Raw genomic sequence first — 60948 nt, 5'->3', positions numbered from 1 at the left:
TATCTCAGTAAATTGTAAGTTCAAACTCTACCTTCCTTCATGGCAAAATGACACCATATGCTACTACAGGGTATTCAATTTGCAGAACTTATAGGTTATAATTGAAGAGAACATGCACACATTACTTATGTTCGTTAATATTTAGGTCCAATCTTTCCGGTTTGCTATTTGTAGCCAACTTATAACTTTGTGTCCTCTGTTCCCAGTACCATCATGTGAATTCTACCATGTTTTGCAACTGTATATATTGTCCACAAATGTATATCTTAACAAGCTTTCAGGTTCATATTTTTACAATACCTATAAATCTGAGGTCTTTTGCAATGACACGAGAAAAATCTTTGTGTATTATGGTGACAGATTTAGCATTCAAAATTCATAATGAGACATTGTTTTAAGGTTCATAACTCCTTTTTGCTATGTCTAACCAATAAAAATAGTGCATGTTGTGTTTAATAACTATTTATGAAAACATTGTATAATTGTCAGACATTTCATATTGCAAAAAAACTTAACATACTAAGAAGTAAAAAAGTGCTAGCCCGTGCAGATGCACGGGTTGACGACTAGTGTATATAACGCAGCTCGGGCCAAGCCGCCACTCCAAGTCGGGCTACGCTCAATCTCAAGTTCTCAACTTGGTCGATTTGTGGCCACTAAAAAAAAGTCTGTCTAGCTAGATGTGACATAGTTATGTCATATCTAAGCTGATGTCCACTCAGTTTGTGGTCTATTTTTTTGTCCTTGTTTTTTTATTTCTTGTTGCTGCATTATCTATTTGTGGGAGCTTATATATGACATCCTTAAGAAACATCTAGATGTGAATTAGATAAACTGAAAAAAAAACTCGATTTCGTTCCATCGTGACGAAGCTTAGGTGATTTTTTTCCCCACAATTACGTGATTGTTTCGGAATTCAGAATTTCGATTAAAAGAGGATTCACGGCAAATAAAAAGAATTATATGGTAGTTTTTATATAAAAAGGTTATATTTAAAAAAAAACTAGTTTTGGTTTGTTTTTCTGTTAGATAAATACATCCGGTTTTTTATCTGCTGATGTCCGTTGCAGTTTTGTACTTTACGAAAAGACGCAGATCTATTATAAAAATTTACCAAAAGTACAAAGCACCTTAATTATATGAGAAAAGATTTTCTTCAACCCGTCGATTTTGTGCGAGCGTCCGCCGTCCCTATGTCTGTCAGATGGACTCTTAATCAATGGAGGGGAGCTAACCCCTCCGTGCCCACTTTCTGCAACTAGTCCATTATTTAAGGAATGGATTCTGCAACTAGCACCTTGTTGGAAACCGGCTTGTGGCTACATAATATTGCGGCTCGCACTAGGCAGAGCAATTTTTACTGCAACACAACCCATGTTGTAAAAAAAAATCCCGCAATACAACCTATGTTGCAAAGAAAAAATGCAACATAACCCCCGTTGCAAATGTTTTCTGCAACAAGACCTTTGATGCAAAGTAGAGAAAGAAGTTTGGCTGATCGATTTTATGAAGCCTAATGGCTCGCGATACTTTTGCGGCTCATACTAGAGACAACAACTTTTTTCCTGCAACATGGGTCAATCCCGCAATGTAACCTATGTTGCAAAGAAAAAAACACAACATAACGCCTGTTGCAAATGTTTCTGCAACAATTCCTTTGTTGCAAAGTAGATAAAGACGTTTGGCTGATCGATTGTATCAAATTCAACGGCTCGAGTAGTCCCCTAATTACATTGAGGTTCCCAGACAACCGAACGATCAGTACTGCTGCGAGAATAGAGATGCACACCTGTCTCTGTGGCCATACTGAAGGCAATCAGCCTTGTCAACGACAGTCGGAAAGTCTTCGTGCACATGCCGCTAAGGGCCAGCGCCCCTAAGGCCATAGTCATCGCCGATGAACCGTTGAATTGCTTTGAAGTGTCTGACTCTAGATCTCGCCGTCACGCATGTACGGCGAGAAACCCTGACCTCGTGATGACAAGGACACACTAAGAATTTATCAGAGCTCCGTCAACTCCGCCCTGATGGACGAATTCAAGGAGGATATATAGAAGCCCGGAAGACCAACTCGAAGATAAAGCATCGCCATCCTAAACTAGTTTCCAGTATGAGACAACGGGATTCCCCTTACCTCCACCAGCCGCCGGAGTGGCAGGCAGAGGGAGGCGAACCCATGGGCTGACGGGTGCAGCTTATAGGTGTGGGGAACTATGCCTAGCTGCCTATGTGTGAGGGAAAAGGCATTACGTTGCAATCTAATGTAGACATTGTCACGATGAATGCACTAGTCGCTAGATGAAGACCATGGCACCAGTGGCGCAGCCAGCGTTGTGGCGTTGGGTTCAAGTGAACCCAACGATTTTCTGCTGCCACGTACGTGTATGTAGGTTATCGTGTGTGTGAACCCATTAGAAAATCAAGGCTGCACCCATCGGAATTTGGAATTCACAAGCGAAAAGCCTTTTAGTCCAGAAATCTTCACGCGAGTAGCCCAGCTAAGGCCCATACGTAAACTGCTACTGTCTCGTGCATGCGTTAGATGACTCATAACGCACCAGGTCAAAACGCATCAGGTCGCATGTGTTGTGAATCGACGACTCTCGCTCGCCAAGACTTACGCGGTCTTCCCTCTAGTCCGCCTCTCCCCATCTTGTTCGCCCATCGCAGCGACGGCGCATCCGCCTAGACTTCCCCCGACAGCCCGCAAGGAAGCAACATCAGGTCGGCGTGCAGTACAAATTCAAGATACTAATAGATCACCACATATTCTTCTTCTTATGCATGTTCTATTTAGCCTAGCCTTTGCCCTAATTTTCTAATTAACTTTTCCTGAAGTTTGATTGATCTCGGCAGTGGAGCAATATTTCTCAAAGAGAAACCAATCACCAGATTCAGATTATGATGTAGGCACTTCAAGGCCGCCTGTTAGATGCAGGTAAAGTGCATCAAATGTCGTTGATGTAAGTACTCTTACAGATTTCGAAAAAAGGAAAAATCCATGTATTATTGTGTTGCCGCCTTTTTCACAGATCATAACGAGGGGCAAGTTGTGAGTGATGCATTGGTAATTAATTGACTGGAATGGTCGAAAGGGAGCAGACTGTAATTTGAGTGACTGTACATGCTTCTTTTGATTTATGGTATTATACACTTGTCAATGTAACTTGACTATTTTCCCGGTGTTTTCGGGAAGGAGAAGCTGCACCAGAAGCTATGAAGTTTTTTTGGAATTACTCTATTCACAATATGTAAACAAGAGATTTTTATAATATCATCCAACTGGTATGTCTTGCTGTTTTTCTTTGCAAATGTTATACTTTTTTGTTTTCAATGTATAAAATATAAGTGCTATCATATTTGTATTTGGGTGCTAGCCTCTCGTTATATGGTAGTGTGAAATTAGACACTGTACTTAATTATGTCATACAAAATTTTCACAATAAGAGCCTGTTTGGGACTACTCCACTCCAGGAAAACCAGCTTCACTCCACCAACTTCACTTTAGAGCAGTTTCACCCAGAAGTTGGAGCTCCACTTTATACTGTTTGGCTTCCAGTTAGCTCCAGCTTCAAGAATAGGAATATTTGGTGGGAAAAGTCTATTGTGCCCCTATTTTATTATGGATGATGTTTTGAGCGGGCTAACATTTGTGCCCCTTGAGGGATTGTTTTTTTCTTCAAGTTTTGTACTTAAAAAATAAAATATTACAAGTGAACTCATGTGCTCACGGTTTGAGTGTTGTATGCATGAACATGTCGCCGGATTACAAAGATGTAAAATGATGTGAATTAATACAACCAATATATATCCACTGATATATAAATTAAAGTTCGACATAAATATCCATCGATAGATAATTAAAAAGTTTCACATGAATGTGCGACGATACATTGTTTGACTTCCTTGAAAAGAAACGAAAAGAAATGATTCAAATAAGAACCAGACCATCTTTGATTAGAACATAGCTACTTCCAACCAGAGGCAATAGCGGTGGCTAACTCGTCACGGAATTTATCCATGGTCGGAGCATCCGGTTCCGCAGTAGATCTATCTGAGGCAACAACAAATTTGTTATACCTATCTGGAATTGTAGGCACATAATCAGGATCACGGTCGAACCGCTCAAAGTCCAAGTCTACGCTGTTATGCTCGCGAATAAAGTTGTGAAGGACCATAGTGGCAACAACGATCATTTTTTGTTTGAACATCGGGTACGGTCACATCTTATAGAGAATCTGCCACTTCATTTTTAGCACTCCAAATGATCGCTCAATAACATTGCGGATAGATGAGTGAACACGATTGAATTTTTCTGTTGGAGTCTTGGGCTCCATACCTCTATGCCATTCTGGCATATGATACCTCTCACCCTTGTAAGGAGCCAGGTATCCCGGACGATTGGGATATCCCGCATCAACAACATAGTATTTGCCTATAAAGGGAGGAGATGATATGAGCTATTTTGTAATGGACATTTCATGTTTGAACAATTAGTAAATTGTATGAGTTTATGCAAACATGTTTACCTTTTGGAGGGTGTGGGAAGAAACTTTCATCAACACTTATTGCATTGTATAACACACTAGTGTCATGCATAGCTCCTGGTTGCCCCACGGACACATAAGTGAATAGCATGTCAAAGTCACAAATAGCAAGAACATTTTGAGTCGGTATCCTTGATTTCCCAATATATCTGACACTATCCTCAGGAGACAGAGACACTGAAATATGCGTGCCATCAAGTGCACCAATGCAATCTTTGAAGTGTGGATACGCCCGTCTATCATCTCTTATCCTCTTATGAACAGTTGGAAAGTTGGGGTTTTTAGGTCTAATGAAATCTTTTGCCATTTTCATCAAACAATTCAGAACCTCATCAAATTTCCTACTAATGGTTTCGCCCGAGTGCTTGAAACGATTTTGAACTCTTCTGTTGGACTCATTTCCACAAAAAAGAAGAGGAACATTGCAAGACTTTCATAGGTGCTCACATGCATGGATGATTCTAACCCGTACCTTTGCACCAACAAGTCGTGAAGGTCCATGAATACTTCTGTGCTCATGCGAAGTTGTGAAAGGCATTCACCTGGAGTCCACAAAGTCTCTTGCAACCATCCCATACCACTTAGAATTGATGTCCTCGGTGGATTCTTATCAAGATATGTATCACAATACACTTGTGCAAGTGTAGCAGCACCCAGAACAAGATTGCAAAACTTCATACTCTCATCATCAGAATCATCGTTGTCACTATCAAACATCTGCATACATAGAGAAAATATTTCGAGTGACATTACATAGAGAAATAATTCAAGTCACATACAACGATACAATAGTTCACTCCAACATACATAAAACAAATAGTTGAAGTGACATACGATGATAAAATAGTTCACTCCAACATAGATAAAGAAAATAGTTCAAGTGGCATACAATGACAAAATAGTTCACTCCAACATACATAAAGCAAATAGTTCAAGTGGCATACAATGACAAAATAGTTCACTCCAACATACATAAAGCAAATAGTTCAAATGACATGACGTAAGAAAAATTCATGCGCCAACACACTACTTCTTCAATTTCCATACTTGTCGTTGTATCTCCTCTTAAGCCAATTGAACCTAAACTCTTTAGGAAGGGTCTTGAACATTTCCCGTTGGTCCTTCTTCACAAATAACTGTGTGGCAATATCATGCTCATCGGAACCGTGTACGGCCCCACATTCCAAGACCATATCCATGACTTCCTTGATTGTCACCTCTCCTTGCTTCATTGAAGTAAAAGAAGCGGCGGATTCAGCTATCTTTGTGATTTTATCTTGGATAACAAGTGTTGTGCTTGACTTTGGCTTCTTATTTTTTTCAAAAAGAACACGAGGTTTTTTCTTTGCATTAGCAATGCAAGGTGAAACCTCATGAACCTCATCCTCCTCACCTCCAACCACATTACCAATATCATCAGGGATGTCATGAACCTCTTCCTCTCCAATTCCAACAACATTATCAGCATCAACAAAATTCTCTTGACTTGGGGGTATGATGGGGTTGTCACTCATGGGATTCCAATGATCTTGTTCATCATTCAAAATATCACCAAAACATTTTGGAAAGATGCTCCAGATTTTGAAGAGGCTTTTTTCTAAACTTGCCACATCCAGGAATGTCCTAAAGAAAAGAAAAATCATCAACATAACATGTTTATGAATTACAATTACCATTATAATGTAATATATGACAACACTAACCTTTCTCGCCTTCTTCCACCACTCATTGTCCATGACAATAACTCCCTTCGAACTGTCCCAACCTGTCCCAGTTTGCTTCCTCATTAATTTATTCCAACAAGACCAGTCGCCCTTTAACTTATCCCACTTGTTCTTCAGCTGTGTCTTTGATAAACTAATTCCGGTCATCTGGTAGAACCTTTCTGACACAGTGTTATAGCCTAAAGGGTTCAAATGAGTGTTGGGACGATTCCCCTGTCCCACTTGTTCAGCCATCAAGGAACAAACAATTTGGACGTACTCATCGGTCCACTCCATTGAATCACCCTGACCATGATAGTTCAGTATATATTTCTCAACAAATCGTTGCTACAGACATACTACTTCAATCTACATACTGTATCTAATTATTTGTCCAAATTCAAGACCATGGTCGTGTATTGTGGAAACAAATCATCTTCAATAGAACACAAGTGGAAAAAATGGTATACCTGCTCTTCCTTAGTGGCTGAGCGTGCTGCACGTCTCTTGGTCGGGGCGCCGGTCTGGCCGACGTTGCCGCTCATGCCGGTGGTGTGCCCGACCGAAGCTTCAGCGTCCATGGCGGACGCTGACTCCTGGCTCGCAGGAAAGGGTGTTGTAGGGGTCCCCCCATGGCGTGCTGGCGTCGGCCTAGAAGAGGCGGATGCCACAACGGACGGGGCCGCTGCCGTCGAGGACTGGTCGGGACGGGAAAGGCCGACCCTCATCACCGGGGCCATGGCCGTCCTCGAAGGTACGGGATTTGGATGGTGGAGATGGGCAGAGAAATTGGAGGGAGGAGGAGGAGGACCACCGGATCGACCCATTCTGGTGGTCTCCTCGCCGGCGTCGTGCTCCGGTCGGCCGATGCAGGTGGCGGTGGCGGCGGCGGTAGGTCGAGTTGTCCGTGCCTCCTGAAAGCGAAAGGATAAGCTGTTGAGATCTCTCTCGTTCGTGATGGCTATAAAAAACAAAAGAGTTGGAAAAAAACGAAGGGGTATGACTTATGGGTGGCAGTGGTGGGTAATTACCCACCAACTCCACGAGTACTTTCGAAACTCGAATTTTTGGAGTACCCCTCGAGTAGCTCCCCAGAAAGTGCGAAGCTGACTCCCAGATTCGAGTTTTTTCACGGAGCTGCAAATCGTGGAGCTACCCTGTTGGCTTATGATTTTGGGAGCGGAGCTGATTTTTACGGAGCAGATTTTCTGGCTCTAAATCAGTCATGAACTCATTGGCTCGATTTTCTGGCTCCGCACCTGCATGGCACATCTCGCTCCACCCATCAAAATGATATATAGAGCATGACATGGTTTAATCACTCATTGCCTCGAAGGACATGCATGTGTGCGAGACGTAAATCATCGGCTTCACTCATGTCCAGACCCAAGAACTGAGTGGTCTACGTGACACGTGCGGTGGTCACAATTGCGCTTTACGTCTCGTCCGGCGACACGTCATGGGATCGCAATCGATAAGGTGCCCGGGTTCCAGTAATCCCCGAGGAGAACACGACCGTGGTGGCAATCCATACATATATACTCCCTCCGTTGCATAATGTAAAAAGTTTTTTCACACGTGAAAATATGTCTTATATTATAGAAAGGAGGGAGTATAATTTATAGGACCACATGCGGTCGGCAGGGATGCCTGCGCCGAGTATCACTTTGGCAACGGCAGCAAGGAGCGCGGACGCAAGGAGCCTCATGCCCTTCAGCCACACTGCTGCAAACCACATATTCTCCATCCTCTAGTCCTCCACTTCCATCATCTTCTCCGTCGATGGCACCCCCGTCCCCGAGGCGCAGCACCACTGTGGTCATAGTCGTTTCATAGACGGCGACGATTGTGACATGGGCACCGACTGCCCGTCCTATTGGGTCTAACCCTAGACTAGCTCTCTCTCTCTCTCTCTCTCTCTCTCTCTCTCTCTCTCTATCTCGCTGCAAGACGAAGGTGGAAGAAGAAGAAGAAGAAGAAGCAGAGATCACTAGTTTGCCGGCGACAAAGGCCACGTCGTGCACACGGCTTCTTTTGAGATCGAACTTGGGACCACACCAACCTACAACCAGCAACACACGGGGGAGTTTATACGTGGGTGCACACAGATTTTGCGACTCCGCTTGGCGCGCGATCGGCTTCCCCCGGCCGCACCCACGACGCGCTCTAATATGCGCAACGTGGCCAGGCTGCAACGGATCGCCACACCCAATCAGCTACGGTCGCGACCAGCCTAGCCCTACGCGGCAAGCTGGAACGCGAGCCTGGCTCTTGCCCCCACCGTGACACACACGCACTCACGCACGCCATGAAACCTACACACGCGCGATTTATTTTCCCTAACACGTCCAAGCCCATGGTGGTGTACGTGTCCATCTGGGACGTCTTCACCTGGGCCACGGAGAACGGCAAGCACACCGTTGATTACCGCCGCTGGCCTTTCACCGCTGAGTTCTCCGGCTTCGTGCTCCAGCGATGCCCCGCGGACGCCGACATCCTCTAGCTCCACGTTAGCGCCTCCATGCAGCGGTGCACGACGGCAGAGTGGGAGCTGATGACGGCGGAGTGCCCACTCGAGACAGAGCGGAAGCGGGTGGCTATGCGTCGGTTCCGGGGGAGGAGATGGCGTACACATAACACAGTGTGCTACCCCATAGACCGTTACATGGCCGTGCTGTCGGAGTGCGAGGTGAACGTGGCATATGTTCGAGCGGTGGGGAGAGTCCAAGGCCTCGTTCTGCAGCCGGTGGCCGCCGCCGCCACGCGAATGCTTGTATCCATGATAAAGGCCGACTGAATGATCGGACGGACCACCGGCGCCACGTTGTTGACTTGTTGTACAGTTGCTTAGCTAGTGGGGTACTAATCCATTAGAAGGACCAGTAGGAGTATTATTATCTTCTTATTACTCCCTCTGTCTGAAAATATTTGACGGAGAAATAGATGTATCTAGACGTATTTGTCAGAGAAATGGACTAGAAAAATATCGTCGGAAACCACAAAATACTAACTAGCCTATGTTGGCTTTTTACTGAGTCTATTGTTCGGAGACGATAGCGCTGGCTATCTTCAACCGGTTTGGATGGCGGTCATGTAATAAGATAGGTGTTTAGGTTCCTATCTATCTTTATTCCGTCGGTTGTGGCTATCCCGTTTTCATATTTTTAGCTCTTCGTGAGCCATTTTGCTTTTTCAGACTTGAAGACTTTGTTTGAACTGTGTGCTTATTAATAAGATGGCCGTATGCACCATTCTGATGCAGAGGCCGGAGATAACCTCTTTTTTTTAAAAAAAAACCTATGTTGGCTTTACTTAGCTTGCCTTTTCTCTTATTGGACAGAACCTTGCTGGTTGAGCTTTATTTTTCAACAACTTTGTACTAACAAATAAATTGTGTGCGTCGGCCAGGTGCATTGTCTTGACGCAGGGTTCGGAAGATTGATAAAATATTGTCTTTTCTGTTAGAAGATCTCATACCCTCCGACCTCCCCCAAGGGCAAAGCTCATAACCAGGAAATTCAGAGTCATTGATCCGTCGGAGGACTAGTGACTTGATGCCACTGCCTGTTGTCTAAAGTCTCTTATAAGAAGCGAGACTTCCCGAAGCAAGGAGTAAATAGCATAAAACTACTAGTTTACAGGCTATGGTTCCAAAAAACTACCGAATTTATTTTTTTCGCTGATAACTACCAAGTCAGGGGTTGACTGTTTCAAAAAACCCCAAATTCTCTTTGTTAAAAAATTAAACAGGTTTATGACAGGTCGGGCCCGCCACTAAACACACCGTTTGGTTGACCATTTGTTTGACCGTTAACTGACTTGTGGGGGCCACATGTCAGCGCCTCATCAACAGATTTTTTACGGATTAGCCCCTACAAATATTTTAAAAAAGCAATCGGGTCCCTGAAATCAATTTCAAAAAGCAATCGGGTCCTTGGATTGTCGCCGCCGCGCCTCCAAAGGGCTCTGCCCGTGGTCGCCGTTGCGCATCCATGGGGCTCCGCCCGTGGTCGCCGCTGCACGTCGCCATGGGTGGTCGCCACCGCGCACTGCCGCCATGGGGTTCCGCTTGCGATCACCGCGCGCCATGGGGCTTCGCCCGTGGTCGTCGCCGCGCGCGCCATGGGGTCCGCCCGCGGTCGTCGTCGCGCCTCCACCCGCGCCACAGACAGCACCAGCAGTCCCCGCCCGCTCCCGCAACCCCTGACCTCCGCCACCAGCGCGACAGAGCCAGCAGCCCGCACCCTCCTCGAGTTGGCGCGAGGAGGAGAGAAGAGGGAGAAGCCGCACTATGGGGAGCACACCACGGTTGCGGGCACGGCTCGCCGGCCGGAGGAGGCGGCCGCCGGCACACACGCTGCACCATGGATCTGTTGGGGCCGAACGGGAGGTCCACCCCGCGCGCAGTGTACGACGACGGGCGACCGAAGGGAGGTCCGCGGCGACGACGGGGCTACTGGCCGGCGAGCTCCTCACGGCTGGGCTGCTGGCCGGCGAGTTCATCCGGCGGGGCTGCTGGCCAGCGCAGCTCCTATCGTTCTGGAGCACAGGGACGGGAGGGACCCGATTGCTTTTGTAAAAATTTATAAGGACCTGATCGCGGTTTTTTAAAACAGACAGTGACATGTGGCCCCCACAAGTCAGTTAACGGTCAAACAAATGGTCAACCAAACGGTGTGTTTAGTGGCGGGCCCGACCTGTCATAAACCTGTTTAATTTTTTAACAAAGAGAATTTGGGGTTTTTTGAAACAGCCAACCCCTGACTTGGTAGTTATCAGTGAAAAAAATAAATTCGGTAGTTTTTTGGAACCATAGCCTGTAAACTAGTAGTTTTATGCTATTTACTCCGAAGCAAGAGATGAATATCTTACTCCCCATTATATTTCAGTATCTTAGCGTTGTCCAAGCCTATGTTACTTGTGCCTTTGCATCCTACGTATTTGATTTCATGGGTATAGGCATAGAAGGCACCAGGAATTACCAAGCGATAACATGATTTACAACAGGCACTCCCGGACTAACACGGCCGTTTCCACTACGGTGGAGTGTCACTTGATAGCGACGGAGCACGTGGTGATAACTGGAGCTTAGAACCGGGCGTTGTGCAGGTTCAGATGATGTACATGGTGTGTTAGGATATACGGCACTAACTAGTACCTGGTATAGCATTGCTGGAATACGAGTGAACGTGGCGAGCGGCATGTGTCCAGGCGGAAGGGCAAGGTTATGATCGTCAACTCCAGGCAGTCCCGCGAGGTAACACTGGTGTCCATTTAGCAGGCCGACTTAGGTGATCCAAGCTACTGTTTGAGTTGCTTAGCCAGTAGTACGAAAGAGAAATGATAGCACATATAATTATGACAATAAAGTTTTGCGCAGCGAAGATATCGTGTTGTGCTCGTAGTTGTTTTGATGTACTGTTAATTTGTTTCGACAGTTAGTGTATTTGTTTGATTTGCATTTGTTAAGAACGGCGAAATTGCAAAAGCTTGTAAAAAAGATAAAATGCGATCATATCATGTCCGATCTACAAAACACAAAAGGAAAAGAAGGTACATTATACCGTAGCTCGACCGCGTGAACAGAAGGCAGGACGGGGAGGCAAACCGCCACCGCCGCGTCAACAACCAACGCGGCGACCGCCAACGCCTGCTGCTAGGACGCACCCGCAAGAGCAGCGCCCGACTGCACAAGTCGCTCAGCAGATCATGTTGGCCAATAAGCCATGGCGACCGCCTCGGACGTTGGTCAGTAGCAGCATCGGGTCTGTGGCAGGGTGCGTGTGTGTGCGTGCGTGCATGTGTGTGTTAGTTGGCGAGGTGTACGGGTGTGTGACCGCGTTGGGCGCGCTGGACCCCGTCGCGCCGGAGCACGTGTGTTCATGTCGGTGGCGCGAGCCACGAAACATGGGACGTGGGGGGTGCGCGAGTGGGGGCGTCCGGAGTGCGGCGTGGCGTGTCAGTGCATGCCCGTATAACACCCACTCCCCTCCCGTACATTGTAATGCCGCCCGAATTCGTGCTTGAGGAAGAAAAAGGATGTCGTTGCGACGGGCGTTCGTGCGCCGAGAGAGCTCCTGTCCACTATCTCCCTCCCTTCTCCTCCTTCTGTTTGTTTAAGCGAGTCCACAGGGACTGAGAGAGAGCTCCGGTGAGAGGCAGAGTGAGGGCTTGGAGCCAACAATTGGCATCAGAGCTGCGGTGCCGGGGGTGATTGCCGGCGATGTCGCTTGTGTCGTACGCTGGCGGAGCGGGGAATCCGATGTCCCTACAGTGCCCGACGCTCACCGATGACAACTACACCATGTGGGCGATCAAGGTCGAGGCCAACCTCGACACGCAGGGGCTGTGGGAGGCGGTGGCTCCGGTGGACGCTCCAGCGGCGGTCTACCCGAAGAATAACAAGACGGCGAGGGCTTACCTGCTCGCACTAGTAGAAAACAGGGCTTGGCACATGGCAGTATTCACATTAATCCCGGTTCAGTCACGAACCGGGACTAATGTGAGCATTCGTCCCGGTTCGTGCGGCTAAGGCATTAGTCCCGGTTCACCTGGGCCCTTTAGTCCCGGTTGGTGCCACGAACCGGGACTAAAGGGTGCGATGCCCATTAGTCCCGGCTAGTGGCACCAACCGGGACTAAAGGTCTAAACCTTTAGTCCCGGTTGGTGCCACCAACCGGTACTAATGGGCTTTGAGGCATTAGTACCGGTTCATGGCACGAATCGGTACTAAAGGTCCCATTTTCAAACTCTACCCCCCCCTCTAAAACAAAAGAAAATGATGGAAATGTCAAAAAATAAAATAAAATAAGTTTCCCATGTGATATGTGGTCTAGTTGTTGGGAAAATTAACAAATATGAATTTCGACTTTATTTGCAAAATCTCTCTGGAATTTGTAAAATGGGCATAACTTTTGCATACGAACTCGGATGAAAAAGTTTTTTTATATGAAAAATCATCTACTCGAAAAGTTACATCCGAATTTAACTGGGGGAACCCCGTTTAACATTTTCAAAATCCTCAAAAACTTAACAGAAAAAAAGTTACGGGGCTTTTAAGATCTAGAGTGGAAAAAATCGAAAAAAATTCAAACTGTGGTCAAACAATGGTCAAACTATTTATTCTAGAATATTAGTGTTACTAAATAATTATTTCAGTTATTTTGAATTTTGGTCAAATCTGGTCAAACTGTGGTCAAACTGTGATCAAACAATGGTCAAACTAATTATTCAAGAAATATTAGTGTTACTAAATAATATTTTTTTTAAACAATAGTTTCAAACTCAAACAGTGAAATGTGTCACTTCATGCTCAAGCAAAATTCTTGAGGGTTAATAGGATTGACATCTTACTATTGTCAGGAAAACAACAAGTGCAGACTTGGAAACGAGGGAGAATAGAACCCGGAAGTTAAGCGTGCTCAGGCTGGGGGAGTGGGAGGATGGGTGACCGTTCGGGAAGTTAGATGATTTGGAATGATGAGGGGTGATTAGAGATTAGAGGATAAATTGAGCAGTGATGATTAGAGATTAGAGGTTAAAATAATTCAGAAATTTGAAAATAAAAAAAAATTCAAAAAAAATTTCAAAAAAAATCATAAAATTTCACCAACCGGGACTAAAGGTGGAGCTCCACGTGGCCGCGGCCTTTAGTCCCGGTTCATGTAAGAACCGGGACTAAAAGGGAGAGGCATTAGTAACGACCCTTTAGTCCCGGAAACCGGGACTAAAGGGCCTTACCAACCGGGAAAAAAGCCCCTTTTTCTATTAGTGTCGGAGCACTCGTTGAGGACATCCTGCTGCAGGTGTCGTCGAAGAAGATGGGTGCGGAGGTGTGGACGAGCCTCAAGGCACGACTCGTTGGCGCGGATCGGGTCCGGGCGGCTCTCTGCCGCAACTTCGACCGGCTGCGCATGGCGGACGACGAGTCACCGGACGCCTACGCCAGTATTATTTGAGGCATGGCGGCGTGCTACGCGGGGCTCGGGACGACGCTGGATGATGCGGAAATGGTCAAGAAGCTGCTGGACGCGGTGCCAGACTGCCTGTACGGGGCGGTGGCCGGCATCGAGCAATTCTGCGACGTGGAGACCATGTCGTTCGAAGAGGCACTCGGACGGCTGAAAGCGTTAGAGGAGTGGACGTGGCAGCGCAGTCAGGACATCGGTGGAGGTGGCAGCGACTAGCTCATGCTCACTGCGGCATAGTGGGCGGTGCAGGGAAGTGGCGGCTTGGACCATGACGACGTCGGTGGTGGCAGCACGGTGCCAAGCGGTGGAGGGAAGCGACGCGGTTACCGGGCACTTCCGACGCGAGTGCACAAAACCGCGGAAGGCAGAGGCGGTGGAGCAGGTTCTTCTCGCCGATGTCGATGTTGAGGGGCCAGCACTCCTCTAGACCATGTCTTAGGGGGTGAGTGTTGGCCAATAAGCCACGGCGACCGCGTTGAGTATGCGTACGCGCGCCGGACGTGTCGGATGCTGGTCAGTAGTAGCGTCAGGTATGTGGCAGGGTGCGTGTGTGTGTCTGCGCATGTGTGTTAGTTGGTAAGGTGTACGGGTGTGTGACCGCGTTGGGCGCTGGACTCGGTCGCGCCGGAGCGTGAGCCGCAGAGCGTGGGTCATGGGGGGTGCGCGAGTGGGGGCGTCCGGAGCGCGGCGTGGTGTGTTAATGGGACTGAGATCCGGTGCCTTGGCACACACAAGGCACGCGTGAACAGTGCAATGCCTTGAGCTTTCAACCGTTTGATCGGAAATCAAGGTTCCAGATGTCAGTAAACAGTACCCGCGCTACAGTGTGTTGGTCCTGTAGCGATGTACTGTAGCGGTGACTCTTGATGTTCATCGGATCGTCGCTTGTAGATCCAACGGCCAGGAGATGCCCTCAAGGCACGATACTGTTCACGCGTGCCTTGTGTGTGCCAAGGCACCGGATCTCAGTCCGTGTTAGTGCACGCCCGTATAAAACCCACTCTCCTCCCGTAGATTGTAAGGCTGCTCAAGTTCGTGCTTGAGGAAGAAAAAGGCCGTCGTTGTGGCAGGCGTTCGCGCGTCGGGAAAGCTCCGATCCACTGTCTCCCTCCCTTCTCCTCCTTCCGTCCGTTCGAGCAAGTCCACAGAGGAGAGAGCTCCGGAGAGAGGGAGAGCGATGGTTTGGAGCCAACAGATCACCCTTCGTCATGGTCCACAGAGGAGAGAGGAGAGTGCTTTTATCTTCTTATTACTCCCTTGGTCTGAAATTACTTGTCAGAGAAATGAATGTATCTAGACGTATTTAGACGGAGGGCGTATGTGCTAACTCCATTAGTTAGGCTATGATGATAACATATAGTACAACTTATTCTCTGGCTAGACTGAATTATGCACGGTTATAAACATGCACCTACATATTAAGCAAATGTTCTTGCCAAAACATAACTGATCACCTACGAATATTATTTGTGTATCCCTTTTAAAATTTCCTAGGTGGGCCATTGACCTTCTGAATTCACAAGTGGCTAATTTTCTTTGGAACAATTTTCAGGACATAGGAAGATCCACCAAGCCAACTGGCAGTTAGTTCAAAAAAAAATCTGGCAGTTAGTTTGCATGAAACAGGAGTTTGCACGTTTGGGGTTTCCAAATTTGCTTCCAAGATGGCCAACTGTATAGTTTGTTGTTTAAAAAGGGGTTCCTTGGATGTGCGTGAATCAGGTCTGGTGGCTTATTGTCAAGCTGGATTCCTGTAATCTGAGTTGTTTTTGTCAATAAATTTGTGCGTGGAGTTTGATGAATTATTGTGGACCAGGATTTTGGCTTTTTTTTCAATAGAATGGGAGCTGTGGAGCTCTCCATATTTATCTAAAATTAATATTATTTGTTTAAAACATTCAGGTTGAGGGGGCTAGAAAGATATCGTTGGAAACCACAAAATATTAACTAGCCTTTGTTACTTAGCTTGCCTTTTTCTCTTAAGAGGACAGAACCTTATTGGTTGGGCTTTATTTTCAACAACTTTGTACTAGTATAACAAATAAATTGTGTGTAGGCCAGGTGCATCGTCTTGACGCAGGGTTTGAAAGATTGATAAAATATTGTCTTTTTTGTTTAAAGATTTCATACCCTCCGACCTACCCAAGGGCAAAACTCATAACCAAGAGATTCAGAGTCATTGATCCATCGGAGGACTAGCGGCTCGATGTCACCGCCTGTAGACTAAAGTCTCTTATAAGAAACGAGACTTCCCAAAGCAAGAGATGAATATCTTACTCGCCATTATATTTCAATCTCAGCATTGTCCAATCCCATTGCCTGTGTTACTTGTTATGTCTTTGGATCCTACGTATTTGATTTCATGGGTATAGGCATAAAGGCACCAGGAATTACCAAACAGTAACATGATTTACAACATGCACTCCCGGACTAACACGACCATTTCCACTACGGTAGAGTGTCACTAGATGGTGACCGAGAACGCGGTGATAACTGGACCTTAGCACCGGGCGCTGTGCAGGTTCGTATGGTGTACATGGTGTATTATGAGTTATGAAACGAAGTGGTACTTGGTATAGGATTGATGGAACGCAAGTGAACGTGGCGAGCGGTATGTGTCCCAGCGGAAGGGCAAGTCCATGGTCATCAACTCCAGGCAGTCCCGCATGGTAACACTGGTGTCCATTTAGTGGGACGACTTAGGTGATCCAAGCTACCGTTGAGTTGCTTAGCCAGTAGTACAAAAGAGAAATGATAGCACATATAATTAAGACTAGAATGTTTTGCGCAACGAACATATCGTGTGGTGCTCGTAGTCGTTTTGATGTACTGTCTATTTGTTTTGACTAGTGTATTTGTTCGATTTGCACTTGTTAAGAACGGCGAAATTGCAAAAGCTTGTAAGAAGAGATAAAATGGGGCATATCATATCCATTCTACAAAACACAAAAGTAAAACAAGTTACATTACACTATCTGTGGAAACAATACAAATGCGCATACGACGCTACATCTACGACCTGTGTGTCCGACACTTACTTTGCTTTCACATAGCAATTGACATACATGTAGTGACTCCATTAATATTCGATGCACATACTAACCATGTTTTGCTTAATTGTACTTGTTGGCTACAACTTCATACATTAATTTTCTCAAAGAGGATGCCATATTGCCAATTGATCCCATTTGTTAGTTAAATTTCCTCTCAAGTTTAGGATTCACCATCAGGTTATATGAGTGTACTATTAACTATTTGAGTAGTACTATTTTACACAAAATTTTGAATTCCAGATTATAAATTAGAATTTCATGCATAAACAATATTGGCAGACTTTACAATGTCATGTCACATCATATCACATTGTTTCTTTGGATTTCAGGGCAGAAATCATCACAAATTAATGAGGGTAGAATCATTTAAGAAGATTTACTTTAAGTAAACATTGGAACTATTAAGGTTTAAATTCATATCTCTATTACTATTATGTAATCCTTCCATTGACATATACTCCCTCTGTAAACTAATATATGATCATTGAGGAAGTATAAGATGTTTTTGATATCTTAGTGGACTACATATGGACTGAAATGAGTGAACAGACACACTAAAATATGTCTACATACACCCAAATCAGAAAAAGTTAGAACATCTTATAATAGTGAACAAAGAGAGCATTATGAAGTGGGAGTTGGTATGTTGCTTCGTTTGTTTCATCTTCGGGTCCCTATGATCGCTCGAGTATCGCACGACCTCCGCACCCTGCCACCGATTTTTATCCCAGACAAACCCATGGCTAAACACTTCTCAATCAAGAAGGGCATTTTGCATTATGATGTGCAGGGAGAGGAAGAGGAGATTGACCTTGAGGCAGTCATACCAGAATGAAGCAGATCTTGCACTAAAGCAGGAGGTGCAACTTGATGACGATGAGGAAGGAGAGAGGCGTATGCTACATATGCAAACATTTACGAGCTTGGAGACTCCATCAACAACATGACCGACCTCGCCAACCGACATACAACTGGAGGAATGACGTCCCACTTCCCCACATGTAGCCATTCATGGGCTCCAGGTTATTATCAGCCGCCACCACAATGAGCTCTCAAGGTTGGACTTGCAAAAGCCTAAGCTCAGGGATGTCATATACATCAAGATGTGGTGATGACATTTATTTAAATGAACTTATTATGAGCTTCAGCTCATGGAGAGCTTTGAAACACTCATGTTGGTTTTTCCAGCACTTTACTTTGCTCTTTTGTTCCTTTCCTTTTTCGTTTGTTTTTTCGCAGCCTTGCCTTGCTCCTTGTTTTCATTTGTTTTTCTTGGAAGTTTGTTTTCAAAAACAAAACGAATATCAATCCTTTTTCTCATTGAGGTTTCTTTGGTATCTTTTGCTAATTCTTTTTACAGTAAAGTTGATCTACATTGAGGAATAAGGAACTCATCATAAGGAAGAGAAGGGCGAACATTCATGGACGTGAGCTATGTCCTATGACTCAGGGGCGGAGGTAGGGGGGGATGAGCCCCCCCCCCCCCCCCGCCCCCCCAACATGCACGTCGAACCTATGTATTGTAGCACCAGTTTGGTACGACCAGTACTAATTTGGACTAATTAGCCCCCCCCCCCCAACGTGCACGTCGAACCTACGTATTGTAGCACTAGTTTGGTACGACCAGGACTAATTAGCCCCCCCCCCCATGGTAATGTCAAGCCTAAGCCTAATAGGGATGGCCAAACCTGCAAGGAGATTCGCCAATGAGTCTTCTTTAATTTGTGTTATGTAAGCTGCAGAAATTCTTGAGTTAGATGGGTTTAATTAGGGCAATAATGTCTTGTTTATCCTCTTCTTTTTTGCGGGTAATTTCTTGTTTATCCTCACAAATATGTACCGTAAATTAGGCATGACACATGGATTCTCTTGTTCGGCTTTAATTTGTCCATTGTCACCGATCTGTATTTTTGTGTTTGTGTAGTCCTGTTTGATTTCTTGGATTGTGGCATCAAAGTTTAGTTCTGACACGTGAATTCTAGCATTAAATATGTACTGTAAATTAGGCATGACAAAAGATTCTAGCTTCAAAGTTTAGTTCTGATGAAATTATAGACATCTTTGATCTTCTTGATAATCGTAAAGCCAATTTTAAACTAATAGAAATGTAACTTTTTTGCATTGTTGATTGACCATATGGTCTATTCTGAACCATCAGAGATAATTATCATGTTTACAAATTGTAATGCTAGATTTTGTTTTCTTGTTGTGTCTCCCCCCCCCCCCCCCCAAAACTCAAATCATGGCTCCGCCCCTGCCATGACTCCCGCTTTTTGAGCTTGGAATACCAATGCAAGTTGTAGTAGCTTGCATGTGCCATGTATTCAAGTGAAAGTAAATCTTGATGGCTAGAACGAAGTTTTTATTCAATTAGATGAATTAATTAATTAGATTTTGTTCTATTTCATAACCAAAACTTGCCATGAGACTGATTTGTAGAGAAAGTAATGATAATCCATGCATAAGACGAAGTCTCTCAAAAGACATAGTTGTTGAGAAAATTTGTTAAAAGCAGCTAGTATTAGAGATACTCAAACCCAATAGTATTTAATTTGATAGACTCAATAACACTTCAGGATAAAGTTGTCTAGAGGAACCAAGTTAGAGGTGATTGAGATTATTAGATGCCAAAACTTGGTGTGCAAAACATGATATATTGCTTTAAGCATGCATGTCTTATGGCCCTATCGCTAAGATATTATTTTACGCGTATCTTGTGAGCTTTGTCACCCCTGTTAAGATATATTGACGACTCAGCTGGCCTATGAACGATCTAACCGAGTTTCAGCTTGGATTTCGGTTATTGAGTTGGTTAACGCGTGTAAACAAATGTTATAACGAATATTATTTGGCTTTCTCTGGAGGGAGTGTTTTTGTGGGAAAATGAATAATGATCATTATGCTCAATTCGGCTTGATCCACAACAATATCCAAAGTGCATGTATCATTTTTAGGAATGCATGATCTCGTCATCGTAAGGCAAAAGTTTCAGTAAACAATGATGGAAAGAGTACCACTGAGCCTTGATGAGGCAATACTCATGAGTGTTAGTGGTTTATTCTAGCATCATGCTATCTTTTACATACGTTTTTGTTGTAAAGTTCTTCCTAAGCGTTCCTGACAATTACTCCCTCCGTTCCTAAACATAAGTCTTTTTAGAGATTTCAGTGCGGACTATATACAGATGTATATATAGACATACTTTAGAGTGTAGATTCACTCGTTTTTCTCTGTATGTAGTTCATAGTGGAATCTCTATAAAGACCTATATTTAGGAACGGAGGGAGTAAGTGTTAACTCAACAAATTAGAATAATTGCTAATTAATTACTTTATCTAAGTTAATGCAAATTTTGTTCTAAATATCTTTGCCTAACAAGGTTACATTAATGACAGTAGGTAGGTGGACCGTGGTGTGGAATAAGCATGCATATAATTCTGGTCCCTGCTCGAAATCAACCGACTGATTTCCTCCCGAAATCAGTCGGGTCCATAGCCATCCGATTCATCCCTGTGTAGCCGTGGATGGGGTCAACACATCAGCATGCTCCCGGCTTTCTCCTCCTGAGTCAGCAAACACAATGTTCGCAGCGGACATCTCCGTCGCCACCGCTCCAGCGCTGCTGCAGAGTAGGAGAACCACCCCATGCCGGCGACAACATGGCTTCATTGCAGCACCAATGGCCGGCGACGAGGCTTCATTGCAGCACCGGCAGCCGACGACGAGGGCTTCATTGCAGCACCGGCGGCGACGACGAGAGCTTCATTGTAGCACCAGCGGCTTCATTGCAGCACCGGTGGCCGTGACAAGGCCTTCATTGCATCAGCGGCACCGGCGGCTTCATCGCAGCACCGGTGACCCGACGGCGTCGCGCCCCATACAACATGCAAGACCGGCGAGTGGGTTGCAGGCTCGCAACACGGGTGGAAGTTGCAACGCAGCGTGCCAGGCGCCACCCTCGACAGCGCCGGCGACGCTCTGTACAACCGGCCGGCAGCGCCCCTGGTGGCGTCAACGACCCCCGAACGGCGCTCCATTGCAGCCCCGCCGGCCTCCATCTTCTTCTGCAGCTCCGGATGCCACCACTGCAGCCCCGGTGGCATGTCTCTGCAGCTACGGTGGTCCGGCGTGTCTCTGCAGCTACGGTGGTCCGGCGTGTCTCTGCAGCATCAGGGTTTGCGCGAGGGAGAGGAGGGATGGGTGCGCGGGAGGAGCACGTGCAGATTTCGGCCAGGCGGGTGGAGGAGGAAACTACCGGAGTGGAGGAGAAAAGCCATGCCGGGCGAGATCTTAGAGAGAGGTTGAAGACGAGAGGAAGTCAAACTGGGAAAAACGTGCGGCTGTGCGCTTCAGGCTGGTCGTAATGGTAGTATCATAGCTAGTATCATGCATGCAAACTAGGCAATTTTGATGAGGTGTCATAGAATTAAATGAAAAAAAAAGAGGAGTGGGTATCATAATAAATGCTATGCTACTATGTGTCATGCATGACAATAAATAGAGTACTACGTGATACTAATATATGATACTATGCATTAGGGAGATAGTATCATACACTAGTATCATATGCATGATACTAGTATATGATACTCCCCATTACAACCAGCCTCACATCGTGGGATAAGGGAGGGAGCGAGATAAGCGGCGCGTGGAGCCCACCGGACGCGTGTCGATCGTTCAAGACGGCTTACAAGCACGATTGATCAACCGGATGATTTTAAACGTTTTCCATAATTCTGTCAATACGCATATGCATGCATATACAGCTGCGAGTCCGAATCAAAGAACAAGCGGGCGACGGGGTTAAGGAGGACATATGGAGCTCGTTATCTCTGTCTTTTATTATACCTTTATAAAACCAACGGCTTATTAACCGGAAACACAAGATTGGCCACCAAGAGTGGTAAGAAACAGACAGGGCCTATCAAAACATGATGGGGTTTGCACAGCAACCAGCAGAGATGTCTATGAGCCCGTCCATGGCAGCCTGCCCCGGTACCATGTCGTCGAGCAACCAGTTCTCGAGCACCGAGAAGGTGGTGGCCATGTCAGCCTTGCCACGTCCGGTCAATATGTCCGAGGACGAGAACCTGTCGCCACTGGTCATGGAAACTGAAGCACCGGCCTCTCCATCCGTCCGGAACTCCTGCATGGCCACCATACCCTTGTAGTCTGCCAGATCCGTCGATGGGGCCTTGGGCATCCAAGACTGGAAGAGCTTCGAGACAGCCATGGTAGCAGGTGTAACGTTGCCCGTGGTGGTCTCAGGGTAACCCATGGCGGCTTGCATGGCAGAGTCGAGGTTACTGCTGCTAGGGTTGTAGTAATTCATGCTGGTGGTTTGCTCAGCTGCATTAGGGGCAGTGGACGTGTGCTGGAAGAAGTGATCTGCCGGATGTGTTTGTTGTTGCAGCCTCTTCACTTTCTTCTTCAGGTGTGTGTTCCAGTAGTTCTTGATGTCGTTGTCTGTTCTTTGGGGGAGGTAGGAGGCTATTGCTGCCCACCTGAATTTACATAGGAAGAATAGTCAGCGCCAAGTTCACACACAAGCGTACAAAACTGGAAAACATAGAATAGTTTTTTGACAGTTGAAGGTTCAGATGAGTCTGTCACAAAGTTATAGTTTTGCTTATAATAGACTTAACACTAGACAAGCAAGACAAAATTTTGGAGATTGAAATAGTAAAAGTGCTAGCACTGCAATTCGATTAATCCCTTTTGATGGTACATGGAAATAATTAGAGCAAATTCAACACAAAGGATTTTAGTTGGAACAAAGTGAACATTCATTTTGTTGAATATGAGCCCTAAGAAAGATATGAAATGAGCATCAATTTTGTTAAATATTATCTCTCAGCAACACACAGTTCAAGATAGAGACATGATTACTTACTTGTTGCCAAGCAATGCCTGTAGGTGTATGATTATCCCTTCCTCATGCTGGGTGAAGTTTCCTCTCTTGATCCCGGGTCTGAGGTAGTTTGTCCACCGCAGCCTGCAGCTCTTGCTGCACCTCATCAACCCTACAATTAACCAATCCATCACCAAAGCAAACAAGCAACAACATATTGTATTAATTACTACTCTCATAGATTGGTCGATCAAAAGACAAGAATCATCTACCAACCGGTGTTCTCCGGCACGGAGCGCCAGTTCCCGGGCCCGTGCTGCTGGATGTAGGAGACAAGGATGATGTCCTCCTCCGGCGTCCATGGCCCCTTCTTCACGCTGGCGCCACCATTGTCGCAGCAGGGTGGCCTCCCCATGTCGTCGTTGCCGCCAGATAATATAGCTAGGCAACTATATATATATATATATATAGCTAGTTGAAGAGTACCTAGGTACGTTGTGATAAATAGAGATATAGCCTAGCCTAATTTGCCTCAACGGCCATGGCCGGCACTCCTCCACACTAGACTGACCTCTGAAACTAAGCTTCTCCTCTCCCCATGGTCTCCTTTTATTCGAAGACACCAGCCCTGCAGTGCTGGCTGGCCTGCGGCTTTCCTCAGCTGCATGTGACCACATATCATATGGAGCCTTCCTCCTCCCTGTGCTAGTGTGCTTTCCATGCATGCAAAAGTCAGCCAGGGTGCATCCAGCAGCCTCTTTCCTCGGGTCCATCTCTTTGGTGAAAGAGATCACATGCAGAGTGAACTTTGGCTTGCTTTTCCCACATGAAAGGTTGACGTATTGCTTGGGGACTTGTGATCAACCAATAGTCTATCTGTCTCTTTCTCCGGGGCTTCTTTTGTGCAGCTGGTGCTCATGAAGGGAGTAATTGCGTTGCGTGTTCCCTCCTGATTTCTTGGGCATTGATGGGGACAGCGAGTGTGCTCGTGCACATCCATCAGCTGGCACGCGCCGAAAATGCTACGTACACTTACGATTAATCCACCCAATAATTACGGAACCTTCTTCACTAGTCTTTCTCCCCTGATTTTCATCAAAAATGCTAGACGTACAGGCTTTTACAGGGATTCTACAGCCTCCTTCCAAACTTCCCAAACACCCCCCACCTGAATTAATTCAATGGGGGTGAGCCTGCGCCTCTACTCATGACCAATTAAAACTGCCGTAACACCCTGTAATCCCTTCATCTCGTAATCCCCCATACGTTTAGCAAAGCTCGATTTTCATCGAACCAGAAATCCCACGTAAGCCCATCCTAATCCCGTACGACTTTCTCCGTACGTGTAGCATTTTTGGCATCTTTTCTTCTTTCTAGACCACTCTCTCATCCGTAAAGCTTTCATGTGGTACGTACGATCAAGCATGTACGGCCCGACATGGACGACTCGCACCATGTATGTATGGTAATTTCAACAACCAGCTTGTGACACCAAAGTAAGTCAAAAAAAGTGGGCATGCGTGAAATGCAACGTGATTGTATTCTTTTTTTTTTACTTTTGAAACTTCCTTCCATTAAACCAAGCAGCTGGCCACAGAGTTGGCCACCAGATCAACCATACAGGTAAAGTCCGTGCACAGAGGCTGGGATTAGTCACCAAGGTTCGCCCCATACGTCGGTAATGCGCCCGTGAGCTTATTACAAGCTCTTGGGCCGTTGATAAGCTCAAAACATGATCGGCCACGGCCCAACCGACACTTAAACGTAAGTGTTTTTTTTTTGCGGGGACTTAAACGTAAGTGTTGGCATGGCACGACTCACCAAGGCACATTTATAAGTGGGTCGTGCAATGCGGGCCGAGGCCCCAGGCTCAGGCATGGCACATGTATTAAACAGGCTGGCCCGTGGCATTTTAGCCCTAACGGGCCATGTGCTTTTGGGCTAGCTGGGCTATTTTTGTTCTTTTGTCGCTATTTTTTTGGTATGGATATAAAAAATAAAATTAAAAAAACAGGGCCGAGAAGGCAAAATTAGAGGCCCAAACTCGAAAATCGGTCTGTCTTTCTAGAAAAATAAATATAACATGATAATACTAGACTAGAATGTGTTGCAGAGCAATGGGATCTATCAAGAACTGTATATCTTCAACCATTGGTTGCATAGTCCTTTCTGATATTGGGTTAAATTATATGTTTTTTTACATTTTTTGGTAACCAGATTCATGTTTTTGGATGACGTGACGACAATACTTTGGATCATGAAACACTATACGTCTAGTATATAGAAGATGAAAAGAATAATATTAGCTACAAAACTCACAAATCAAAAGGCAACATTCAAAAAATAAAAAGAACAAAATTGATGAGACTCACGGTCAAAGTCTCATGCGGCTCGCCGATCCTTGGCCGATGAAAAACGATTTCCTATATTTGTCGAACTTGAATTACTCATGCCTTCTTCGCGGTCAGGTGCTGCCGTCTGGAGCGAGGCATCAATCGACAGCGGTGGACGGAGAACGAAAAGAAGAGATGCAGACGTCGAGTCGTCGCTGGAGCCTGTACTTGAGGCGTACGTCTGCCTAGACGAACGGTTTGACATGAGCATAGGGCACCCTGCTGCTTCATCGCACATGCGCGGTCCAGAGGCCCATCTCTTGAGGAGACAGCCATACCGATGATTGGAAAAGTCAACGCGCGGCGACTATATCTCGTTTGGAGGGTTTCCTCCACCTGTAGCTACTAGGACGGCCCTTTCTGGCTATTTTCGATCGATTCATCTGTACTTGCTTGCCTGGTTTTTTCGGGTTTTTTCTGTTTTGTTTTCTTCTAGGTTTTTTGTTTCTTCACCGATTTTCTTCAACTTTTCACTAGTTTTCTTTGTCTCTTTCATGATTTTTACTGTTTTTCTTTTATTTATTGTTTTTTCATTTTTCTTTGTTTTCACTTGTTTGTTTTGCAATTATTCTTTATTTAGTTATTTTTCCTCTTTTTTGTTTTCCTTGTTTCTTTCTCGGTTTTCTCAGTTTCCGTTCCTTTTGGAATCATTTTTTCACATTTTTTTGGTTTTCTTTCTTTATTGGGTATCTTCATTTTTCATTGTGTTCTTTGTTGATTTTCACCTGTTTCTTTTTGGTCAACACATGTCAACTTTTTTAGTACACATTCAATATTTTTTGCATACATCAGAGAAATATTTTATATGCATGATTAGCACTTTGAAATACATCATTATTATTTTTTGAAAACTCATATTTTTTATGTATACTTTTTCATACATGTTCCATATTTTTAATACAGCTTAATATTTTTCAAATACAAGAATAACTTTTTTTAGTACCTGGTAAACATTTTTCAATACCAGTGAAATTTTTTATGATGGCAATAAAAAAGTCACACGCAATGTAGATTTTTCATATACATCAGAAATACTTTTATATGCATGAATTTGTTAAAATGCATAATAAACTATTTTATATGTCTAGTTTTATTTAGTATATGTTGTACTTTTTGTGTACACAAGTAACATTTTTTATTAATGTTTAACATTTATACCCATTGTATTTATTTGTATATTTTGTCATATGAATGAATAACATTATATACACATTTACATGTTGAAAATGCTTGATTAATATTTTTGAAATTCTTCATTAAACAATTAAATACATGATCAACTTTTTTCATACACATTATATATTTTTATACATTTTATGTATACAGTAGAAAATTTTCTCTATACACATTTAACGTTTTTTAAGTACTTGGTTAACTTTTTTTCAAATATTTTATGTAAAGTAATTTTATATTATTTATTTAAATTATTTGGAAGTATAAATAAAAGTAAAAAAGAAGTAAAATACGGAGACAAAAATCATGAAAAAATAAAATAAATGAGGGAGTGTCATGTAGCCTCCCGTCGCTAGGCCGGCCCATTTAGGGAGACGCCTGACGCGAGGGTATCTTATGTCCCGCTACAAGCGAGGCATAGGCGTGCCCCAGCCGATGGGACCCACTGAGTTGCATGCTTGGGCCTGTATATTTTATGCTTGAGTTTCATGCACAATGGGTTATACCGTTGTATGGAGAATTTGGGGGCAAAACTGTTAACGTGCATTTTCGTTAACGGGCGCCTGCAGGGCAACACCACCTCCCGCGAGCTGGGCCGGCCCATTGAATTTTTTTCTCATTTTGTTAAAAATGAAAAATGATTGCGCGAGCTGAGATTCGAACCAGCGACCAGTTGGTTTGAGGAATGCCGTGATAACCACCTAGCTAAATGAATGTGATGTGACTACCTACCTTCTTTTCTGTTGATTTACTTAGAATTTTTTCGAACGGTTTTGTTCATTTTTCTTTTTACATTTTTTCCTTTTTTCTTTCTTTATTCTTACACTTTTTGATAATGATAAATGCGCGAACTTTTTTCATTTCGCTTTTTTTGTAAAATCGATGAAGTATTTTTCAATTTGTGAACTTTTTTTGAATTCGATGAATTGTTTTCAAATTGATGAACTCTTTTCTCAAATTCGATGAACTTATTTTAAATTTTGGAACTTTTTGGTTAATTCGATGAAGTTTTTTCTTAAAATCGATGATTTTTTTTCAAATTGGAGGACCTTTTTTCAAAATTGATTAACTTTTTTTCAAATACAATGAACTTTTGTCAAATTTCATGAACTTTTTTTTCAAATTTGATGAGCTTTTTAAAGAATAATCGATGAGCTTTTTCAAATTTGATGAACTTTTTCAAATTTTGGTGAACTTTTATTATCAAATTTAATGATTTTGTTCAAATCCGATGAACTTTTTTTTCAAATTAGATGAACTTCTTTCAAATATGCTGAATTTTTTAAATTCGATGAACTTTTATTGTCAAAATTCATGAACTATTTCCATTTTTGCAAAAAAAATTCAATTGGTACATCCTTTTCTTTTATTCAAATAAAGGATATATAATACTGGTATATGTTTTAAGTTTTGTACTGGAAGAAGTTTCAAATAGAGATGTTTTGCCGGGTGGTTAATGTGATTGGTAATGACGCAGGTGACTGGAGTTCGAATCCAAGTACACCCAATATATGTGAACTTTTTCCATCTAGTGGTGAGAGCGAAGTTTTTTTGGGCCACGGCCCATTACGGCCTTCTATGAGCGCCAGCGCGCGTAATGGGCGCCTGCAGCGCCGATTAGGTGCTCCTGAATTAGGGACCCCTAAAAGCTAGAGGTTTTGTGTGAGCGCACAAATCGCACTCCCATCGGCTCGGGCCTGATAAAAGTAAACGGGATATGATGGGGTTATAACTAAGGGGTAGGCCCAAAGGTACATATGACCCAGCCAAGGATCAAGGTGAACCAAAATGAAATCACTAATTGAGGAGTACTCTTGTCAAACATCAGTTCCACCTCCTCGGGTTGTGACAAGTGGCGTGCTAGCAAGTGCGCCACTTGTCGCAATATGTTTTTTCCATTTTTTCGTAAATCCATTTATTCAAAACGTTTTATCTCTTAAACCGTGCATCCAAATCCAGAACCCTTTTCATCGATGGATTCTTCGGGTCAAGATTTTCAAAACTAGATCCCATGTTGATAGGTTTTGACAAATTTTTCTTCACAAATAAAACCAGACAGAAATAAAAATTGAAGAAAAAACCAAACCGGGAGCACTTTTTCCCCCTTCGGAAGTTGCTTTCGAGAGGCACGGCCGTGACTCTCGCGGAAGCAAACCGTGTCTCTTCTAGAAAAAAAAAAGTAGAGAAAACGCGTTTTTTCCATTTCCGAGAGGCACGGCGTGCCTCTCGCGGAAGCAAAACCGTGCCTGGAAGAAGAAAAAGAGAAAACACGTTCTTTGTTCCGTTTCCGAGAGTCATGGCTCTCGCAGAAGAAAAACCGTGCCTCTCAGGGAACTCACGGAAGAAAAAAAACAAGAGAAAACGCGTTTTTTTCGTTTCCAAGAGGCACGGCCATGCCTCTCACGAAAGCAAAACCGTGCCTCTCACGAAAGAAAAAGAAAAGAAAACATATTTTTTTGCGTAATATTTTAAAATACTTTTTTGTCAAAAAGCTATGCAAAACTGAAAAGTAAAAAAAACCAGGACAAAACCATCTAAAAGCTGAAAACGACTGCGAGAAAATAAAAAAAATACAAAATCTGAAGAGAGCTTCCTAAACGTGACACATGGCGGTGACTGAGAGGCGCCAAGTGGCGCACTCTCAGCTCACCCCAAATGATCATTAGAAAGCTCTCGAAGTAGCGCTCGTCAAATAGTCACTCTCGAACCAAAGATATAGCTCAGAAGACAATGGGCCAACGGCAACGCACCAGTCCCATTGGAGTTACAACCCAGGGCATCAAATACCAGCGGAATACTCGCTAACGAGCCATGTGTCTACAATCGGGTCACACACCCCTTGATAGACAAGACCCATCAGTCGGTTGCCTCAAGACAGGAGCAGCGAGTCACCTTACAGTGGGCTACGTCGTACGTTACCATGACCCTCGTCATGCTTTTTTTTTTTACATACACAAGCGCTCATATATACGCGCATACACTCACCCCTATGAATGCACACACGTACACCCTACCCGTATGAGCACCTCCGAGAGACTGAGCCGGCATATCATCTTGAGATTTACGAAGCCACCATAGGCGCCTCGTCGTCGACGGGAACGTCTCCTCCCACTGAAAGCGCATCGCCGGAAATCCTGAAATAAATCCAGGAATAATGGGAGCACCAGGATTTGAACCTTGGTGGGTTGAGGGATACCACTGTCCACCTAACCATCTCAATCACAGGTTGATTCGCTCGTCATGCATTCATTAGTGCGATCCGTTGCAACACCACCTCGTAGCACATTATATAATTATATAAGTATGAGCACCTCTAATAGATGGTCTAAATGTAAAAATACCTAACTTTTGGACCGTCTGGGAAAAAACACTGCTACAACAGACGGTCCATATGTAAAAAATTAGACCGCGGCCTCCTCGTGATGTAAAATACAACACCTCACGGTGCAAATTGACATCACGAGATGCATCTGTTTCAAAACCAGCCGCCGCCCGCGAACGCCCAACCGCCACTTCTTTTCCTTTCCCGCCAGCCTGCGCCCGTCCACCCGCTCGCGACCCTCCCGGCCGCCGCCGCCCCCCGCCGTCCGGCGCCGCCATGGCCGAAGGCGGCGACGGGCTGTCCCACGTGGCCGCCGCCGCTGCCGCCGCTGCCATCTCGCCCGCAACCGCTGCCATGCCGCCGCCCCCCGCCCGCCGGCCCGGATTGGCGCCGCCCCGGCCGGTGGCCACCGCGCCGGCGGCGAAGGGACGAGGCGGCGGAAAACGGCCGGCCAACCGTAGCCGCAACCCGACCGACAGTTCTACGCAGCCGGTGAAGGTCTCTAAGGCGGCCGCGGCGGCTCGGGGCGACGACTCGCAGACGGTGCGGCCGGCGGCCTCCTCCAGCAGCCACACATCCATTCCTCAACCTCCCCCGCTGCCACCGCCGGCCGTGGAGGAAGATGTGGCCACGCCGACGGCCACCGCCTCCAACATGTTCGACAAAATGTCGCAAAGGTATAAATTTTCCGGTTGTGCTCTCGTTTGTTGTTTCAAATTGTATGTGTTCTTGATTGTTTGTGCGTCCTATTGTAGTGTTGATGATGAAGCTTTCATGCACGCGACAAATGTGGCAAATGATGATTACATGTATGCGTCACAAGAATATGAAACCCAATATGATGATGACAATCTTGATCTGGACGATGAGGGCTTTGTTGTCAAGGGAAGAAGTGGAAATTATACCACCGCGGAGGATGTGTTGATATGCACCGCTTGGAAGAAAATCTCTCAAGATGCAAGCATTGGAAGCGACCAAACGGTGAACACCTATTGGCAACGCATCAAGGAGTACTTCGATGAGCGCAACACAAGTGGTCACTTCCGTTCGAGCGACTCTCTACGCCAACGTTGGTCCACCATCAACGCTGAATGCCAAAAGTGGGCCGGTTGCTTGTCAAACGTTGCTCGCATGAACCCAAGTGGTTGCGGTGATAGTGACTTGGTAAATATTTCCTCTTCGTCCATGCTTTGTCAAATATTTCCTCTTTGTTCCACATGTTGATGATGATGTGTTGCTTGTTTTATTGTAGAAAATGATTGCACAAGGATTGTATCGAGAGAGGAACATGAAAGGCGAGAAGAAGAAAAGGAAAGGAAAAGCTTTCACTTTTCATCATTGCTACAAAGAGCTCAAGGATGTGGAGAAGTGGAAAACTAGAGAGACTTTTGAATCGTCGAAGAAGAAGAGTGCGGTGCTTGAGGATGAAGAAGATGTCGCCATTGAGGAGACGAGCCCCACTCCTCACTCCGCGACAAAATCTTATAGGCCCGATGGAAACAAGAAAGCGAAGGGAACCAAGGCCGGAGACAATGATCTCAAGGAAGGATTTGATGCCATTGTCATGGCGAGGAAAGAGTATGCCGAAGAGAAAAGAATCTTGAAGATCAAGGAAATAGAGGAGAGGAGTGAGGCCGAGCGGCGAAGGGCGATGACCGAGGAGAAGAGGGCGGCAGCCGAGGAGAGGAAGGTGGACCTAGAGGAGAAGAAGGCCGCGGCCGACGAGAGGAAGATGGTTGAGGAGAGGACACTCAAGTTTATGTTTATGGACACATCAACTCTTGATGCCAAGGCAAAGGCATATGTTGAACTTTGTCGCGATGAAATGCTCATGAAGAAGCAAATGCTCATGAGGCAAATGATGATGGGAGGAGGCATGGGAGGTGCCATGGGAGGAGACATGGGATATGCCATGGGAGGAGGCATGAGAGATGCCATGGGAGGAGGCATGGGAGGTACCCACTACACCACGGTTAACTTTTGGCGACACATCAATCTATTGGCATAGGGTACCTTTGCCGACAGATGATTTGTAGCTAACACATATGCTGACAGAAGACAAAACAGTCGGAGGACTTGCTGTGCGCAAAGGTATTGCCGACAGAAGTTAATTTGCCGACACTTATCTGGTCGGCATACACCCTACCTACGCCGACAGATGATACGTCAATGTACACCCTACATATGCCGACACATGGTGTGTCTGTGTACACCCTACCTATGCCGACAGATGGTAATTAAGTCAACATACACCCTATCTATGCCGACACTTGGGCTGTCCAAATAGGTCTTTAGCATTGCCGACACTTAGTCTGTCTAAATAGGTATTTGGCATTGCCAACACATGGTTTGTCTGGCTAAGGGTGTACTTTTGCCAACACTTTCTCCAATGGAATGTTTTTACCGACGTATAAATTGTTGGTAAGATGGTGTACTACCAGAACTTCAACTAGCTACTACTCTGATTCAAATGTTACACAATGCTCAACTCTTATCCACAAACAAGATCAAGATGAACACATATTACAAAATCATTGATAATATGGTCAGAAACATACATATATGTTGATCACACGTTCAAACTCAAGTCAATCTTGACAAAGCAAAGTTTGGCCATCTTGGCAAACATCCAGAAAACACAAGTCACTTAAAAGGACCCCTATTTGCTGGTCTAAAAGAGTTCAAACACTAAATGGTGCAAACACTTAAGTCACGTCCATGAGCACAAGATTTCTACTCCATAACACTTCAACACCAAATGGTCCAGAACACACATAAGTTTCATGATTACAATTAAGGTGGCTGGTCCAAAATACTGCAGACAACCAAATGCTCCATAACACTCCAAAGTCACCATATCCATGCGTACTAGGTGGTTGATTACCTAAAAATATTCCACAAGAATTTGTTAGAAAGTGCAGTCAGCTCAAGTTCTTCGAAGCTCATAGGGAGATTGGCAGCCAAGAGAAGCACAAGACTATTTATGACATATGTCCAGAACACACATAACATAGTTCTGTCATATCGTGATGTAAAATATTTTTAAAATGCTGAAAGGAATCATCATGCAGACATATCTACATATACATAGGGGTAAGCATTTCTCATTGGCAGGCATATCTACAAATTTTATTCAACATCTTACATGCAAGAAACTGTACTAGGATCGGACAGTGTAAAGTTGTATTTGTTCTAATACGAAGTTAGCTCATATATGGAGGCTATGGTTCAAATTCTCATATGTTCCAACTGAATGGGACTGCAAACATGTGATTGTTACTCACGTGTACATATGAGGAATATGTGTGGGTGCACCCTAACCATTTTATCTACTTCAAAGTTCGAAAATAATTGTGCTTGCACGTTATCTGATGAAGTAGAACTAATATGTACAGCTTCAGACCAAAAAAACTGTAGGATGTGCAGTTAAATTTATGCCACTAGTCCTCAACCCGTGCAGCAGCTGCACGGGCTAGCTACAATCGTTTTCATGAATGTGTTAGTAAATACTTAGAAACTACAGAATTTAGAAATATTTTAGTAGCATACAATTGAGATGATACTGATGGCATTGTTGCTTAATGATTAAAACTGAACGAACTTTATTTGTACGTGCCGATTAATCTGGAGGCTCACGTGCTGTATCCACTTAGGTTGCGTGCATCATGCGATCCAGGTTTATTTCTCCTTTGCAAAAAAGAAATAGTTGGCAGGTCTAAGTATACCTTCGTTTGATGGCATAAATCATAACTTCTATATCCAGTCCAATGATTTAATCAACTATTTGCAATATCTCATAGCTCAAAAGGACCTCAGAAAAGATATTATGATCAAGTTGATCCTTTAATATAGTTTGTCCTACTATGATAATGTGTGAAAATTGATGAAAAGGCTCTAGGAGAAACTCATTTTTATCACGTACTAACCTTATTTTGTGAAAATATAAATAGTAATCAGTCATATAGATTTACTCCAAGAGACTTTCAATTCTTTTTCAGTTTGGTTATATCAATATAACCGAGCAAGTCAATAGAAACTAATGAAACTTGTAAACCCAAACAAATAGGGTACTATGAACTGAACACCAATAAATAATAGAGGATGTTAAAGTTCCTAAATTAGTACATTGCAACGGTAAAGTAAATGTTGTTATAAAAATAGTACCTTGCTTTCACGCACGTCAATGACTGTCATAGTAATGCTACAACTACATGTGCACAAACCTTTGTTACCTGTTGCCATTGACATTGGAAATATGTCACTGAATTGAAGTATTATTTAGAAGACCACATATACATAGAGTAAACTGAAAGAGGAAATGTTCATAAAAGTAAAGAAAATTAAACAACATGGTTTACAACGTATCATCCTTGAGATCAAACTTACAAATCTGAATTAGATGCATCATAATAATTGGAAAATTTTATCAAAAGTTGTAGGTCGATGCAAACCCCACTGTGCAGACTCACCGGTTAATAAAAGAAGATAGAGATGCACACATTCATGCCCAGATGTGAAACACAACACAGCAGCCTTGCTTGGAATGCACCAATCAAGCTAGCTTCAGCCAGTCAGGCCTGTCTGCAACCATATGGGAACAAAGGAAAAAGTGAAGATTCAATGATAAGCACCGGAGCATATGGAGAACTACTAAGGGAAAAACAGAATAAATGGGTCTGGATCTGTTATCTCACTGTGCGCAAGCGCTTGCATGTCATCCTTTCCCACACACCATCGATCTGTTCTTTTTTCCTCGCAAGAGACGCATGACGGACGCTGATGATAAATTCATATATTATGGTAGACAGATTAGTAGAGCAAGATCGATTTACTAGGATCTTGGGTGGTGTCGCTTAAGCAGAGGAACTGGTCGAGCCTCAAGCGACATAGCACACGGCCGGGGGAGATTTTTACCGCTACATACGTACTGGCAGCGCATGTGCAGAAGGCGGGTTCAGGTTATTTCCAATCAGAACACTTTATCCAAGGGCTACTAATCTGTCCACCATAATCTATGCATTTTATCTAAGGGCTATGAAAAAAGTGGTACTCTAGATTTATTACTAATTCTAGCAGTATCATCTGTATAGCTGGTTACAAATGCGATCCAGACCGAGATTTCAGAAACTTGCAAGGTTATAATTCAGAAATTTAAAGTAACCCATCCCAATAGCCATAGATCTGACCAACAAATTAGAAACTAAAATAAAATAAGGTTGGATTGTGCACTTTCTCAGTAGTACCACAGATCCAACAAGTAACCTTTGTAATGCTACAACTTAATCTTAAACAAAGGGACTGACTAACTAAGTAAAGTAGGGATGAGTTTAGGTTCAGACTAACAACATGTTCAATCACTCCAACGTAGATACCAACAATACAGCTCACAGGTTGCAGCAAACTAGCAGTTCGATCTATGAGAGACACAGGGTCTTGCTCGTGTTTGGAAGAACAACTGGAAAGAAGATAAATTGCGGATGCCATCATCGGCCCTTATACCTAGCAAAGAACGCTTCCTCTGGCCTGCGTACATGAATGAGGGGGTAAACACCGAACCGATAGCTATTGTGAGGACGACCAGCGACCAGGCGTGTAGCACGTAGCACATGATGGGGAACTCCCCTCGAAGGCCACCGGCTGCCCACCAACGAAACGGGCCTGTGGCTGATAGATCTGGAGAAGGGGCTTTGCAGGAGAGAAAAGGGGTGGCGGCGGCCGAAGCAGGGGCCGGGGATGTGGATCTCGCGGTCGGGGGATGTGGTCGAGGGCGGGGCCGCGGGGGTTAGGGAGGCGGACGGACGGAGGTCGGCGTCGGAGCTATTGGCAGCCGCGACCCCGGTGGTGGCAGGGATGGAAGGGGGGTGGGGGTGGGGGCCACGGGCCGCACAGCGGTGTGCAAGGACGGCGGTGACAGGAGCAGAGGGGGGAGCAAGAGGATGACGGCAAGTTCACCGGCGACAGAAGGAATGGGGGATGGGCAGCACGAGGACGAGGACACAATCACCGCCGGCGGCAGAGACGGGGGGTGGCGCGAGAGGGCGACGGCGGAGGGGATGTGGGGACGGAGCTGGTGTATTTGGGTTGGGTCTCAGATTTCAGGGATATCAGGCCAGTGTGGGTCAAATTTGGGCCGCGCATAGCCCAAACTTCCCTGGTCGCGCGCCTAAATCAGCCGCGAAAATTTTCAAGGTCTTGTTGGTTGACACGTGTACACCTACACCGACACTTTATCTGCGTCCATACACCCTACCTACGCCAACAGATTTGATGTCCCCAAGCACGTACCTACGCCGACACAAAATCTGTCAGGGCCCACACATGTACCGACAGACAGGATGTTACTAAGCACTTGCCGACTAATATGTCGTCTCTACATGGTTGCCGACACATAGTTTGTCCACATTGTCATACCTCTCCCGACACATGATTTGAGAACAAAGCTTAAGAGCTACGCCGACAGACCTCCTGTAGAGATTGGTGGACCTTTACCCACACAAGTGTGTCACCTAAGCTCTACCGTGGTGTAGTGACCATGGGTGGTTACATGAACATGATTGGAGTTTCCATGAATGGTGCATTTGGCGGAAACATGAGAGGTGGCTTCGGTGGCAACATGGAAGGTGGCTTTGGCGGCATGGGAGGTGGTTTTGGCGGCAACATGATGGGTGGCTTGGGAGGTGGCTATGGCGGCAACATGAGTGGCGTTGGAGTTGGCTTCGTCGGCAACATGACCGGTATGGGACGCAATGAAGATGCTTCCGGTGGTGCTCACGGCAATGAGAGTTCACCGCTTGTTGAGAACGTCGACAAAGACGGTGGTGAAGATGATGATCGTACCACGGTTCACAACGCCGGTGGTGTTGATAACCCGCATGAGTAATATTCATGTGCATTTCAATTTCTAGGGCGAAAAACTATGATTGAGACGATGCTCTTTTGGTAGAGGGATTTGATACTATGATGGTGATGCACTTTTGATTGAAACTATGATGATGCACTTTATTTTCAAATTTTTGTTGCTATTTCAATGCAAAACCGCGGCTGAACAGTGGCTGGCAGCAGCCGCGCGGCCGTTTTCAGATTTTTACATCTTTGGTTTGGACCATCTGTTGGAGTTGCTCTTTTGGACCATTTGTTGGAGTTGAGCGTTTTTCGAAGCTCCAAAATGCACTTTTTGGCGGTCCAAATTTTACATCTCCGGTTTTGGACCGCCAAAATTTGGACCATCTATTGGAGATGCTCTAAGGAGTAGCGCACAGGTGGACCTCTCTTATATTATGAGCACCACACAAGATAGGAGTAGGATATTACCTCCACCGTCATATTATGAGGTCATCTCCGTCAGCCATGTCTATATGCGGGAGGAAATCCTCGATCCACATAGCTGGATCGGTTGTGTCATCGTATGATTCTATGTTGATGGGTTTGAACCCGTCCGGGAATTGATGTTCCATTACCTTGTCTGTGAAACAGATCGGGTGAGCGGGACCTCGGGTCCGAGTAGTGTCGCGTCGGATTTTGAGGGAGATCCGTGCATAGGCCTGGTCCCGAGCTCTGTCGTTCCTGTCCATCCACGCATCATAGCCGTCGCGTCCCATGGGTTCGCGCCTTCTAGATCCGTAAATGGATCGAGGCGGCGCCCGGTTTGCCTCTATCCGACGTCGAACGTCATGAGGATCTAGGTAATCTATAGGGTCCTTGCCGTGATGGCGTGGAGTCGGTTGGGTGTTGAAATTTTACCGCACTGGCCTATCACGCCCTCTAGGGGGGGGTCGGCCAGGCGCATCGGCAGCTAATTTGGGATCAAACTCCGGCAGCAAACGCCTGCGAGGATAGGATTTGGGCGCGCTCTGGAGTCGATCTTCGAGATCTTGTTCGGCCGAGAGTACTTCAACCCACTTTTCGTTCAGCGATCTATATTGGCTTGCAGCAGCTGCTGCTTGCGTTTCATAGTTCGGGCGGTGGCGATGAGGTGCCGCCGGAAGCGCTCTTGCTCAAAGGGTTCTTCGGAGACGATGTAGTCCTCGGTTCCGAGGCTCTCGTCTTCCTCGGACTCTGGCATATAGTTGTCGTCAGCCCCTTCAAAGAGGTTGATGACCCACAAGTATAGGGGATCTATCGTAGTCCTTTCGATAAGTAAGAGTGTCGAACCCAATGAGGAGCAGAAGGAAATGATAAGTGGTATAGTTTTGTGATAAGATAATTTGTAACGAGCAACAAGTAAGAAAAGTAAATAAAGTGCAGCAAGGTGGCCCAATCCTTTTTGTAGCAAAGGACAAGCCTGGACAAACTCTTATATAGAGAAAAGCGCTCCCGAGGACACATGGGAATTATCGTCAAGCTAGTTTTCATCACGTTCATATGATTCGCGTTCGGTACTTTGATAATTTGATATGTGGGTGGACCGGTGCTTGGGTGCTGTCCTTACTTGGACAAGCATCCCACTTATGATTAACTCCTATTGCAAGCATCCGCAACTACAAAAGAAGTATTAAGGTAAACCTAACCATAGCATGAAACATATGGATCCAAATCAGCCCCTTACGAAGCAACGCATAAACTAGGGTTTAAGCTTCTGTCACTCTAGCAACCCATCATCTACTTATTACTTCCCAATGCCTTACTCTAGGCCCAAATAATGGTGAAGTGTCATGTAGTCGACGTTCACATAACACCACTAGAGGATAGACAACATACATCTCATCAAAATATCGAACGAATACCAAATTCACATGACTACTAATAGCAAGACTTCTCTCATGTCCCCAGGAACAAACGTAACTACACACAAAACATATTCATGTTCATAATCAGAGGAGTATTAATATGCATAATGGATCTGAACATATGATCTTCCACCAAATAAACCAACTAGCATCAACTACAAGGAGTAATCAACACTACTAGCAACCTACAGGTACCAATCCCAGACTTAGAGACAAGAATTGGATACAAGAGATGAACTAGGGTTTGAGAGGAGATGGTGCTGGTGAAGATGTTGATGGAGATTGGCCCCCTCCTGATGAGAGGAGCGTTGGTGATGACGATGGCGATGATTTCCCCCTCCCGGAGGGAAGTGTCCCCGGCAGAACAACTCCGCCAGAGCCCTAGATTGGTTCCGCCAAGGTCCGGCAGAACAGCTCCGCCAGTCCCCAAAGCTTGCTTCTGATTTTTCTTCGGATGAAAGACTTCATATAGCAGAAGATGGGCACCGGAGGGCCAACAGGGGGCCCATGAGGCAGGGGGCGCGCCCAGGGGGGTAGGGCGCGCCCCCCACCCTTGTGGCCAGGGTGTGGGCCCCCTCTGGTATTTCTTCCTCTCAGTATTTTTCATTATTTCCAAAAATAACTTCCGTGGAGTTTCAGGACTTTTGGAGTTGTGCAGAATAGGTCTCTAATATTTGCTCCTTTTCCAGCCCAGAATTCCAGCTGCCTGCATTCTCCCTCCTTACGTAAACCTTGTAAAATAACAGAGAATAGGCATAAGTATTGTGACATAATGTGTAATAACAGCCCATAATGCAATAAATATCGATATAAAAGCATGATGCAAAATGGACGTATCAACTCCCCCAAGCTTAGACCTCGCTTGTCCTCAAGCGGAAGCCGATAACGATAAATATGTCCACATGTTTAGAGGTAGAGGTGTCGATAAAATAAAATACGGACATGAGGGCATCATGATTATTCTCATAACAGCAACATATATGGATAATGTCATATGATTTCTTATGCTCAAGTAATAATCTATTCACAATGCAAAGTATGAATCAGAAACTTTATTGAGAACTAACAAACTATAATCTCAGTCATTGAAGCAATTGCAATTTATCATAACATCAGAAAGATTCTATGTCAGAGCTTTTCAGCAAGTCCACATACTCAACTATCATTTAGTCTTTCACAATTGCTAACACTCATGCAATACTTGTGGTTACGGAGTTTTAATCAGACACAGAGAAAGATAGGGGCTTATAGTTTCGCCTCCCAACCTTTTACCTCAAGGGTAATGTCAACAATAATAGTTCATGCTAACTTACATCCAATTAGATATATATGTCTGGATCTTCCCAACACACTGTGCTTGCCAAAGGATAAAATGTAAAAAGGAAAGGTGAAGATCACCATGACTCTTGCATAAGGTAGAAGATAAAAGTAAAAGATAGGCCCTTCGCAGAGGGAAGCAGAGGTTGCCCTGCGCTTTCAGAGTTGGATGCACAAAATCTTAATGCGAAAGAACGTCACTTTATATTGCCACTTGTGATATGGACCTTTATTATGAAGTCCGTCGCTTTTACTTCTTCCACATCACAAGATCGGGTAAAGCTTATTTCCTCCACACTAATCAATCATACATATTTAGAGAGAAATTTTTATTGCTTGCACCGATGACAACTTACTTGAAGGATCTTACTCAATCCATAGGTAGATATGGTGGACTCTCATGGCAAAACTGGGTTAGCACAAGTAGTATCTCTACTTGGTGCAAAGAATTTGGCTAGCATGAGGGGAAAAGGCAAACTCAACATGTTGGATGATCCATGACAATATACTTTATCTCAGATATAAGAAAACATAACCCATTACGTTGTCTTCCTTGTCCAACATCAACTCTTTAGCATGTCATATTTTAATGAGTGCTCACAATCATAAAAGATGTCCAAGATAGTATATTTATATGTGAAACCTCTCTTTCTTTATTACTTCCTCTTAACTGCAACGATGACCAAAACTAAATTTGTCAACTCTCAACAACTTTTAATCATCATACTCTTTCTATGTGAAGTCATTACTCTCCATAAGATCAATATGATCTCTTTGTTTCTTTTTATTCTTTCTTTTTCTTTTATTCCCTCAAGATCATAGAAAAATAATCAAGCCCTTGACTCAACACTAATCTTTATTATATAGCTCACGGACTCGATTACATAGAGGGATCATAAAGCAAAACTCAAAACTAGATCATACCAAAAGCTTTATTCTACTAGATCAAGATAATACTAAAAAGGATCGAACTAAGAAAAAACGGTAAAGATAGGAGTGTGTTGGTGATACGATACCGGGGCACCTCCCCCAAGCTTGGCAGTTGCCAAGGGGAGTGCCCATACCCATGTGATTATGTCTCCTTTGCTGGCGAAGAAGGTGGTGGAGTTGTTGATGATGTGGGCTTGTCGTCCATCTTCCAAGGCATAGGCTCACCATCATAGAAGGATGATCGAGTCTCCAGGATCCTCCAATCTGCAGCCAAACTCATCCTCTTGAATCTATATTCATACTCACTGTTTTGGTTTTGAGGTCATAGATTTGTGCTTGGAGGTGCTCGATCTTCTTGTGAAGCTTGAAGATGGTCTCCCCAATGTTCTTGGCATCCAGCTTGTGGTTGTTGGTGAACTCCGCGATCATCATGTGGTTGGAGCTGAGTCCACGTTCCACCATCCCCTGGCACTTGAAAACTTGTTGCTCCATTGCTTCGAGCCTCATCTCCACGCTTCCGGTTCCCTTCGGTCCCTCAACATCGCGGATGTGCAGCAACCCATCACGCATCTCATTGGTTTGAGGGTGTCGCAGCACCTCCGCGAGGTAAGGGTTGATGACTTTCTCGAAGAACTTGTCCTTGGGGGCGCTTGGAGACGCCATGATGATCTAGATCTGTCAGAAAAACAGCTCAAAACGAAAACAGAGGATATTTGCATGATACGATGGTCAAAACCTTCAGGAGAATATATAATGAATTTTTACCGACCAAAATACGTAACGTGCAAGAAAACGGAGTCCGGAGAGCGCACGAGGTGCCCACGAGGCAGGGGGCACGCCCAGGGGGTAGGGCGCGCCCTCCACCCTCGTGTCCTTCCCGGACTGCTTCTTATTTTTCTATTTTTCTAAATATTCCAAAACGGAGAAAAATTGCCATTAGAACTGTTTTGGAGTCTTACCGTACCACATACCTATTCCTTTTCGGAGTGTGAAACGTTCTGGAAAGTGTCTCTTATGTATTCCTCCGGTGTTACGGTTTCAATAACATTAGTTTCAACATTTATAGAATTACCTGAGATATAGTGTTTGATTCTTTGACCGTTCACCACCTTCGGATTTGTGCCTTCGAAGTTGTTGATTTTTATGGCACCGGAACGGTAGACCTCCTCAATAACGTAAGGACCTTCCCATTTAGAGAGAAGTTTTCCTGCAAAAAATCTTAAACGAGAGTTGTATAGCAATACATAGTCACCTACATTAAACTCACGCTTTTGTATTCTTTTGTCATGCCATCTTTTAACTTTTTCTTTAAACAATTTGGCATTCTCATATGCTTGGGTTCTCCATTCATCGAGTGAGCTAATGTCAAATAACCTCTTCTCACCGGCAAGTTTGAAATCATAGTTGAGCTTTTTAATGGCCCAATATGCCTTATGTTCTAGTTCGAGAGGTAAGGGACATGCTTTTCCATAAACCATTTTATACGGAGACATTCCCATAGGATTTTTATATGCAGTTCTATAGGCCCATAATGCATCATCAAGTTTCTTGGACCAATTCTTTCTAGATCTATTAACAGTCTTTTGCAAAATTAATTTGAGCTCTCTGTTACTCAATTCCACTTGACCACTAGACTGTGGGTGATATGGAGATGCAATTCTATGATTAACATCATACTTAGCAAGCATTTTACGAAAGGCACCATGAATAAAATGTGAACCACCATCAGTCATTAAATATCTAGGGACTCCAAACCTCGGAAAAATAACTTCTTTAAGCATCTTAATAGAAGTGTTATGATCAGCACTACTAGTTGGAATAGCTTCTACCCACCTAGTAACGTAATCAACAGCAACTAAAATATCTGTATATCCATTAGAGGCAGGAAACGGTCCCATATAATCAAAGCCCCAAACATCAAATGGTTCAATAACAAGTGAATAATTCATAGGCATTTCTTGACGTCTACTAATATTACCAATTCTTTGACATTCATCACAGGATAAGACAAACTTATGGACATCCTTGAAGAGAGTAGGCCAATAAAAACCGGATTGCAATACCTTATGTGCAGTTCTATCTCCAGCGTGGTGTCCTCCATAAGCCTCGGAGTGACACTTGCGTAGGATCTGTTCCTGTTCATGCTCAGGTACACAACGTCTAATAACACCATCTACTCCTTCTTTATAAAGATGTGGGTCATCCCAGAAGTAATGCCTCAAATCATAGAAAAACTTTTTCTTTTGCTGGTATGTGAAACTAGGGGGTATAAATTTAGCAACAATGTAATTAGCATAATCAGCATACCATGGAGTAGTACGAGAATCATTTATGACATTTAATTGCTCATCGGGAAAGCTATCATCAATAGGTAGTGGGTCATCAAGAACATTTTCTAACCTAGACAAGTTGTCTGCAACGGGGTTCTCAGCTCCCTTTCTATCAATAATATGCAAATCAAATTCTTGTAGCAAGAGAACCCATCTAATAAGTCTAGGTTTAGCATCTTTCTTTTCCATAAGATATTTAATAGCAGCATGATCAGTGTGAATAGTTACTTTAGAATCAACAATATAAGGTCTGAACTTATCACAAGCAAATACAACTGCTAAGAATTCTTTTTCAGTAGTGGCATAATTTCTCTGGGCATTGTCTAGAGTTTTACTAGCATATTGAATAACACTTAATTTCTTATCAACTCTTTGCCCTAGAACAGCACCTACAGCATAATCACTAGCATCACACATAATTTCAAAGGGTAAATTCCAATCAGGTAGCTGAACAATAGGTGCAGAAATCAATGCTTTCTTAAGTATTTCAAATGCTTCTACACAATCATCATCAAAGACAAATGGTATATCTTTTTGTAATAGATTAGTCAGAGGCCGAGAAATTTTTGAGAAGTCCTTAATGAACCTCCTATAAAATCCAGCGTGGCCAAGGAAACTTCTTATACCTTTGATGTCCTTGGGACATGGCATCTTTTCAATAGCATCAACTTTAGCTTTATCAACTTCAATACCTCTTTCAGAAATTTTATGCCCCAAGACAATGCCTTCATTAACCATAAAGTGGCACTTTTCCCAGTTCAAGACAAGATTAGTTTCTTCACATATCTGCAAAACTCGATCAAGGTTGCTCAAGCAATCATCAAAAGAGGATCCATAGACGGAGAAATCGTCCATGAAAACCTCGCAAATCTTTTCACGAAAATCAGAGAATATAGCCATCATGCATCTTTGAAAGGTAGCAGGTGCATTACTTAAACCAAAAGGCATACGTCTATAAGCAAAAGTACCGAAAGGGCAAGTAAATGTGGTTTTAGCTTGATCATCAGTTGACACAGGTATTTGAGAGAAACCAGAATAACCATCTAGAAAGCAAAAATGTGTATGTTTGGATAATCTTTCTAGAATTTGATCAATAAAAGGTAAGGGGTAATGATCTTTTTTAGTAGCTTTATTTAATTTGCGATAATCAATTACCATCCTATAACCTGTAATAATTCTTTGCGGAATCAATTCATCTTTATCATTAGGAACGACAGTAATACCTCCCTTCTTAGGGATACAATGGACATGACTTACCCACTGACTATCAGCAACGGGATAGATTATACCTGCCTCAAGGAGCTTTAGTATTTCCTTTCTTACCACTTCTTTCATCTTAGGATTCAGGCGTCGTTGGTGATCAATAACTGGTTTGGCATCTTTCTCCAAATCTATTTTGTGTTGGCATAGAGTGGGACTAATGCCCTGATACGTCTCCAACGTATCTATAATTTTTGATTGTTCCATGCTATTATATTATCTGTTTTGGATGTTTATGGGCTTTGTTAAACACTTCTATATTATTTTTGGGACTAACCTATTAACCCAGAGCCCAGTGCCAGTTCCTTTTTTCCCCTTGTTTCAGTGTTTCAAAGAAAAGGAATATCAAACGGAGTCGAAACGGAACAAAACCTTCTGGAGAAGTTACTTTTGGAAAGAAAGCAATCCGGGGGACTTGGAGTCCACGTCAATAAAGCAACGAGGAAGGCACGAGGTAGGGGGGCGCGCCCACCCTCTGGGCGCGCCCTCCACCCTCGTGGGCCCCTCGTGCCCCCCCTGATGTATTTCTTCCTCCTATATATACCAATATACCCTAAAACCTTCGGGGAACAGAATAGATCAGGAGTTTCGCCGCCGCAAGCCTCTGTAGCCACCAAAAACCAATCGGGACCCTGTTCCGGCACCCTGCCGGAGGGGGGAACCCTCACCGGTGGCCATCTTCGTCATCCCGGCGCTCTCCATGACGAGGAGGGAGTAGTTCACCCTCGGGGCTGAGGGTATGTACCAGTAGCTATGTGTTTGATCTCTCTCTCTCTCTCTCGTGTTCTTGAGGTGATACGATCTTGATGTATCGCGAGCTTTGCTATTTTAGTTGGATCTTATGATGTTTCTCCCCCTCTACTCTCTTGTAATGGATTGAGTTTCCCCTTTGAAGTTATCTTATCAGATTGAGTCTTTTAATGATTTGAGAACACTTGATGTATGTCTTGCATGGGATACCTGTGGTGACAATGGGGTATTCTATTGATCCACTTGATGTATGTTTTGGTGATCAACTTGCAGGTTCCGCCCATGAACCTATGCATAGGGGTTGGCACACGTTTTCGCCTTGATTCTCCGGTAGAAACTTTGGGGCACTCTTTGAGGTTCTATGTGTTGGTTGAATAGATGAATCTGAGATTGTGTGATGCATATCGTATAATCATTCCCACGGATACTTGAGGTGACATTGGAGTATCTAGGTGACATTAGGGTTTTGGTTGATGTGTGTCTTAAGGTGTTATTTTACTACGAACTCTAGGGCTGTTTGTGACACTTATAGGAATAGCCCAATGGATTGATCAGAAAGAATAACTTTGAGGTGGTTTCGTACCCTACCATAATCTCTTCGTTTGTTCTCCGCTATTAGTGACTTTGGAGTGACTCTTTGTTGCATGTTGAGGGATAGTTATATGATCCAATTATGTTATTATTGTTGAGAGAACTTGCACTAGTGAAAGTATGAACCCTAGGCCTTGTTTCAACGCATTGCAATACCGTTTGTGCTCACTTTTATCATTAGTTACCTTGCTGTTTTTATATTTTCAGATTACAAAAACCTTTATCTACCATCCATATTGCACTTGTATCACCATCTCTTCGCTGAACTAGTGCACCTATACAATTTACCATTGTATTGGGTGTGTTGGGGACACAAGAGACTCTTTGTTATTTGGTTCAGGGTTGCTTGAGAGAGACCATCTTCATCCTACGCCTCCCACGGATTGATAAACCTTAGGTCATCCACTTGAGGGAAATTTGCTACTGTCCTACAAACCTCTGCACACTGAGGCCCAACAACGTCTACAAGAAGAAGGTTGCGTAGTAGACATCATGCCCTTAAGATCATCAAGAGTATATCCAATAGCAGCACGGTGCTTCTTCAGAGTTTTCAATAATTTTTCTTCCTCCTTCTCTGAAAGTTTAGCACTAATAATAACAGGATATATCTTGTTTTCATCAAGATAAGCATATTTAAGAGTATCAGGTAATGGTTTAAGCTCAAACACGGGATCACCCTTGGGTGGAGGAGGATCCCCTAAGATTTCAACAGGCAAGTTGTGTTTCAGAATAGTTCCCTGTTTAAAGAATACTTCATCTATTTCCCTTCTTTCATTCATAAACATATCATTTTCATGGTCTAGCAAATATTGTTCTAAAGGATCACTAGGAGGTACGGCAATAGAAGCAAGACCAATAATTTCATCTTTACTAGGCAATTCCTCTTCACGGTGTTGTCTACGAAATTTAGAAAAATTAAACTCATGAGACATATCACCCAAACCAATAGTAACAACATCCTTTTCGCAATCTATCTTAGCATTAACAGTATCTAAGAAGGGTCTACCACATATAATGGGACAAAAGATATCTTGTGGAGAACCAAGAACAAGAAAATCAGCAGGATATTTAGTTTTCCCACACAAGACTTCAACATCTCTAACAATTCCAATTGGTGATATAGTATCTCTATTGGCAAGCTTAATTGTAACATCAATTTCTTCTAACTCAGTGCAATATCATGCATAATTTCTTTGTATAAGTCAATAGGTATTGCACTAGCACTAGCACCCATATCACACAAGCCATGATAACAATGATCTCCTATTTTAACAGAAATAACAGGCATGCCTACCACCGGTCTATGTTTATCTTTAGCACAAGGTTTAGCAATTCTAGCAGTCTCATCACAGAAATAAATAACATGCCCATCAGTATTATCAGCCAAGAGATCTTTAACAATAGCAATATTAGGTTCAACTTTAACTTGCTCAGGAGGTGTATAAGTTCTAATATTGCTTTTACGAACCACAGTTGAAGCTTTAGCATGATCCTTTATTCTAACAGGGAAAGGTGGTTTCTCAACATAAGCAGTAGGAACAATAGGATCATTATAAGTGATAGTCTTTTCTTCAACTTTAATAGGCGCAGCTACTTCTACTTCTATGGGAGGATGATATTTAAACCACTTCTCCATAGGGAGATCAACGTGAGTAGCAAAAGATTCACAGAAAGAAGCTACTATCTCTGAGTCAAGTCCATATTTAGTGCTAAATTTACAGAAAACATAGGTATCCATAAAAGATTTAACACAATCAAACTTAGGTGTCATACCTGAGTTCTTACCTTTGTCGAGGTCCCAATCTTCAGAGTTGCGTTTAATTCTTTCCAATAAATCCCATTTGAATTCAATAGTCTTCATCATAAAAGAGCCAGCACAAGAAGTATCGAGCATGGTGCGATTGTTATCAGAAAGCCGAGCATAAAAATTTTGAATACTCATTTCTCTTGAGAGCTCATGATTGGGGCATGAATATAACATTGACTTAAGCCCCCCCCCAAGCTTGAGCGATGCTTTCTCCTTCGCGAGGCCAAAAATTATATATATAATTACGATCGCGATGAACAAGATGCATAGGATAAAACTTCTGATGAAATTCCAATTTCAATCATTTGTAGTTCCATGATCTCATATCAACACATAGCCTATACCATGTCAATGCATCTCTCTTCAAATATAAAGGGAAAACCTTCTTCTTGATAACATCATCGGGCATACCTGCAAGCTTAAATAATCCACAAACTTCATCCACATATATTAGGTGCTCATCAGGATGTAATGTTCCATCTCCTGCAAAAGGATTAGCTAGCAGTTTTTCTATCATACCCGAAGGAATTTCAAAGTAGACATTTTCATTTTCAGTAGGTTCAGTAGGTTGAGGAGCAACTCTTTGCTCTACTGGTCGGGGTTAAGATACCCCGAACAAGCCCCTCAGAGGATTACTTTCCATAGTTACAAGTGACAATAAATTTCAGCACACTATATAAATTTTTCCTTACCAAATTCCACCTACCAAAGGCGCTTCACTCCCCGGCAACGGCGCCAGAAAAGAGTCTTGATGACCCACAAGTATAGGGGATCTATCGTAGTCCTTTCGATAAGTAAGAGTGTCGAACCCAACAAGGAGCAGAAGGAAATGATAAGCGGTTTCAGCAAGGTATTCTCTGCAAGCACTGAAATTATAGGTAACAGATAGTTTTGTGATAAGATAATTTGTAATGAGCAACACGTAACAAAAGTAAATAAAGTGCAGCAAGGTGGCCCAATCCTTTTTGTAGCAAAGGACAAGCCTGGACAAACTCTTATATAGAGAAAAGCGCTCCCGAGGACACATGGGAATTATCGTCAAGCTAGTTTTCATCACGTTCATATGATTCGCGTTCGGTACTTTGATAATTTGATATGTGGGTGGACCGGTGCTTGGGTGCTGTCCTTACTTGGACAAGCATCCTACTTATGATTAACTCCTATTGCAAGCATCCGCTGATGAAGCTATGTACCTAGGGTAGGGTCATAGGCCTGACCTAGATACCCTTCCCAAGGTCATCACACTAAAACCAGAAGCATTCGAAGAGGAGTCACCATCCACTCGACCACGAAGCATTCCACTCGAAAGACTCGAAGTCACTCGACCGTGGAGACAGTCACTCGACCGCCAGAAGATCTAAAGCCACTCCGCACTGCAACGGTCAGACATTACTCTATAGCTTTAATGATCATTATGACTCTTTATTACTAGCGTTACCAGTAACGCCCCCCTCTTGATGTACCTTAAACCCTTTGTAACATGGGCTGGCTGGGGTCCTGGCGCACTCTATATAAGCCACCCCCTCCACATGCACAAGAGTTCGCACCCCTGTAAACACACATATGCATAATTCAGTCGACCGCCTCCGGGCTCCGAGACGTAGGGCTGTTACTTCTTCTGAGAAGGGCCTGAACTCGTAAAACTCGTGTGTACAACTTCGCCATAGCTAGGATCTTGCCTCTCCATACTACCCCCCTATTCTACTGTCAGTCTTAGTACCACGACAGTTGGCGCCCACCGTGGGGCAGGTGTCTTAGCGACTTGTTGGAGAAGTTGCAATTTTTCCGATCCCCATCATCATGGTTTCTGGCGGAGGATTGGCCGAGGGCCGCGAGATCCATCTCGGCGCGCTCGTGTTCGTCGCCGACGACTCCGCTTGGCTACAAGAGGCTCCACTCGATGTCGAGGCGCTCCCCGTCCGCGGGGCAACGCACTTTCCCGCGTGCGTCCGTGGCGTCCTTCTGCGGCAGCCGTCGACTCAATATCGCTCGGCTCCCGTGGCGTCCTCACTCCCTGCTGCTCGCCGGCGCAAGCGTTCCGGTCGGTCGCGGCTCCAGCGGTGGGTGAGACACGCGGTGGCTCGCCAGTCGGCCACCCCACAAGTCGCGGCAATTGAGCCCGACGAAACTCTCTACGGCCTGTTCGATCTGTCGACTGGCTCCGTCGAGACTGCATCCGAGTGCGATAGCAGTGACCCCGCGGCGGAAGTCCTGATGGTCAATGGACCGCGCAGTCCTCCTGGCTTCCCCCGCGGCGACGGTGGTGATGGCGGTGGTGATCCGTCACGCGTCCATGACGAGTATCGCCCCGAGCCCCTATCTTCGCAGCAGAGGGAAGAGCTTCGTCGCCGTAACATGGATGCACTTCACACTCCTATCGTCGGAGAAACCCCCAAGGCCCAGGCCTTGGAGGAAGCACGCCTGGCCAACTTGGCTGAGCGCACTCGACTGGAGAACCTCCAGCACGCACTCGATGAGCGTGCTCGGCAGTGGATTCCTGAGTCCAGTCGACAACAGCTTTTTCCGCCTCCAACTCAGGTATATCGAACTCCGATTCAGAATCTCACAACTGCAGCCCAAATAGCAGAGTCGATTCAGCCTTCCCAGTCAGAAGCTGGCAGAGGTTTGATGTAGATCAGGGCTTTACTCCGGGCAGCGGGAGAACAAAATACAGCAGTGTCACAGTCGCGGAATAGGATCCATAGCAGATCCGTTGTAGCAGACATAGTCCAGTCGGCTCACAGCCCAAGATCACCCCCGAGGCGTGAGGGACGTGGAGACCGATGAGATCAGTACAGAAACCGTGAGCAGTATGATCACTGACTCGACCACGATGATCATCGTCGAGTGCCCACACCTCCCCCAAGGAGTGGGTCATACGTGCCTCGGCAGCACGATGACAGACGCCCTCACAGTGGTGGGCGAAGGATTCCAGTCGACCCCCGGGAGCCGGGCTTTCATGCGAGATCTATTCTCGTTCAAGGTCTAGTTGACAGGAACAGAGCGCACAGAGAAGGCCATGACAGAGATTACCTGACTGGCAGCAGAGTGCATGTTTCAGGTCCCGAGTGTTTCAGCAGGGCCATCAGGGCTGTAGTGATTCCTCCCAACTTCAGGTTGGCGACTGGAGTCAGCAAGTTCACTGGTGAGTCCAAGCCTGACACTTGGCTTGAGGACTACCGAATGGCTGTTCAGATTGGTGGCGGCAATGATGAAGTGGCCGTGAAGCACCTTCCTTTGATGTTGGAAGGCTCGGCCAGAGCGTGGTTGAATCAGTTGGCGCCAGGCAGCATTTATAGTTGGGAGGAACTCGCCCGAGTGTTTGTTAGGACCTTTGAAGGTACATGCAAACGACCAGCAGGGTTGACCGAGTTGCAGTCTTGTGTGCAGAAACCGAATGAAACCTTGAGAGATTATATCCAGAGGTGGATCACATTGCACCACACGGTGGAGAACGTGTCAGATCACCAAGTAGTTTGTGCCTTCAAGGAAGGTGTCAAGTATCGAGAATTGAATCGGAAGTTCGGTCGGACTGGAGATATGTCTCTGAGTCAGATGATGGAAATTGCCACCAAGTATGCTAACGGTGAAGAGGAGGATCGGCTCCAGAGTTGCAAGCACAAAACAGTCGCCCATGAAACCGGAGGAGGGAACTCCAGTCGGAAGCAGAAGCGCAAAGCCGAGCCAGCTGCTCCTGGTGAAGCCTTAGCCATGACTCAAGGAAAGTTCAAGGGGAAGCCCAAAGGGCCGTGGAATCCCAAGAAAGTGAAAGATCAAGATGGAAATGATGTGTTGGATTTACCCTGTCACATCCATACCAAGAAAGATGAGGAGGGTAACCTGATTTACCCCAAGCACACCACTCGACAATGTCGGCTCCTGATTCAACAGTTTCGAGAGAAACAACCCAAGGAGAAGGAAAAGGAGTCGGACAAGGGTGAAGATAAAGAATAAGATGATGATGGTTTTCCCAACGTCAATTCCACTCTGATGATTTTTGCTGATGTTGAAAGCAAAAGTCGATTGAAAGTTATAAATAGAGAGGTGAATATGGTTGCTCCGGCGACACCCAGTTATCTGAAGTGGTCCCAGGCTGCCATCACATTTGACCAGTCTGACCACCTAGCACGTATAGCCACCCTGGGAGGCAAGCGCTGGTGGTCGACCCAGTTGTTGAAGGCACTCGACTGACTAAAGTGCTGATGGATGGTGGTAGTGGCCTAAATATCCTGTATGCGGAGACTTTGAAGGGAATGGGTATTCCGATGTCCAAGCTCAGTGAAAGCAATATGAGTTTCCATGGCGTCATACCTGGCAAGAAGGCTGAATCACTCGGCCAGATCGCTCTTGACGTGGTTTTCGGTGATTCCAAAAATTACCGAAAGGAAAAGTTGACGTTTGAAGTCGTGGATTTCCAGAGTGCTTATCATGCTATTCTGGGTAGGCCTGCTTATGCACGTTTTATGGCTCGACCATGTTACGTGTACCTCAAACTGAAGATGCCTGGTCCCAGAGGAGTGATCACTATCAATGGCAATCGGCAGAAGGCGGAAGAGTGCTTCCAGAAGGGCTCAAAGGTCGCCGATGAACAAATGGCAGTAGTAGAATTGCAAGAGTGTCAGAAAATGAAGATCCAAGTGATTTGCTACGAGCCAAGAAGCCTGCCACAGACTCTGCATTTCAGTCGTCTGGTGAAACGAAGCCGATTCATATTCACCCGACCGATCCCAATGCTGCTCCGACCCACATTTCGACAACACTTGACTCCAAATAGGAAGAAGCGCTCATCCAGTTCCTCCGTGAGAACTGGGACATCTTTGCATGGAAACCTTCTGACATGCCGGGTGTTCCCAGGGGGCTGGCTGAGCACCGTTTGCGAGTCGACCCAAAAGTGAAACCAGTCAAGGAACATCTTCGACGGTCCGCCGTACAGAAGAGAAAAGAAATTGGTGAAGAAGTAGCTCGGCTCCTGGCAGCTGAGTTTATCTGAGAAATTTACCACTCCGAGTGGCTCACCAATGTTGTCATGGTCCCCAAGAAGGACAACTCACTTCGCATGTGCATTGATTTCAAGCATATAAATCGGTCCTGCCCGAAAGATCATTTTCCTCTCCCCCGCATCGACCAAATAGTCGACTCGACTGCGGGGTGTGAGCGCTTGTCCTTTTTGGACGCCTATTCCGGGTATCATCAGATCCGACTGTATGGACCCGATGAGATAAAAACAGCTTTCATCACTCCATTCGGGTGCTTCTGTTATGTCACCATGCCATTTGGCCTGAAGAACGCTGGAACCACATTCAGGAGGATGATTCAGAAGTGCTTGCTTACTCAAATCAGTCGGAATGTGGAAGCGTAGATGGATGACATTGTGGTCAAGTCACGAAAGGGTTCTGACCTGTTGGCTGACCTTGCTGAAACTTTTGCTAACCTCAGAAGATATGATATCAAGCTTAATCCATCAAAGTGCACATTCGGAGTTCCTGGCGGAAAATTACTCGGTTTCCTCGTTTTTGAACGAGGGACCGACGCTAACCCAGAAAAAGTTGGTACTATACTCCGGATGAAACGCCCTGTGCGTGTGCACGATGTCCAGAAGCTTACTGGTTGTTTGGCCGCCTTAAGTCGATTCATTTCTCGCCTCGGTGAAAAGGCATTGCCTCTTTACCGACTGATGAAGAAGTCTGATAAGTTGGAGTGGACTCCCGAAGCTGATGCAGCGTTTGAAGAGCTCAAAGCCCTGCTTTCCACCCAGCCGGTGCTTGCTGCCCCAATTAGCAAAGAGCCTTTACTGCTTTACATTGCAGCCACTGGACAAGTTGTCAGTACAGTACTTACGGTCGAGCGTGAAGAAGGAAAAGCTTATAAAGTTCAGCGCCCAGTATATTATGTTTCTGAAGTTCTGACTCCATCCAAGCAAAGATATCCACATTATCAGAAGCTTGTCTATGGTATTTATATGACCACGAAGAAGGTTGCACACTATTTCTCTGACCACTCCATTACAGTCGCCAGTGATGCTCCATTATCAGAGATTTTGAACAACAGAGATGCAACTGGTCGAGTGGCAAAGTGGGCGATTGAACTTCTTCCCTTGGATATCAAGTTTGAGGCAAAGAAAGCTATCAAGTCCCAGGCAATAGCAGATTTCCTCGCCGAGTGGATCGAACAGCAGCTGCCGACTCAAGTCCACTCGGAGCACTGGACCATGTTCTTCGATGGCTCCAAGATGCTGAATGGTTCTGGTGCTGGGGTGGTACTGGTATCCCCCCGAGGAGACAAGCTCAGATATGTTCTCCAGATTCACTTTGATTCTTCCAATAACGAAGCTGAATATGAAGCACTCTTATATGGGTTATGTATGGCCATTTCACTCGGCGTCCGTCGCCTCATGGTCTACGGTGACTCAGATTTGGTGGTTAATCAAGTGATGAAGGAGTGGGACGTCAGAAGCCCAGCTATGACTGGTTACTGTAATGCAGTGAGGAAGTTGGAAAAGAAGTTTGAGGGGTTAGAGCTCCATCATATACTCCGACTGAAAAATCAAGCAGCCGATGATTTGGCAAAAATAGGTTCCAAGAGGGAAGCTATTCCCAGCAATGTGTTTTTGGAACATATTCATACACCTTTAGTTCAAGAAGATCCTTTCACTGAAGAGCCCCCGCAGCCTAAAAGTGCCACAGATTTGACTAAAGTCGAAGTCCCAGCTGTGGTCGACTTGATCATGGAGGTTCTGGTCATAACTCCCGACTGGACAGTGCCATACATTGCGTATATCCTTAGGAAGGAACTCCCAGAGGATGAAGAGGAGGCTCGACAGATCGTCCGACGATCCAAAGCCTTTACTGTGATAAGAGGACAGCTGTACAGAGAAAGTGTGACTGGAGTCAGCCAGAAATGCATAACACCAGAAGAAGGTCGAGTGATCCTCAACGACATCCACTCGGGGACCTATGTCCACCATGCGTCCTCTCGGACCATCGTGGCCAAAGCATACCGAGCTGGATTTTATTGGCCACGAGCAAATGAAATGGCGAAAGATATAGTCGACAAATGTGAAGGCTGCTAGTTTTACTCCAACATGTCCCACAAGCCTGCATCAGCCCTGAAGACCATTCCACTCGTCTGGCCTTTTGCTGTTTGGGGGTTACATATGATTGGGCCCCTGAGGACTAGTAGGAGCGGCTTCACTCATGTGCTTGTAGCAGTCGACAAGTTTACCAAATGGATTGAAGCCAAGCCTATCAAGAATCTTGAAGCCAGTACTGCCGTCAGCTTCATCAGAGAGTTGACATTAAGATATGGAGTTCCGCACAGCATCATCACTGACAACGGGTCGAACTTCGATTCTGATGAGTTCAGAGCCTTCTGTGCTTCCCAAGGCACTCAAGTTGACTATGCTTCAGTCACCCACCCTCAGTCGAATCGACAAGCGGGAAGAGCAAATGGTTTGATTCTCAAAGGACTGAAACCCCGATTGATGCGTGATCTCAAGCATGCAGCAGGTGCCTGGGTCGATGAACTTCCATCAGTTCTTTGGGGATTAAGGACAACTCCCAATCGGTCGACTGGCCGAACTCCATTCTTCCTGGTCTATGGAGCTGAAGCTGTTCTACCGAGTGACTTGCTTCACAATGCACCCGAGTTGAGATTTTCTCTGAAGAAGAAGCAGAACAGGCCCATCAAGACGCAGTTGATCTCCTAAAAGAGGAAAGAGAGATGGCCTTAATCCGGTCGACCATTTATCAGCAAGACTTTCGTCAATTCCAAGCCAGAAACATGAGAGGTCGAGCATTTCAAGAGGGAGACTTGGTTCTTCGAGTGGATCAGCAGAAACCACACAAGCTCACCCCTGCTTGGGAAGGTCCCTTCATCATCACCAGAGTGCTCCACAATGGGGCATACCATCTTTACAATGTCGAACATCAGAAAGACGAGCCACAGGCTTGGAATGCGGAGCTGCTCCGCCCCTTTTATACTTAAAGCGCTCATTTTGTTGAGTTGTAATAAGAAATACCTTTGAAGTTTGTTATTAGAGACAAGAGTTTTACAGTTTTCTTAAAATGATTGTCATTGCTAATACTTGTGTCTGAAATCCCCCAGTGGGTGACTTAGCCGCGAATCCGTTTCGCCTAAGTTTGAACAATCCTATCGAGTGATGAGAAAGACTCTCACTCGGGGGCTTAGCCGCGAATCCGTTTCGCCTAAGTTTGAAAAATCCTACCGAGTGGTGAGCAACCCTCTCACTCGGGGGCTTAGCTGCAGTCCAGTACTCGCCTAAGTTTGAAAAATCCTACCGAGTGGTGAGCAAGACTCTCACTCGGGGGCTTAGCTGCAGTCCAGTACTCGCCTAAGTTTGAAAAATCCTACCGAGTGGTGAGCAAGACTCTCACTCGGGGGCTTAGCTACAGTACAGTACTCGCCTAAGTTTGAAAAATCCTACCGAGTGGTGAGCAAGACTCTCACTCGGGGGCTTAGCTGCGGTCCAGTACTCGCCTAAGTTTATAAAAATTCCTACCGAGTGGAGAGCAACCCTCTCACTCGGGGGCTTAGCTGCAGTCCAGTACTCGCCTAAGTTTGAAAAATCCTACCGAGTGGAGAGCAACCCTCTCACTCGGGGGCTTAGCGACAGTTTAGTACTCGCCTAAGTTTATAAGAAATCCTACCGAGTGGTGAGCAAGACTCTCACTCGGGGGCTTAGCTGCAGTCCAATACTCGCCTAAGTTTGAAAAATCCTACCGAGTGGTGAGCAAGACTCTCACTCGGGGGCTTAGCTGCAGTCCAGTACTCGCCTAAGTTTGTAAAATCCTACCGAGTGGTGAGCAACCCTCCCACTCGGGGGCTTAGCTGCAGTCCAGTACTCGCCTAAGTTTATAAAAAAATCCTACCGAGTGGAGAGCAACCCTCTCACTCGGGGGCTTAGCTGCAGTCCAGTACTCGCCTAAGTTTGTAAAATCCTACCGAGTGGTGAGCAACCCTCCCACTCGGGGGCTTAGCTGCAGTCCAGTACTCGCCTAAGTTTATAACAAAATCCTATCGAGTGGAGACCAACCCTCTCACTCGGGGCTTAGCTGCAGTCCAGTACTCGCCTAAGTTAATAAAAAAATCCTACCGAGTGGAGAGCAACCCTCTCACTCGGGGGCTTAGCTGCAGTCCAGTCCTCGCCTAAGTTTGTAAAATCCTACCGAGTGGTGAGCAACCCTCCCACTCAGGGGCTTAGCTGTAGTCCAGTACTCGCTTAAGTTTGTAAAATCCTACCGAGTGGTAAGCGACCCTCCCACTCGGGGACTTAGCTGCAGTCCAGTACTCGCCTAAGTTCGAAACGCATCCCGATCCGCAAGGACGACAAGGTGCAGGTCGACTGCAACCTTCTCCTTCGGAGCTGCGCCACAAGTACAATGTGCGCTCCATCCCGATCCGCAAGGACGACGAGGTGCAGGTCGACTGCAACCTTCTCCTTCGGAGCTGCGCCGCAAGTACAACGTGCGCTCCATCCCGATCCACAAGGACGACGAGGTGCAGGTCGACTGCAACCTTCTCCTTCGGAGCTGCGCCGCAAGTACAACATGCGCTCCATCCCAATCCGCAAGGACGACGAGGTGCAGGTCGACTGCAACCTTCTCCTTCAGAGCTGCGCCGCAAGTACAACGTGCGCTCCATCCCGATCCGCAAGGACGACGAGGTGCAGGTCGACTACAACCTTCTCCTTCGGAGCTGCGCCGCAAGTACAACGTGCGCTCCATCCCGATCCGCAAGGACGACGAGGTGCAGGTCGACTGCAACCTTCTCCTTCGGAGCTGCGCCGCAAGTACAACGTGCGCTCCATCCCGATCCGCAAGGATGACAAAGTGCAGGTCGACTGGGAACTCCTCCCCAGAGCTGCATCTCAAATACAAGAGTGTTCCGAGTGAAGAATAGATTCCACTCGAAGGCAAGCACAAACATATTCGGAGATAAACCAAATCCAGATAAATCCTAAAGTTCCGACCGCGGATTAAAGTACTCGGGCATCAAGCCCGAAGGAGTTTAACGGTTACAAAATCACTCGGCATCCCGAGGCAAATTTAAGGTGGAGCATAAGAGTTTGTTCACTCCGCAGGAGGAGGGCTGGCAGGCTCGACAAATTCGTCCAGGTCAATTCCATCAGCGATCAGAGTGGCAGCAGCAATGAAGGTCTCCATGGAGGATTGGAAGTCATGCCTCTTGGTGTTGGCAACCTTGATCGCTGCCAGCTTCTCTTCTCGCGCTTCCTTGCAGTGAACACAAACCAAAGACAGGGCCACATCAGCGCCGCACCGGGTAGAAGACTTCTTCCATTCTTGTACTCGACCGGGAATCTCATTAAGTCGAGTCATCAGAGACTCGAGATCATTTTGGAGTATTGCCCCTGGCCAGAGTGCTGTGTCGATCCGCGACATTGCGACCTTCAGTCGAGCAAGGTAATCAACAACACCCGCAACACGAGATTCCAATCGGAGTACATTCACGGCAGCCTCGTCTTTAATTGGAGAATGGATGGGGTCCAAGCTTGTCTCAACTCGCCCAGTTTCTTCTTCGAAGTTCTGGCAAAATTCTGCACGTACGATTCAAAGTTGGGTCAGTGCTTGTATGTCGAATCGACAGAAACGAGTCAGTCGGGTCAAAGAGAATACCTTCAAGCATGACGAACAACTTCTTGGCAAGACCTCCCAGATAATTCTCCAAGTCGTCCCTCCTGCGAGCAATACCTTCCATCTTCTCATTCAGATTGTTCTTGTCCTTCTTCAGGCGGGTTGCTTCCTTATTGGCTTCATCAAGAGCAGTTTTCAGCCCGGTGTTTTCTTCCTCCAATTTGCCGACTGAAGCTAGTTTCTGTTCGGCGAGTGCTGTTTTCTCGTCAGCTGCTTTCTGTGCGGCCGCAAGGTCTTGGTCCTTCTTCGCCAGAGCTTGATTCATTTTCTCTAAAAAGAAACAACGTTCGGTTTAGAAAAAGTAAGATAAGATCTGGCACAAAGACGAGTCAGTCGGCGAGTTTTGTCTTACCAGCAGCTTCATCCTTGGCCTTCTGCAGATTTGTCTTGGCCAGTTCCAGATCGAGATTGAGCTGAATCTGTTTTTTCTTCAATTCAGCAAAACGAACTCCGAGTTCACAGGATTTGTGTAATCAAGGGGCAGTCAATCGACAGATGGAAAGATCAGTTACTTCAGAACAATAGTTCGACAAATTCAAGTTGTTTTCAGACCGTAGTCGACTTCCCGCAGTCAACCACGGTCTCGGGGACTACACCCAGTGGGTGCACTTAGCGTGCCCCCACTGATTCAGTTTCCACTCGACGTGGAATAACCAGGCAAAAAAAAGAGAGAAAAGAAAAACTAAGACCATAGTCGACTGCCCGCAGTCGACCACGGTCTCGGGGACTACACCCAGTGGGTGCACTTAGCGTGCCCCCACTGATTCAGTTTCCACTTGAGGTGGAATATCCAGGCCGAATGGAAAAATCCGATTCTCAGACCACAGTCGACTACCCGCAGTCAACTATGGTCTCGGGGACTACACCCAGTGGTTGCACTCAGCGTGCCCCCACTGGTTCAAAGTTTCAGTCGACAACAACATAGTCAGCTCAAAGTGAGAGTTTGCTCAGTGGCAAATCAAAACACCCAGTGGGTGTACAGATGCGAGACGCAGACAGATGAAAAGATTCTTGGAATGAAAGTTTTCAGGTACCATATCCTAACAGAACAAGCCAAAAGAGTCAGTCGACAGCCTACTAACCTGGACGTTGCTCTGGAGAGCGGAGCTGGCATCATAAGCAGCTTGGCTGGCTTCCTGCACCATCTTCATTTTCTCCATCATAATGCCCGCCTGGTGTATAGCCTCTTTTGCAGCACCCACCTGGTCCTCTGGGACGTAATGTGCAGCAAAAAGTGATGGTGGGTCGGCGGGAGTCTGTGCGGCTAACGCTGAAGGCTGAGCACTCGAGAGCGGTATAGCGAAGGAGACAGAAGTCCGATTGGCATCGCCAGCATCCTGAATTACCGGTTCCGCCACCGGCATCGACTGAGGCGTCTTGCCAGCGGACGTTTTCCTGTTTCTTCTCCCCAAAGGCCTCTGTGGCTCGTCCTCATCGTCGTCGGGGAGGTCAATGACGTTGAGAGGAGCTGTAAAAAGATCAGTCATTGAAATTTCATCCCCGATTGATTATATCGCAGTTCAATCGACAAAGCTAAGACAAGATCGCAAAGATTATACCTGGGTTGGAGGTGACCGCATCTTCCATGTCCTCATCCTCGTTTTTATAAGGAGAGGCCCCAGAGGTAGCGACACTGCTAGTTTCAAGATTCATTCGGTCAAATCAAGGAAAAATGGACAGCACAAAACTTCGGGTAAAATGAAGACATGACACTCACGCAGAGGCAACAGGGATGTCAATTTTGATTCTGGGCAGCGCTTTCCGGGTCTACTGCACTACAACCTTGGACTGCTTCGGGGCCTTTTCAGTCGGCGCCGGAGACGACGTCCGAGGACGCTTTGACGACTGCCCGGTCTGAACGGTCGCCTTGTCGTGGGCGCTTGCCGGATCGTGGGTGAGCTTGGACCGCCTTTCCCTGCGGGGAGGTGAGTCGACCTCTTCTTCATCACTCGGGTCGTCGCTCTCCTCGTCCCCTTCGCCGTCAGAATGCCACTCGCCGCTGTCGCCTCCACTTGCCTCCCCTTCCGGGTCCTGCTCCTGCTCTCCGTTGGGCATCGAATACATCTTAGTAAGGGCCTGGAAGAAAACAAGCAAGACAAAATCAGTCAGTGGACCATAGACAATTGCATGATAAATCAAGATAACACTCGAGAATTCGGAGTTGGACCTTGTCTGGTTCGTAGGATTGGTCGAGTGGAGGGATTCTCCTGGCCCCCCTGGGGTTACCTTTGTTGCCAGTGATACCCCTCAACCACTTCTCCACCGTGTCCTCATCGACTTCTTCTGGATGGATCCGAGTGGAATCTTCAATGCCCGAATACATCCACATCGGATGGTCACGGGCCTAAAGTGGCTGAATACGTCGTCTGAGGAAGACTTCCAGCAGATCCATGCCGGTCACGCCCTCACGGATGAGGTAGACAACTCGCTCGACCAGCACCTTCACCTTGGCTTTCTCCCCCAGGGTCACTTTCAAGGCGGACGGCTTCTCCACGCGAGCCATGGAAAAGGGGGGAAGTCCAGTCGACTGTCCTGGAGTCGGCTGGTCTTTGCAG

The 60948-nt window shown here is 45.4% G+C and overlaps 2 protein-coding genes and 1 long non-coding RNA gene across 4 annotated transcripts; all 3 read right to left on the bottom strand.

Moving 5' to 3' along the window:
• Positions 1-5438: 5438 nt before the first annotated feature.
• Positions 5439-8073, bottom strand: LOC109762729 (uncharacterized). Its single transcript, XM_040388618.2, has 4 exons — positions 7917-8073; positions 6721-7211; positions 6251-6556; positions 5439-6170 (listed from the first exon to the last, which is right to left on the bottom strand). Exons 1-4 carry the CDS (start codon positions 8071-8073, stop codon positions 6096-6098), a joined length of 1029 nt encoding a protein of 342 aa, XP_040244552.2. The 3' UTR covers positions 5439-6095.
• Positions 8074-22076: 14003 nt separating this feature from the next.
• LOC109762734 (transcription factor MYB60) lies at positions 22077-23766 on the bottom strand. The gene is made up of 3 exons (XM_020321607.4): positions 23401-23766; positions 23167-23296; positions 22077-22777 (listed from the first exon to the last, which is right to left on the bottom strand). The coding sequence occupies exons 1-3, from the start codon at positions 23537-23539 to the stop codon at positions 22198-22200; spliced, it is 849 nt and encodes a 282-aa protein (XP_020177196.1). The 5' UTR covers positions 23540-23766; the 3' UTR covers positions 22077-22197.
• An 8750-nt stretch (positions 23767-32516) lies between these two features.
• Positions 32517-36110, bottom strand: LOC109762730 (uncharacterized). Of its 2 annotated transcripts, XR_002232767.4 has the most exons (5): positions 35512-36110; positions 34707-34788; positions 34482-34593; positions 34177-34244; positions 32517-32896 (listed from the first exon to the last, which is right to left on the bottom strand). It is a non-coding gene; the product is annotated as an uncharacterized lncRNA (long non-coding RNA). The 2 variants fall into 2 exon arrangements; XR_002232766.4 differs by having other exon boundaries at positions 34707-36105.
• Positions 36111-60948: the final 24838 nt, after the last annotated feature.

This window comes from Aegilops tauschii, chromosome 5 (assembly GCF_002575655.3).
Source record: "Aegilops tauschii subsp. strangulata cultivar AL8/78 chromosome 5, Aet v6.0, whole genome shotgun sequence".
Taxonomy (NCBI): domain Eukaryota; kingdom Viridiplantae; phylum Streptophyta; class Magnoliopsida; order Poales; family Poaceae; genus Aegilops; species Aegilops tauschii.
Note: the sequence above shows the minus strand (reverse complement) of the source record. Positions and strands in the feature narration are given on the sequence as shown.

Coding starts and splice junctions, on each gene's coding strand:
- LOC109762734 (XM_020321607.4), bottom strand. CDS start 23,539: ATGGGGAGGCCACCCTGCTGCGACAATGGTGGCGCCAGCGTGAAGAAG. Junction 23,297..23,400: donor CTCCGTGCCGGAGAACACCG/GTTGGTAGATGA, acceptor GGTTAATTGTAG/GGTTGATGAGGTGCAGCAAG. Junction 22,778..23,166: donor CAGGCATTGCTTGGCAACAA/GTAAGTAATCAT, acceptor ATGTAAATTCAG/GTGGGCAGCAATAGCCTCCT.
- LOC109762729 (XM_040388618.2), bottom strand. CDS start 8,073: ATGACCACAGTGGTGCTGCGCCTCGGGGACGGGGGTGCCATCGACGGA. Junction 7,212..7,916: donor TCCTTGCTGCCGTTGCCAAA/GTGATACTCGGC, acceptor TGTTTTTTATAG/CCATCACGAACGAGAGAGAT. Junction 6,557..6,720: donor CAGCCACTAAGGAAGAGCAG/GTATACCATTTT, acceptor TATCATGGTCAG/GGTGATTCAATGGAGTGGAC.